At 44.4% G+C, this 71,373-nt stretch overlaps 1 protein-coding gene across 4 annotated transcripts; it reads left to right on the top strand.

Annotated features, from left to right (window-relative positions):
- The first annotated feature begins 10,749 nt into the window (after positions 1-10,749).
- LOC121543614 (sodium-coupled neutral amino acid transporter 4-like) lies at positions 10,750-43,030 on the top strand. Of its 4 annotated transcripts, none has more exons than XM_045208859.1 (16): positions 10,750-10,845; positions 28,285-28,509; positions 28,949-29,045; positions 29,287-29,402; positions 30,732-30,805; positions 30,947-31,039; positions 31,169-31,250; positions 31,413-31,495; positions 31,666-31,724; positions 32,891-33,142; positions 33,401-33,480; positions 33,601-33,701; positions 33,955-34,079; positions 41,548-41,692; positions 41,952-42,049; positions 42,425-43,030. In XM_045208859.1, the coding sequence occupies exons 2-16, from the start codon at positions 28,397-28,399 to the stop codon at positions 42,527-42,529; spliced, it is 1,623 nt and encodes a 540-aa protein (XP_045064794.1). In that variant the 5' UTR covers positions 10,750-10,845; positions 28,285-28,396; the 3' UTR covers positions 42,530-43,030. The 4 variants fall into 4 exon arrangements, with proteins under 4 accessions (XP_045064794.1, XP_041709564.2, XP_045064792.1 ...); XM_041853630.2 differs by lacking the exon at positions 10,750-10,845 and adding an exon at positions 23,134-23,152; XM_045208857.1 differs by lacking the exon at positions 10,750-10,845 and adding an exon at positions 24,365-24,551.
- The last annotated feature ends 28,343 nt before the right edge of the window (positions 43,031-71,373 follow it).

Below are 71,373 nucleotides of genomic sequence, written 5' to 3'. Positions count from 1 at the left end.
GTCTGGACCCTGGTGTGGGAGACCCCGAACCTGGTGAGGGGCTGACGTCTGGGTCTGGACTGGAACCGCTGACTGGAGCAGGACCCGACGACGGTGGAGCGAACTGCTCTGGCTCCGGAGTGGAGCCGCTGACCGGAGCTGGATCAGGCACCGGTGGAGCGGACTGCTCTGGCTCCGGAGTGGAGCCGCTGACCGGAGCTGGACTGGACCCCGGTGGAGCGGATTGCTCTGGCTCCGGAGTGGAGCCGCTGACCGGAGCTGGATCAGGCACCGGTGGAGCGGACTGCTCTGGCTCCGGAGTGGAGCTGCTGACTGGAGCTGGACTGGACCCCGGTGAAGCGGATTGCTCTGGCTCCGGAGTGGAGCAGCTGACCGGAGCTGAACTGGGCACCGGTGGAACAGGCACGGGCCGTGCCGGACTGGACACACGCACCACTGGCTTGGTGCGAGGAGCAGGAACAGGCCGTACCGGGCTGGCGACGCGCACCACTGGCTTGGTGCGGGGAGCAGGAACGGGCCGTACCGGACTGGCGACGCGCACCACTGGCTTGGTGCGAGGGGCAGGAACAGGCCGGGCCGGGCTGGCGACGCGCACCACTGGCTTGGCGCGAGGAGCAGGAACAGGCCGGACCGGGCTGGCGACGCGCACCACTGGCTTGGTGCGAGGGTCAGGAACAGGCCGGGCAGGGCTGGCTACGCGCACCACTGGCTTGGTGCGAGGGGCAGGAACAGGCCGGGCCGGGCTGGCGACGCACACCACTGGCTTGGTGCGAGGGACAGGAACAGGCCGGACCGGGCTGGCGACGCGCACCACTGGCTTGGTGCGAGGAGCAGGAACAGGACGGGCCGGACTGGCGACGCACACCACTGGCTTGGTGCGAGGGGCAGGAACAGGCCGGGCCGGCTGGCGACGCGCACCACTGTCTTGGTGCGAGGGGCAGGAACAGGCCGGGCCGGCTGGCGACGCGCACCACTGTCTTGGTGCGAGGGTCAGGAACAGGCCGGGCGGCAGGGCTGGCGACGCGAACCACTGGCTTGGTGCGAGGGGCAGGAACAGGCCGGGCCGGGCTGGCGACGCGCACCACTGGCTTGGTGCGAGGGACAGGAACAGGCTGGACCGGGCTGGCGACGCGCACCACTGGCTTGGTGCGAGGAGCAGGAACAGGACGGGCCGGACTGGCGACGCGCACCACTGGCTTGGTGCGAGGGGCAGGAATGGGTCGGCCGGGCTGGGAACACGCACCACTGGCTTAGTGCGGGAAGCAGGAACGGGCCGGACCGGACTGGCGACACGCACCACTTTCTTGGTGCGAGGAGCGGGACTGGGTTCCTTTATTAACACCCGCTCCTTCTGCTGCCTAACCAGCTCCTCTCGCCGTGCCTCTACACTTTCCTTCTCCCTTATAGCCTCCTGTAGCGCCTCCCTCTGACCGAATAACTCCTGCTCCCTCTGAACCAATAGCCCCCGTAACATGGTGGCCTCCTCTCCTAACCTGCAGACCTGCCCTTTAACGGCCTCCTGCTGCCTCATCGTCCACACCGTGTGCCCCCCCCAAAATGTTATTGGGGTTGCCTCTCGGGTCTCCGTCGTCGGCACTCCTCTTCCTGTGAGGACTCCTCTGGGAGCCCCCACGAGTTAGGGAACAGAACCTCGTCGTCGTCATCCTCCGACTCCTCAGTGTAATACTGTTCCCACTCCTCTTCCCATGGTCGTAGGGACCCAATCTGAAAACCGACCGGGTGCAGTGGTCGGGGCTCTTCTCTCTCGCTCCCCGACCACCCCTTTAGCCCCCCCCAAAACAAATTATTGGGGCTGTCTCTCGGGCTTCCTCCTCGACCGGCGTCCTCTGCGTTGCCGTTGCTCCTCTTCTGCCTGGGTATCTACCTTCGCCCCTGACCCTTTCCCCGCGAATATCTCTTCCCATGACCACAATTTGCCCACCTGGGACATGGCTAGTCGCTCCTCCTGGGCACGCTGCTTGGTCCTCATTTGGTGGGATCTTCTGTCACGTTCGTTTACAGACGGGACGGACCAAGGTGCAGCGTGATATGCGTACATGTTTATTAAATATCAAACACAACGACAAAATAACAAACAAAACGAAACGTGAAGTCCAAGGCAGCACAACACAACATACCTTAACACGGAACAAGATCCCACAACCCACTAGTGCCAATAGGCTATCTAAGTATGGTCCCCAATCAGAGACAACGAGCGACAGCTGCCTCTGATTGGGAACCACACCGGCCAAGACATAATAGAACCTATAACATAGAACATCACAACATAGAATATACACACCCTGACTCAACAAATAGGAGTCCCCAGAGTCAGGGCGTGACACATTTGCATATACTCCAGAATGTCATGAAGAGTGATCAGATGAATTGCAATTAATTGCAAATTCCCTCTTTGCCATGAAAATGAACTTAATCCCCAAAAAACATTTCCACTGCATTTCAGCCCTGCCAAAAAAAGGACCAGCTGCCATCATGTCAGTGATTCTCTCGTTAACACAGATGAGAGTTTTGACGAGGACAAGGCTGGAGATCACATGTCATGCTGATTGAGTTAGAATAACAGACTGGAAGCTTTAAAAGGAGGGTGGTGCTTGAAATCATTGTTCTTCCTCTGTTAACCATAAATAATATAATATGTCAGTTTATGTAACATGTTGTGACAATGTGTTGAGTTTGCCATGGTGGTTTCCAAGGTCTTGAATTTGGCAGGGCTGAGTTGATGTTTGCCCTTCACTGTCACAACAGTGTTGTGAAGGTGTGCCTTTAAAGGAGTAGTACCTGTTTGGAAGCATAATGAACATGAATGTTAGCACCAGCTACTTAAAGCATTTGATTGACCTATATACACTATATTAATATTCACACTATCTTCTAGCATCTTCTATCACCTGAATATCTGTAACTGGATTTGAGCTTTTTGCACATTGACTTCAGAGTCCCCTTATTCCATCCACTCTGAACTAAGTTTAGTGATTAGTGGATCTAGTAAGTAACTGCCACAAATCCTACTGTTGATATAATGTGTAGTGCAGTTTGAGCTGTTCCAAACACCCTTATCTACAGACCAAGCCCTGCAAGGAAACAGGAGAGCTATTCTGTAAGTCCAATTAACAGGCAGCATGGTTTTAAGGCAAGCAATTGGTGTATGATAGTGCATGCTGTTGTATGTTTTAATTCTGTAATGTATTGATTTATCAAATCAAATCAAATTGTATTGGTCACATACACATATTTAGCAGATGTTATTGCGGGTGTAGCGAAATGCTTGTGTTCCTAGCTCCAACAGTGCAGTTTTAGACCTGGCCAAGAAACAGTGTTGCTGCCTTCTTGGCCAGGTCTCCCTTGAAAAAGAGACTCTGGATCTCAATGGGCTTTTCTTTGTTAAATAAAAGTTAAATAAAATAAATAAAATCAAATACTCAGTCGTATACTCAGTCATACAGACAGAATGGATAAAATATTAAATTAATGTCATATAAAACAAGGTTTCTAGAAGCCATGCTTTTCAACCTAGAACACAAATGATAATGCCAGAATAGCATCTCATCCTCACAAGTAAAAAGCAGAAACTGACTGACTTCACTGACCTGACTAGTGACATTCAAATATGTGTTTTTAGGGTCAGGCAGAGTAATCATGAGACTTTGCTCCCAAAACGTGTGGACATGTCAAAGTCCTGCCATTGATCAATATGGCCCCACATGAACCACTTTATAACGTATGGCCGTCACAGTGAACGCATAGTCTAAATAGTGTACATAGTGGACTCAACCTTGAACCCTGAACCTCAAAAAATGGTGTGCAAGGTAATAAGGTCATATTGACCATGTCAATAGCCAGGCCTCGTTTAATCAGCCCAGTATTCAGGGCAAGTCCAGAAGATGACTATTTTTCACTTGAAAACAATATCTATAGTGCAAAATGAAAATAATTCTACGTACTAATTTGTGATTACTATGAGTGCCTAGTCGCTGAACAGGAAGTTGTTTTTGACTTATCAGGAAACCAAGTGTGGTTGAATATGTCCCTTTGGATTTGTTTGTGGAGTTATTGATTAAACCTTTTTGGCATGCCAAAGTTTTAAATCCGTTGTTAATTGCAGAAAAGTAATTTGTGTCAATATCACCTTCAGTGCATAAATTGTGATTTTCTCCTTTTTGGTAATGTATTATATTGTTTTTTTGTATGCTTAGCAGGCTTGCTCTATTGGTTGGTTGCTGACTCATAGCTTTGAGAATGTTAAAGCTGATTTTATAAGCTGCTGAGACAAGCAAAGTATAGCCAGTTGCAGAGCTTATTTTATGTATCCAATTAAACAGTTCACTCAGTTATTTGATTACATTGGCTCCATTGGCGTCCTCGCATCTGACATGCTACTGTATAGAAAATGTTCTGTTCAACTCACCAACTATGAGGTCACTATATAGGGTGTTATTATCTTGTAACAATTATGTAAAAACACAGACAATTGCATACAGATGTAGAATCTTAATTTGAGCCTGTTTGCTACAGCAGGAAAATAATCCTGCAGCAACAGGAAATGTGAATTATTATGTGGATTATAATTAATGGACATCTTTGTAGGGGTTAATACATTTTTCGTAGGGAAAATCAAGTCTGAAATTTCAAAGTGGAAATTACTGTCACGAGTTACAAAGCCAGAACCCAGAAGCAGACCAGGACAAGGTAAGTTGAAACGAAGGTGAGTGTTTATTTACAAATTCAAGAGTGATGCTGAATAATCCAGGGAACAGAGCGGGCGGCGTTGATTAGTTGTTGGGGGTGCAGTGGTTGATCCCATCATGGCTCGGCAGCCGCCGACCACCAGGCAGAGGTTGGATGAAGGTTCCGGACGAGTGATGTTCATGGCTAACGATCCGGCAGGGAATGGATGTTAGGCCAGAGCCTAAGAAGGGTGATGATCAGGACCAGGTGTGCAGATTGCTGATGGGATGCAGGTGCGGAAATCAAGAGAGCTCCCCGGAGCGTTCCAGAACCCTCGGGAAACTGGAGATCACGAGCAGAAAAACTAGTCCACAGACAGGACCCGACTCAGACTGCCGGGATCGTTACAGTACCCCCCTCCGACGAACGCCACCGGGCGGACTCCCCGGAGCGCCAGGATGGAGGCGGTAGAAGTCACGAATGAGGTCAGCATCTAGGATCTGTCGCGCGGGAATCCAACTCCTCTCTTCAGGACCATACCCCTCCCAGTCCACGAGATACTGGAAACCCCGGCCCCGCCGTCTGGAATCCATGATGCGTCGCACCGTGTAGGCAGGACCACCTCCGATCATCCGAGGAGGAGGAGGAGGAGGCGGAGGAGGCAACAGAGGACTGAGGAAAACAGGCTTGAGGCAGGAGACATGAAAGGTGGGATGGACTCTGAGCGTCCTCGGTAGTTTGAGTCGAACTGCCACTGGATTGATCACCTTCTCCACCACAAACGGACCAATGAACTTCGGTAACAACTTCCTAGACTCAGTCCGTAAAGGAAGATCCCGTGTGGCCAACCAGACCCTATCTCCGATGGTATAGGTGGGAGCGGGGATCCGGCGACGATTCGCCTGGAGCTGATACCGGTCCGAAACTCTAAGGAGTGCCTTTCTGGCCCGATGCCAGGTCCGGTGGCAACGGCGAATATGGGCCTGAACAGAGGGCACTGAGAGCTCCTTCTCCTGAGAAGGGAACAAGGGAGGTTGGTAGCCATACAGGCACTGGAAGGGAGACATCCCAGTGGCAGATGTAGGGAGAGTATTGTGGGCATACTCAACCCAAGGCAACTGAGAGACCCAGGAGGTGGGGTTGGAAGAGACCAGGCAGCGTAGCGTGGATTCCATCTTCTGGTTGGCTCTCTCCGCCTGACCATTGGATTGGGGGTGAAAACCAGATGTGAGACTGACTGTAGCTCCAATGGCCAAACAGAAGGACTTCCAGACAGCAGAGGTAAACTGAGGGCCACGGTCGGAAACGATATCACTGGGCAAACCGTGGACCCTGAAAACCTCCCTAACCAGGATCTCGGACGTCTCCGAGGCAGAGGGAAGCTTGGCAATTGGCACAAAGTGGGCGAACTTGCTGAATCTGTCCACGATAGTCAGAACGACCGTGTTCCCCTCAGAAGCGGGCAACCCAGTGACGAAGTCCAGGGCCAGATGCGACCATGGTCGCCGGGAATAGGAAGGGGGTGAAGTAGTCCAGAGCTGGGCCGATTGGTACTCTTATTCTGCGCACACACTGGACAGGCAGCAACAAAACCCCGAGTATCCTCGGCCATGGCAGGCCACCAAAAACGTCTGCGAAGAAACGCCATCGTCCGAGCCACGCCAGGGTGACAAGCCATCTTGCTGGCGTGGGACCATTTGAGGACAGCAGGACGAACCGACTCAGGCACAAACAACCGACCGGGTGGACCGTTACCGGGACCGGGCTGCGTCCGAAGGGCCGCCATCACCTCCTCCTCAATCCTCCACATAACTGCTCCCACGACGCAGTTCCGGGGGAGAATTGTCTCGGTCTTGGACCCACTCTCCTCCGTCTTGGAGAACATCCGGGACAAGGCGTCCGCCTTGCCGTTCTTAGATCCAGGTCGGAACGTCAGGGAAAACTTGAATCGTCCGAAAAACAACGCCCACCTGGCCTGACGGGGAGTTGAGACGTCTAGCCGATTGCACGTAAGCAAGATTCTTGTGGTCAGTCCAGACAATAAACGGTTGCTCCGCCCCCTCCAACCAGTGGCGCCACTCCTCCAAGGCAAGTTTCACCGCGAGAAGCTCCCGGTTACCCACATCGTAATTCCTCTCCGCAGGCGAAAGGCGACGAGTAGTAGGCGCAGGGATGGAGTTTACTGTCCGTGGAGCATCGCTGCGACAGGATGGCGCCAACTCCCACATCAGACGCGTCCACTTCAACGACGAACTGACGGGCCGTGTCCGGTTGAGAGAGAATCGGTGCGTTGGTGAATCGCCTCTTCAAATCCAGAAACGCTCGATCCGCCTCCGGATTCCACTTGAAGGTCCTGATACTGGAAGTCAAGGCAGTTAACGGAGCGGCCACACGGCTGTAATCCCGGATGAATCTGCGGTAGAAATTCGCAAACCCCAAAAATCTCTGGAGCTGCAATCTCGTACCGGGCTGGGCCCATTCCAGAACCGCTCTAACCTTCTCCTGGTCCATCCTAATCTCTCCCCTGGAGATGATGTACCCGAGAAAGGATGTCGTGTGGGCGTGAAACTCGCACTTCTCGGCCTTCACGAACAGGCGATTCTCCAACAATCGCTGCAGAACCTGCCGGACATGCTGGACGTGGTCGGAAGGTTCCTTCGAGAAGATCAGAATGTCATCCAGGTAAACAAACACAAAGAGACCGATCATATCTCTCAGGACGTCGTTCACCATACTCTGGAATACCGCTGGAGCATTGGTCAGTCCAAACGGCATCACCTGATACTCGAAGTGACCCATCGGTGTATTGAAACCCGTCAACCACTCGTCCCCCTCTCTGATCCGGACCATGTGATACGCATTGCGTAGGTCTAGCTTGGTGAACACCGTAGCACCCTGTAAGGAGTCGAAGGCAGAACTCATCAAGGGCAGGGGATACTTGTTCTTGACCGTGATGTCATTCAACCCCCGATAATCAATACACGGTCGAAGAGAGCCATCCTTCTTACCCACAAAGAAGAATCCTGCCCCCCAGGGGTGATGACGAGGACGAACGAGACCAGCAGCTAGGGACTCCTTGATGTAGGTCTCCAAAGCCTCACGTTCAGGTCGGGAGATACTGTATAACCTTCCCTTGGGGTAGACAGCTCCAGGGAACAGGTTGATGGCACAATCATATGGTCGGTGGGGAGGGAGTGACAGAGCCTTCTGCTTACTGAAAACTTCCCCCAAATCGTGATATGTCTCGGGAACCAGGGACAAATCTGGGGGTTTAGCCTCAATCACCTGACTGGGAACCGAATGGGGACAGGCAGTCTTGAGACAGTTAGCATGACAATCAAGGCTCCAACTCGTTACCTTGCCCGTCACCCAATCGAACGTGGGATTGTGTTCCTTCAGCCAGGGGTATCCAAGGACCAGAGGAACATGGGAAGACGGCAGAATGAAGAATGAAATCATCTCAGAATGATTCCCCGACAACAGCATCTTAACCGGTTCAGTCCTCATCGTGATACGTGCCAGACTACTGCCGTCCAGAGTGGTAGCTTCAATGGCTTCCGGCAATTGCTCCTTGGAAAGCCCCAGCTGTTCCACCAACTCGGCATCAAGAAAGCTTCCATCGGCACCTGAATCGATAAAAGCGTTAATCGCTAAGCTCTGATTCCTGTTCATAAGGGTAGCCGGGAAACGGGGTCTGACAGAGGTATTGAGAGGTCGAAACTGGCTCGCTAAAAGTCCTCCCAACTTTAGCGAGCCGCGCAGTTTGACGACCGCCGGGAACCAGTGGCGAGGTAATGTCCCGAACCACCACAGTAGAGGCAACAGTTAGTCCTACGTCTGTGTTGGCGCTCCTCCTTGGTTAACCCGTGCCGCCCCACTTGCATGGGTTCAGAATCGGGAGACAGAACCTCTCCACTAATCCTGTGTGGTGGACGATGATCGACGTATTCTGATCCAATCCCCGACCCGACTGGAACCTGAGAAGCTGATCGGTTGGACGGAACCCATTGCTTCTCCCTCCTTCGCTCTCGGACTCGATTATCCACCCGAATAGACAAGGCTACCAAGCTGTCCAGGTCACTAGGCTCCGGATAGGAGATCAACTCATCCTTGAGCTGCTCCGACAGACCCTGGTAAAAGGCCGCTTGCAGAGACTCCTCATTCCACCCACTCTCCACAGCCAACGTCTTGAACTCGATCACGAAGTCGGCCACGCTGCGAGTTCCTTGGCGAAGCGAAAACAGGCGCCTAGCTGCGTCCCTCCCTCGGACGGAATGGTCGAAGAGCTTCCTCATCTCGGCCGTGAACCCCTGGTATGAAGCCATGCAGGGATCCTGTCGTTCCCAAACGGCTGAAGCCCACTCCAGCGCTCGACCACGCAGCAACTCAATCACAAAGGCTATCCTAGCCTTGTCTGTGGCATAAGAGTAGGGCTGTAGATCGAACACTAATCCACACTGCATAAGGAAGGAACGGCATCTTCCCAGCTCCCCTCATATTTATCCGGCGTCGGAACCTTGGGCTCACGGAAGGACACAGCTCCAGAAGCGGCAGGCGAGATGGGTGAAACCGGTAGTGGATCCTCCACCGGAAACTTGCGTTGGTTCTGGACCTCCGTCAGACCGGTAGAAAGGTTCCGAACTGACAACGCGATCTCCTGTAGTACCGTGCTATGATGGCCCAACATCTTCTCCTGATGGGTAATGGCATGGCGAACAGAGTCCAGGTCCGCTGGGTTCATTACTGGCCGGATCGTTCTGTCACGAGTTACAAAGCCAGAACCCAGAAGCAGACCAGGACAAGGTAAGTTGAAACGAAGGTGAGTGTTTATTTACAAATTCAAGAGTGATGCTGAATAATCCAGGGAACAGAGCGGGCGGCGTTGATTAGTTGTTGGGGGTGCAGTGGTTGATCCCATCATGGCTCGGCAGCCGCCGACCACCAGGCAGAGGTTGGATGAAGGTTCCGGACGAGTGATGTTCATGGCTAACGATCCGGCAGGGAATGGATGTTAGGCCAGAGCCTAAGAAGGGTGATGATCAGGACCAGGTGTGCAGATTGCTGATGGGATGCAGGTGCGGAAATCAAGAGAGCTCCCCGGAGCGTTCCAGAACCCTCGGGAAACTGGAGATCACGAGCAGAAAAACTAGTCCACAGACAGGACCCGACTCAGACTGCCGGGATCGTTACAATTACAAACGTCAGAAGCCTTTTTAAACCTCAAATACACTACAAGAAAAGTTATCATACAACAAGGTGATCAAACTATGATCCTACATCTGTAGTAGGTTGTTAGGCTACTTCTGTAGCTAGAAAATATAAAAAGAGAGCACCATGCCTTTATGAGATCTTTGTGGCTGTATATATTACACTGCATAAACCATCCATAAGCTGTTATAAAGTGGAGTGAACAAAATTAGGCTACTTGTCCTATATCAATATTTTATCTGAAATGATGGTGACTGACTGTAGATGGCAATTGTTATGAAATGGTCATCTATATTAAACTCATTGTCAGAATTTTCAGGATAGCCTGCCCTAAACTGTTAAAAACTTTCCCTAATACTCTTGAGTTGTAGGATTAGGTAGACAATACATTTTTAGAAAAACACTGTAGGTTATTGTTGCAATGTTCAATTATTTCATATAAGTAATTACTTTTTTAAATCAGTTATCTAACTGAAATGAACTTGAAATGAATGAAAATGCATCCACAAGTGAAGGTTTTTGGAAACCTTGTGCAACACGCGCAAGCAAAGGCAACAGTCCCCGCTCCTTCTCCTTGTGTGTCTACTCTACAAACACAATGTGGAATGTCAACAAAGAAATCACACCAACGTGAAGGCGCTCCAAAATCAATGGTGCTCTTCATATTGCCTAAGTTTTTACATATTTTAGTCGGCCACTGTCATTGTACATCATACAACATATAACGTTCATGTTCTGCCAGTGCCTATCGACTACTGCGAGATACAGCCAATTGGTTGCGTTCAGTCAGAGGGTGTCTTGGTAGTGAAACATGATGCTTGAAGAGTTGCCATCACATGGTGGAAATTTCCACTGTGTCCCTCGGTTGTTAAATGGGAAGGGTCTCCCTTGCTGGTCTTCACTACGCTTACTCGTCCTCCACCCCTGAAGTCCTGAACAATTACAATTTAGGTAGGTAGGTCCCCATTTAAGCTTTTTTCCCAATATTTAGCCTGTATATGTTCTCCCATAGTTGTGTAGGTATTGCATGGTTTTTTGTCAACGTCGGTATTTTGAAACATTGTATCCCATTTCAATTCGCACCGGAAAGCTAATGGTTAATGTTGAAATTATTGACAAAACATCTACAAGATTAATTAACCAAGACTGAAAATTGCGGTTTAATCTCTCAAGTAATCTGTTATGCCAATAAATGTGTCGTTTAAATTAGCTATGAAATATTTAAAACACGTTCTTAGGTATTAGCCATGATATTTGATCAAAAGTCATCATCCCTGGGCTATGTTTGCTGTGTTGGGTGTAGCCTGAATGTTAAAGAATAATGTGTTTCGCGCAAACAACATGTGTCGTGTAGCCTACATGAAGGGCCCATCTTATATTGTAGACCGTTAATTATTCGCATAACGCCAGTAAGTGATATTACATGTGTAATCCACTTACTAGCCAAATGCAGTAATTATTTTGATGGGTTTTGGAGAACAAACAATGCAGTTTCTTCCAATGTTTGGAACTGCCCGGCGTGTGCATTTTGCATACTACAAAGGAACGTGGAAATTATTATTTTTAACCATTTGATAACCTTCACAAAGACACTTTGTCGGAGTTATAAAGTTTACATAGGTTTAATAGTTATTTTGAATAATAATTTCTCTAAGGGTGTGTTTTAATAATTTTACAATTATAAATATAGTGGAAATATCTGAACATGTAGAAATAAATGAGAAATCGAGGTATTTTGGAGCCTACAGACTGATTCCGCCTTCTTTCGTTGATTGGGGAGGAGGGTATTTCTGGAAGATTCCTCAAGGGTTGTCATTTTAACCCTTAGGCTTTTTCTATATCTTTATGTCGTTGATAGGGATATGTTCTGAAAATATTAAGATTTTATTTCACTTCTTTATTTGCTACTTTGCTATTTGAAGATGTAAACCTAGATATATTGTAAAAGTGCATAGGGTTCTCAAATCCGTTGTTCAAAAACACTCCTCTCTGTACCAGCATTGACGGAAGGTCGTAGCCTACATCATTAGCCCAGTGAGCCTACCATAACAGAGGCTCAGGCATGCCATATCGTGAAGTAGAAAGAAAGTAAGTGATTCAGGGAAAGATTTATATATGTTTTCTGGTGAAAACCTTTGCCACCAATAACGTACTTTTTAGACTACTGTGAGATGGGATTATTTTAAGTAATATTGGTTTTGAGTTTGTCCCTAAATGGTAATGTTTCGCACATGTGTAGACACATTCTGATGTTTACAAGTGCAACACAGGTACAGTGGGGGAAAAAAGTATTTAGCCAGCCAACAATTGTGCAAGTTCTCCCACTTAAAAAGATGAGAGAGGCCTGTAATTTTCATCATAGGTACAGGTGAACTATGACAGACAAATTGAGAAAAAAAAATCCAGAAAATCACATTGTAGGATTTTTTATGAATTTATTTGCAAATTATGGTGGAAAATAAGTATTTGGTCACCTACAAACAAGCAAGATTTCTGGCTCTCACAGACCTGTAACTTCTTCTTTAAGAGGCTCCCCTGTCCTCCACTCGTTACCTGTATTAATGGCACCTGTTTGAACTTGTTATTAGTATAAAAGACACCAGTCCACAACCTCAAACAGTCACACTCCAAACTCCACTATGGCCAAGACCAAAGAGCTGTCAAAGGAACCAGAAACAAAATTGTAGACCTGCACCAGGCTGGGAAGACTGAATCTGCAATAGGTAAGCAGCTTGGTTTGAAGAAATCAACTGTGGGAGCAATTATTAGGAAATGGAAGACATACAAGACCACTGATAATCTCCCTCGATCTGGGGCTCCACGCAAGATCTCACCCCGTGGGGTCAAAATGATCACAAGAACGGTGAGCAAAAATCCCAGAACCACACGGGGGGACCTAGTGAATGACCTGCAGAGAGCTGGGACCAAAGTAACAAAGCCTACCATCAGTAACACACTACGCCGCCAGGGACTCAAATCCTGCAGTGCCAGACGTGTCCCCCCTGCTTAAGACAGTACATGTCCAGGCCCGTCTGAAGTTTGCTAGAGTGCATTTGGATGATCCAGAAGAGGATTGGGAGAATGTCATATGGTCAGATGAAACCAAAATAGAACTTTTTGGTAAAAACTCAACTTGTTGTGTTTGGAGGACAAAGAATGCTGAGTTGCATCCAAAGAACACCATACCTACTGTGAAGCATGGGGGTGGAAACATCATGCTTTGGGGCTGTTTTTCTGCAAAGGGACCAGGACGACTGATCTGTGTAAAGGAAAGAATGAATGGGGCCATGTATCGTGAGATTTTGAGTGAAAACCTCCTTCCATCAGCAAGGGCATTGAAGATGAAACGTGGCTGGGTCTTTTCAGCATGACAATGATCCCAAACACACCGCCCGGGCAACGAAGGAGTGGCTTCGTAAGAAGCATTTCAAGGTCCTGGAGTGGCCTAGCCAGTCTCCAGATCTCAACCCCATAGAAAATCTTTGGAGGGAGTTGAAAGTCCGTGTTGCCCAGCGACAGCCCCAAAACATCACTGCTCTAGAGGAGATCTGCATGGAGGAATGGGCCAAAATACCAGCAACAGTGTGTGAAAACCTTGTGAAGACTTACAGAAAACGTTTGACCTGTGTCATTGCCAACAAAGGGTATATAACAAAGTATTGAGTAACTTTTGTTATTGACCAAATACTAATTTTCCACCATAATTTGCAAATAAATTCATAAAAAATCCTACAATGTGATTTTCTGGAATTTTTTTTCTCATTTTGTCTGTCATAGTTGACGTGTACCTATGATGAAGATTACAGGCCTCTCTCATCTTTTTAAGTGGGAGAACTTGCACAATTGGTGGCTGACTAAATACGTTTTCCCCCCACTGTATAGGCTAGTATTGGAGCATAATTTCACAGTTTAGTGAAATGTTTTAATGGCGTGAAGGTTCAGGAAGTTACAGACATGAAGTTGAAACAACAAAATGTCCAACTTCCGAATGTATCACAGTGATAATACAGGTCTGTTATATAGAGCATGCCAAAAGGGGTCATACAGTTCCCATTGTTTTGAACTTTACAATGCAATTACTAAATTGTTGCTTGGTAAAATCCAACCCACATCTTGGGTTGCTGACTGTGTGTCCACAGACAATTTTCTAGGTATCCATAAAATAAGGTCAGTTTGTAATATGGATAAACTATCTCTGTCGCTCTGTGAAGCCTCTTTTGACACCTGTCAAAAGGAGTATTAAAGTTTAAAAGTTTGTGGTGTTTTTTATTTATTCTCACAAATGGTAACACAAATTATACAGACAAAGATTGGAAGTTACTTGCAAATGTGAGAAATGCTTTTCACATTTGATAAAATCTTGATTTCACAGTTAATCTACTGATGTAACCATTTTGTGACAGACAGAAGGCTAGGCTATTACAGAGAACACTGTAGACCAGGGTTCTTCAATTCCGGTCCTGGAGGGCCGAAACACCTCTATTTTTCATCCTCTCCTTCTAATCAGGGGCTAATTCAGACCTGGGACACCAGGTGAGTGCAATTAACTACCAGGTAGAAATGAAAAACAGAAGTGTTTCGGCCCTCCAGGACCGGAATTGAAGAACCCTGCTGTAGACCTTTGATTGATTGTTTACTGTCTAATAGAAAATGGGTTAATTCTATGTCAAAGACTTTCATGTCAGCAGTGTGCAGGTGTGTTTAAATGCAGGGGCAGGCCCTGGCACTTTTTCTCTGCACACACCTGTCAGTGGGGATAGAGAAATGGGCATGCTGATTTCATTCGTCAGTATGAGGTGTGTGATGCATGGGCTTGAGTCACAGAACAGATGTAGGTCAAAAAGCCCAGAGCTGCTCGTGTTCGAGCAATGACGGCTGATGCAGTTGGGACTGTGTGGCTCTTCTCTGGAACAGAGCAAATTTACCCTTAAGCCGGTTGCAAAGTCGGGTTTGAGGTGCGTGGTGCTTGGCAGCTTCTATTAACACTAATCCACTATTATTCCGGAAAGGAATCAAAGGATTTCGGGGTGATTTTCCAAAACACTGTCACTATGTCCTTTTGAAATCTGAGAAGGGCATACAATGTGAGGGCTGGCTATTTTTTACCACTGCTGTTGCATAATGCAAAGACTAAATAGTTTGAATAATAAGAAGATGGAACTTAAATATGCCCTGCATCAGCAATAATGTATTGGTAAGAAATATTTCTTAGACTAGCTCTCATATTTGTAAAATGGGTTTGAACCAGGTCTCTTGAAAATTGATCTGATCTCTATGAGACTAACCTGCATTGATAAATCACATTATGTAATACCACATCTTAATGCATAACCAGTTTGCTCATGGCCCTCAGGCAGGCTGACAGTAAAATCTCTATACCATCTATACCTTTATATGTAGGACATTAAGAGCAGGTAAGGTACATAATTAATGCAGACATAAAGCTGTCTCATATCTCACAGTTCTTACATGACCCAACTGTGTGGCTGATTTAGTGCCCGATGCTATTAGGTAATGCAACCCAAGTCCTGCCACGTGCATTTAGCCAAACTTTTGCAAATCATTCCACAGAATTCAATTGGGAATGTGTTACCTTTGGTAGCATCAAAATCATCAGTGGTGTAGTGGAGGGTAAACATAGTTTATCCACCTTTTGCAGAAAAATGCATTGAAAGAACAGGAAGCTTTACTTTTTCACCACGACTGGCGATCAAAGTTTACCCACCTTTTTTCTTACCACTACACCGTGTACAATATAGGCTAGCGTTAGGGATGAATTGCATCAAATTCAAAGGCGAAAGGGTTAGATGATAGTCAACATAGAGGATCGTATGAGATCACGTCATCTTATGTAAGACTTTGGTTTACTCAGGTAGCACAGTGATAAGACCACTCAATGAAAATTACGTAGCGTCAAAACAGATATTTCCAATAGTGCAAAATGTAAGTCACTCTGGACAACAGCGTCTGCAAAATTACGTAAATGTCTCTCCCAACGTTATCCCACTGCCTCTGTTTTGTTTGGCAAGTTCTCAAAATGGCATAAAGCAGTGAAAGGCAAACATGTTTGCTGATAGTGCACCTCTTCCCTGGAGGAACCTGGCATATCTCAAAATGACCATACTGTCCCAGACTAAAGCTGGGCGCTGCCAACCACATGAGTCCACTCAGGGTTTTTAGAGTTTGCCCAATAGCCGCTCGCCCATAATCTCGCCAATGGGTTTGAAACAGAGAGACTCAACAAGTGATTACTTCCTGTAAATAACTAGCATGGAAGAATTTGCCACTCTCCAATTTATGTTGGTTTGTGAGTCTTCCTTGCAGGTTTTACAGGAAGCAATCGCTCGATGAGTCTCGGTTTCAAATAGCTCAGGTGCCAGCACGCACTGGCTCGAAAACTTCGCAATTATGAGCAAGCGGCTAATGACATGCAGGGACTCACCTGGCCCCGGGAGCACCCTCCTCCCCTAGCAAATTCAAGGCCACTCAGATGTGGTTCTACGTCAAGCAGAGCAACTTCGTCATCAGCCAACAAAAGCCATGGGTAGATCAATATGGACTGATAAGACCATCAGAACATGGGGGACCTTGGGAGAGTGTTCACAAACAAGATTAGGACAGACCATATACAGTACCAGGAAGCAACAACAACTACAGCCTGAACCACATCAGGCCAACAAAATACAGTTGAAGTCGGAAGTTTACATACACTTAGGTTGGAGTCATTAAAACTTGTTTTTCAACCACTCCGCAAATGTCTTGTTAACAAACTATAGTTTTGGCAAGTCGATTAGGACATCTACTTTGTGCATGACACAAAGTCTCCTAGAGATGAACGTACTTTGGTTCGAAAAGTGCAAATCAATCCCAGAACAACAGCAAAGGACCTTGTGAAGATGCTGGAGGAAACAGGTACAGAAGTATCTATATCCACAGTAAAACGAGTCCTATATCGACATAACCTGAAAGGCCACTCAGCAAGGAAGAAGCCACTGCTCCAAAACCGCCATAAAAAACCCAGACTACACTTTGCAACTGCACATGGGGACAAAGATAGTACTTTTTGGAGAAATGTCCTCTGGTCTGATGAAACAAAAATAGAACTGTTTGGCCATAATGACCATCGTTATGTTTGGAGGAAAAAGGGGGAGCTTGCAAGCCGAAGAACACCATCCCATTCATGAAGCACGGTGGTGGCAGCATCATGCTGTGGGGGTGCTTTGCTGCAGGAGGGACTGGTGCACTTCACAAAGTAGATGACATCATGAGGAAGGAAAATTATGTGGATATATTGAAGCAACATCTCAAGACATCAGTCAGGTAGTTAAAGCTTGGTCGCAAATGGGTCTTCCAAATGGACAATGACCCCAAGCATACTTCCAAAGTTGTGGCAAAATGGCTTAAGCACAACAAAGTCAAGGTATTGGAGTGGCCATCACAAAGCCCTGACCTCATCCTATAGAAAATGTGTGGGCAGAACTGAAAAAGCGTGTGCGAGAAAGGAGGCCTACAAACCTGACTCAGTTACACCAGCTCTGTCAGGAGGAATGTCACCTAAATTATTCTGACATTTCACATTCTTAAAATAAAGTGGTGATCCTAACTGACCTAAGACAGGGAATTTTTACCAGGATTAAATGTCAGGAATTGTGAAAAACTGAGTTTAAATGTATTTGGCTAAGGTGTATGTAAACTTCCAACTTCAACTGTAGATCTTAATGCGGAGGTCCAGCTCAAACACGCATGGACCATGCTTCGGCTGGTCCTCTTCACCACAAACCTGGTCACACATTGTTGTATTTGATTATACCTTAGTAATAGCAGGGCCTCATATATCAGGCTCTTGTACTGACCACACCAATACGTATCACCGCACCCTTCACAAGATCGTCATGAGTATGTACATTCATTCTTTTTTGACAAAGGTATGTACAGCATGACAAATGCCTGTATTGATGCTAAGGCTTGAGCAAAGAAATATGTACAAGGTCACTGAGTCGTACGTATGTACATAGCCGCATGTACCCATTCGTGCTAATGTTTGTTTGCATTCCTAGTATCTTAGTACCAGTGGAGGCTGCTGAGGGGAGGACGGCTCATAATAATGGCTGGAACGGAGGAAATGGAATGGCATCAATCACATGGAGACCATGTGTTTGATGTATTTCATACTGTTCCACTTATTCTGCTCCAGCCATTACCATGAGCCCGTCCTCCCCAATTAATGTGCAACCAACCTCCTATGCTTAGTACAGTACATGCTTGTGACTGTAACTCATACAGTACCTTTGTGACATTGATGGCTAATATTTTATTTGACGAAGCCAAACTCCAATTCTGAAGTACCTAATAGCTCAGGCAAACTGATAGGATTGTCAAACGTTTGCCTGCCGACAGTACTTAGTGCCTCTGAACAGAGTGTTGGCAGTCAGTCTCTTTTGTGTTCAGACAGCAAAGACCTTGAAGTCGTCAGCCACTCAGTCTTGTTAAAATACACCAAACCAGAAGGTGGCAGTAGCGTTGTTTGGCAATGCATATCCGTGTGTGTTGCTTTATTGTCTAGTCGATGTTAGCTAGCTAGATGCGCTAATGTTGCTATTGTTGTAGAAAACCCTTGTTGATACTATTCAGATGGCCACAGATAGATAATTAGCTAGCAAGATGACAAAACATTTTTTAATTCACTCTCCATAATCACGTACAGCCCATATATACAGTTTTAGCTAGCTGGCTAACGTTAGCATGATTCGCTAGCTAGCGGTGTTGTGTTGTGCTAGCTAGGTAAAGTAAAGCTACTGCATTGACTCTCAACAGCTACAGGCAGCTGCTTCATGGAAACAAATCCATTGTGATTTTAATTATAATGTTACTAGCTACAGTGGCTTGGTAGCTAGCTTGGTTAGTGTTGTGTTTATTGTGCTGCACTTACCACCCCATTCGTTTCATATGAAGTGTGTGTGACTTCCTTGCTCGCTTAGCAAGCTAACGTTAGCCATCTAGCTTGCTAACTAAAGCTAGTGCACATTATCAAACTTAACAAAAAAAATCCTTCTTCAAGCACAAACCTCCTTAGCTAGATGTAAAAGATGTAAAGACTTGCGCTAGATTTTTACATTTTTTATGCAGCTTTATTGTTTTAGTTAGAACATTTCTGATTAAAAGGGTGGATTAGCGCTCTTTTTTTCCTTTTTCTTGTCACTCCTGTCGGCTCCACCACGTGGAGGTTTGTGCTCTCTGATTGTCTCAAAGTCAAGTTGTTGGCCACTGCCGACCATTGCAATTCTAGAAGTACACAGAAGGTACATCTTTTGTTCTAGCAAGAGAAGGATCAGCCTCCTACGGCAGTCAGATTCTCTGTGTGTTTCATGCTTAGCAGATTTCACTGTGAGATTGAACTTCAACGATATTGATACTTTCACATGGGATGCCAAGATCTTTTAGACTAAACCAGATGTTCTCTTGAACAGTTTGCATTGTGCACTTCTACAGCACTGTATTGCTTTGATAGATTCAGGAATAAGTGTTGCATGAAGTGGTAAAGGTACGGCAGTCATGTCACAGCTGGTGTAGAGATGTGAGGTTCTGAGGAATGGCTTATATTTAGTTCTGTTACTATGTGGACTTTGGCCTGATGGGAGTATCTCAGCCTCTATCAGATCATTTCTCCCACTCCAGTCCAGCTATGCTCTCAGTCAAATCCCATAGATGAACCCAACCCTGTGTTCTCAAGGCTAACCTGTGTTCTCAATGCTAACTTGTGTTCTCAAGGCTATCCTGTGCTCTCAATGTTAACTTGTGTTCTTGAGGCAACCTTGCACTCTCGATGCTGACATGTGTTCTTTAAGATAACTTGTGCTCTCAATGCTAACTTGGTTCTTAAAGCCACATTTTGAGCTCAATAACCCTTTTTAAGAGTGTAGAAGCGAAACCTCAGCACTGTTGGCTAACGTGGACATCAAGGCTAAAAATGCACTATTTATAGACGCCAGCTCACATGCTCTGACCTGTGGGAATGCTAGCGAACACACCTACTTGTTAGATGATATTGGCAAAGGCCTAACCAAACACCTTGCACATTTTTGGATGGAGAGAGAGCTGAGAATAGAGAATATTACCGCTGGGTATTTACTGATACCAGACAGTGGAATAGCAGCAGTGTTACGAAGCAACCTTTCTATGTCAATAGCTAAATGCTGCATTTGCAAATTGGAGTTTCCGACGTTCAGAAACCATTCTCGCGAGTTGAATGGGGAGAAGGAACACCTAAATTCAACATTGGGTTTAAAACTGATCAGTGGCCGACATTCAAAGCTTTACTAGTTGTGCAGTTGGATACAAGGACTCACACAGCCAACAATAGTAACTAGCTAGTGTAGATAAGCAGTGGATCGGATGCATCTCCAAGTAGGCTACATGAGTCGAGCCCATCTTGAACTGGGCTCTGCACATGCCCATAACACCCAGGCATTTATGGTGGAGCTGAAATTGTGGCAGGGAGCCTCGGAGAGTGGACATGTAGAATGTGTCACGTCTGTGAGAGAGAAAGAGAGGTACATGCCACTCATAATTAACTTGCATGTGCAGACAACGTCTAAATAGTTGATCTGTGGTCATCAGCTTGACTGACAGGGTGGTTAGGGCACTTTCATTTTAATAGGTAATGATAATAGTAATTACTAAACATTGTGGGGATATCAATGTATCCCCGGCCGAGTCATACCAAAGACTGTAAAAATGGGAACAGATGCTTGACACTGCTTGGCGCTGCTTGATAGTTAGGCCATGCGATAGACTAGCGTCCTGTCCAGGAGGTGTACTTGTATATCAAAATACGCTTTTGGCTGGTTGCACCCCTTCGACAATGCCATTAAAGAAGCTTCACGGATGTAACTCCACTCTGTGAATTTCGGGGTAGTCCCACATGCAGGATACCCTTGACTTTCTCCCTAAACTACCCTGAGGTGGTCAGCCGATCATTGTAACCTGAGTCTTTTTCAACGTCATGTTGTACCCTATTTGTATTGACCCCCCTTTTTTTTAACACTGCTGCTACTCGCTGTTAATTATCTATGCATAGTCACTTTACCCCTACCTACATGTGCAAATTACCTAAATTACCTCAACTAACCTGTACCCCCACACATTGAGTGGTACCGGTACCCCCTGTATATAGCCTCGTTATTGTTATTTTTTCATTTTTTATTTTAATTTATTTAGTAAATATTTTCTTAACATTTATTTTTCTTAAAACTGCATTGTTGGTTAAGAGCTTGTAAGTAAGCATTTCACGGTAAGGTCTACACCTGTTGTATTCAGCACATGGGACAAATACAATGTTATTTTATTTGACACTCGTAACTAGTGTGTGGAAGGGCTTGTGTATCTCTTGCACTGTATTCGTTCCTTATTGACCTTTCAGCATTCGAGGGATTACCAGAACGAGCATTGTGTTATATCCTCTTTGCTTTTGAATGCCAGTGCTACACACCTGATAGTACACATAGGCTAAGGACCTCTAATGGTTCACCAGCATAGAGTTACATAGCAAAGATCAAAAAGCTGTGGTCTCTCAACACATTCTAAACTGTTATGAAGTAAGGGCCCAGACATTCTTCCAGCAATGTTGATGTTGGACGGAAAGAGATGTTGGTTTGTTTGACAAAACAAAAGCGGCACTTTCCATTACAGTCCTGGTGATATGTCATGTCATCTGGTCAATCATTCACCGCCTACCGGAGATATTTGCAGCAAGTCACATGACGTCTGAGGTACCGACTTATTTTGGTAGTTGGTTAGAGAGCTGTGGAGGCTGCTGGTATGAGGCTAGTTCGACGACGGCGCTGGCAAGTAGTGTCTACAGTTTGTGGGTGTGCGTGCGTCTTTCTTGGGACAGGACCCTGTATTCACCCTATTACAGATGCCTGTAGTATTTTTTTGGTATTTTAGTATTGTGGTGATATGGTGTTTCAGCTGTTCCAGTTACCTGCTGGTGCCAGTGGACTGGTTTGGTGTTTTTGTTTTGGAAGATAAGAGAGGTCAGGAGGCCCCTTGACCTGTAATTGACAACCCCTGTTTACCAGCTGCTGTTGACAAAACCTGTGGGTATCCTGCTGCAGAAATAACCCCACTATAGGGCATCTACAGGCCAGATCCTACTCTGTCGACGTCAGAGACCCCTCGTAAAAAGTTAATAAGTTGGAGGGGGAGTATTTGCCTTCAATCCAGTGGGTTTTGGGGGGACCACAGTTGAAGTACTTCCAGTAATGCAGTTAATGCAAGAATCTAGCTCTTGGTCTTCACAGAGACACAGAAGGAGAGGAAGTTGCATTCAAATTACTGTAAAAAATACCATAGAAAGTTCAGCCCATGTAGATTAAACTAATGCTATACAGCAGGAAAACATTGCCTCTTATTTATAGCCCGTTATCCACAATGGTGCTATGAGAATGCCAGCAATGCTTGGTACTGTATATTCCTCCAGGTAGATGCTTGAGATTTTCAGAATAGGACATAATATAATAATAATAATAATATGCCATTTAGCAGACGCTTTTATCCAAAGCGACTTACAGTCATGTACATGACATCTGTTACTGTATGAATATTGAGTTGATTGAAGGTGGCCTCTAATATACAGAAGAGCCCAATGCAAAGTATTCTGTACGTTCCTCAATGTCAATAAAACATTTTTACTGGAACAATAATTACAGGAAGGTTTCATTTATATCCAGTGTGTTTGAAGATGGGAATTTCTTGACATGGGGAAATAGCTGGGGTAAGGAGTGCAACTGGTCAGAGGGCTAAGCTGTTGTTATTTCCGTGGTCAATCCATGTGAGGTCGAATAAATATGCATCTTCTTGTGTGTGAGAGATGATAATAAGTAACATGAAAAATGCCATGATAAAACTATTTTTGGTTAGAAGGTTTCACTGGCTTCTATAATGTTGAGCTTTGCTTCAGCCAATGCAGTAGTTATTGTCTTAATAACGTTGATGTCAATACTTTTGTGTTGAGTAGTTTAACATTTGTGTTGTGTTGTAATGACTAAAGCACGTCTCTGTGTGTTTGAGTTGTGGCTGGAGCAGGCTTGTTCCAGTCAGTCGCTTCTCCTATATGACCTGGACAGGTCTAGAACCGCACCTGATTGGTTCAGAGACATGAGACTGTTTGGTGTAAACCCCTTGCACTTCGGAAGTGTGTCTCCATTTAAGGAATGCCCCCGTAGCCAGAAGGAAGTCTGTGAAGATGTCAGGCGTGGTCAGTAGGAATTTCACTAGAATTAACCTTTTCATTTCATTCTCCCTGTATTAATTTCTCTTACTTTGTCGTAAATTTTTACTCTGGTTGAGCTCTGATTCGAATATCTGAGCTTCTTTTTATAAATTGTCTGAATAGGCAGGATATTTTCCATGTCATTTGCCATAGTGGTGATGCATTGCCAATGGTAGCATAGAGGAGTATTTCTGTTTGTGTTTTCGGTCTATTGGTGCTTAGAAGCAGATCATTTTCCGTGAGTGATGATTGAGGTATAGATGGAGTTAATGCTACATCATTAACCCTTGTTGAATTGTCATCCAGCTTTGGATCCTCCTGACTGACTCAGTCTTTGAATGGTTGAGATAACTTACTTGCAAAATTGGTTTGTTTTGTCTCTTGTTTTGTCTCTTAACGTGTAACTAATTACAAATACTACATGCGAATATACTACATGATATTTAGGTTATTCTGTGGAGATGTTAATTGTTCTGTATGTTTGAGTGATGTTGTGTGAACGTACTGCTCTGCCTCTGCTGTAACATGTGTGGACCAGACAATACTTTCAGTATTCTTTATTTTAGTTCAGAAAATGTGAAGGTTGGTTGTGGACTCAATAGAAGCATTTAGTGTGTGTGATTTGAAGTTTCTCTGTGTATAATGTGTGTGTGTGTGTACGTGTGTGTGAGGGGGATTACAAAGTTGGACTGTTAAGACTCCATCCATCCAGAGTGTGACCTTGCGCTCAGAGCTACACACTCAGCTGCGGCCTCTGATTGGCGGACAGTGTCACAGCCTCCCCGGTGGATGCCAGTTGTCTCTAGCAGGCTCTGAACGCTTAACAGTACGCTGAGTAAACCCATGGTAGTAGGGGGTAGGAGTAGTGGGAAGGGAGGGGTGTGTGGTTGAGGGCAGGACAGGACAGGGTAGGACAGTGACCGCAGCATGAGGACGGTACCGTTTGCTCCCAGGGATGACCACCCGGGGTGTGTGCTCGGCGGGCTATCACAGAACAAACAGCAGTTGATGCAACAACGCTCACTGTGCAATCTTGGCCGAGCTTTCAGGACGTCTGTGTGCTGTCCCTCTCTCTTTCTCTCTATCTCTCTCTCTAACTCCTCCCTCTCTTCTCCTCCCTCGCTCTCTCTTTCTGTCTTTCTCCCTCTCTCTCTTGCTCCTCTTTCATTGACGTAGGGGTGGGGTGGGGGTTGTTGGCTTCAGGCTCCTGACATGATTGGCCAGGGTGGGTCCTTCCCCTGCTCTTTAAAAGCCTTCCTCTCACCTGGGTTACAAAAAGCAGCAGCTCATGCCTCTCCTGGCTGCTCACTAGTACTGTCCTCATTCTCCCCCTAAACAAACAGAAAACCCCACGTCGGAACCCCACTCTGTCATCTCTGAAGGAGTGAGTATGTCTCATTTTCCACATGATTTATCTGCTTCTTATGTAGGGAACTTGAGTTACCTTGGTCTAAGTTTATGATTCAAATAGGCACTAAGTTGTAACTGCTGAGAAAAAAAAAAAAATATTGTAGAGAAAAGTGTAGAATATTCCACAGTTTTCTTGAGAAACTGTAATGCACCTAGCTAAATTAGTTGGTCTTGTGCTTTGAGATTGTGCTAGGTATTTCATTGGTTGAAATTCAGTTGGTTTCCTTTGAGAATTAGTTTGTGGGTTTATTAGATGTTATGTTGGGTTGTTGAGAGAACCAAGGCATTGCTGAAGTGGGACTAATTTGAGTGGTAGTTTGAGTTAGACACTGTACTTTTGTTGTGTCCTTAAACTTGGAGTTGAGTGTTATGTAAGTTGCACATACTTCTTTTCTGCTACTTCTGGACAAATAAAACTAATGAAGTTCATGTTTTTCCCATTCAGATGATTGATGTCACGCTGTTGGCAAATTGGATTAGAGAAATGTCAAGTTTTGATCAGTGTTTGTTGTGTCACAGTTCTACATGTTCTATTAAAAGTGTTGTAGCCTTGTTGTATGCAAGCACACTATATTAGATTTAGGCGTTAGGCATTTTCAAGAAGGTTCTTTATTTGCACAGTGTACAAGGCTTGGTGTCAAATATTGTATTTGATAATGCAATACCCGATTTGGCATACAGATGCCATATCTTAATTTGATCATCCTGTTGTTGCAGGAATTTTCCTTCACAGCAGGACATGCAAACTTTAAAAAGGCTTCTAAAGTTTGTAATTTCCACTTTAAAATGTCATATTTGATTTGCCTTAACGAAAAAAGTATCAACCCCTACACAAAATGTCCATTAATTATAATCCATGTAATAATTCACATTTCCTGTTGCTGCAGGATTATTTTCCTGCTGTAGCAAACTGGCTCAAATTAAGATCCTACGTCTGTACTTGCGTGCATTTATCACATCTGTTTTATCAAACATCAAATGCACAAACAGACACATTGACAAACACACTTTGACAACTTTAAATCACATTCACTCAGTTGTTGTTATCCAATATAAAATGTGTTTCAAACAATCATATGCTAAAGTAGCAGTGGTTTTAACTACAGTGGGTAAATGTCATGGATTCTGCCGAGGCTGCCCCTCCTCCTTGCTCGGGCAGGCTTCGGCGTTCGTCGTCACCGGAATACTAGCTACTGCCGATCTATGTTCTATGTTGCACCTGTTATCTGATTGTTACACACCTGTTGCCCATTATGTGATTACTCCTTCTCTATTTAACCCGGTGGCTCCCAATGTGTTTTGTGCGTGTTTGTTTTTCGTTTTGTGTGTCGTTGGTGAGCGGGTTTGTTCCTCCCTGTGTGGAGGTGTTTTGTATTTTGGATTCTTTACTTATTCAGTAAAGTACGTTTCATTGAGTTCTGTGTCCTGCGCCTGACTTCAATCCACCGCATTACACTGACACACGTGACAGTAAAGCATGCATTTCAGATGTGCATGAAAAGCAAAGGTTCAAGGATTTTGCTGGGGCTATGATTATAGGCAGCTTAGTCATAACATAACACAATGCATGGGGAGCAGTGGAGTGCTTAGCTGCCTGGGTGAAGTCTGGCTGAGCAGGTTCCTTCTTATTTGCAGAAGGGTAGCACACTGTGGAGGTGTACAGTTGGGACAATGATTGATTGTGTTTGTATGCATGCACACTTTCGAACACAAAGATACAAATATCTACCAATACAAAGATATAGACTTACCAGGCAATCTATCTATCTAGAGGAGACATAACATAGGAAATGTACTAGGACACACAGTAGTTCCAGGAACGCAACTGGCACAGGCACAGCAGGTACAAGAATGTGATCAAACCAGAACTGTGTAGAGTAGACATGCTAGGTAAAACTAAGTATGTAGAGACATGCTTCACAAACAGCTAATGATTGGCTTGGCGATATGTTTCCATACAGGGTAGGTGACAGCAGTCACAACAAAAGAGGTGTGTGGTAAGAAACAGGTTCAGGCATGTCTGTTTATAGCTTCTCCACAGAATGGCGTTAAAGGTAGGCCATGGATCTCTGTCTTGACTGGGTATAACATGGAGGACCTACTGTGCATAGACTTACTTATGTAATGGCTTCTTGACTGTTAACGTGGCGTGCGTTGACGATCATGTGAGGATGATGGATTTTATACTTGGCCCAGTTTCATCAACGCCTTTCAATGCCTGGGGCAAGAGTTGAAATAGCATGAGTTTAAATGTATTTTCTAGTACTAAAACTTCCTTTCGAAGAGTTTTTACAATGCTTGTTTTTTGATTGGCAGCACTGAAATGTAAATTAATGGACTTGGATTGGGGTTGTATTCCATAACTGATTGTTTATGGCTTTGTCACAGCGTCGGACAACCATGTTTGTTACTTTGGTTTTGATGTGTATTACGTTGTGTTTCTCCTGGGGTCTTGGTCGGTAGGACGGGAGGGAGCAGGGTGTGACTTTTGGGAACCTGGCTGGACAAGGGCCCTGGCTGCTTGGCTGTTTTTACCCATTCCTGTCAAAGAAGCCTTTGTATGGGAAGAACAGCACTGTGGGTAATTGGCTGTTAAAATAATTTAGCAGAACTCTGTGTGTGCTGCCCAGTGCCTCATCTTGTTGTTACGTAATAGCGGCAATCAAATGTTCAATAGAATGGAAATAAGAACACATGCCCCCTGCTGGCCCACCACTTCAGTGCACTCGGTGCGTTCAATTGAATTGGGTTAAACGTGGACAGCAATACAGACAGGCCTTTGTAGCTTGCTCTCCCAGAGGTTAGGAACATTGGTCGAAAACGTGCATGCCTCATGGCCCCATTAGCCAACCTCTTTGACCTGTATTTAGGATTCAGACGTGTTTTTGACATAATGTTGAGACTTGCACTGCAACAATAGAACATGGACGTGTGTCTGAAAGGGTTACTTAGAGGTTCTTTTAGGGAAAATAATGTGTGCTATTCTCAAAAAATTTGAGAAATATAAAATTGAGGTCACAATTGATATGGGATTTTACAGTCTGTCAAGCGAAAAAATACTACAATTACTTATCTACATCGACTACAAAATCCCTTTCAACTTGATACAGTTGGAGGCCATTTTGTTAACTCTCAGTGTACAGCAGAGTACAAAAGGTATCCAAAACCAATCAGCACGGAACGTCAAGATTCCAATGCGTGACAGGAACAGTGATATTGTTTATGAAAGACGCCATAGTTAAAGCACACTGAAGTGCGTGAGCTACCATCATGTATCGAATGGGGAGATTAAAATGGTGCTGCAGGTTCAGGGGAATGTGACACAGAATGGTATGTGTAGAATGACACCTTGTCTTCCCCTTGAAGTGTCCTTTGTCAAGGCCCTAGAGTTCTGGCCAGTCAGATAAGACTCATTGAATGTATCTTCATAACATTAACAGTAACTAGCTCATTGTTGACAGATTGTTACACAGTCAAATCAGAGCATACTTGTGGCCATGACCTTTTTGACTGGACATGTGCTACTTTGGATCTTATTAGGGATCTTGTCACTATAGGGGGCTAGTCAAAGTGTAATTACAAAGAAATGATGGCTAGTTGAGACAACATTGAATGATTGGTTGTATGTTTGCTGGTTATAAGGGCTTCCCGCCACATCAGCAGCTCTGAATATACTTTCCTATCTCTCCCTTTGCTGTTTTCTGCAGGTATTTGCCCTATAGTGTAAGGCTGAGATACAGCACGCCAACCTACCGAGTACAACTGCTCTGCTTTGGACCGTGACCCCTTCCCCAGCCCCGCACCACTACAGCCGTAACCATGGACCGCGTGGAGCTGAAGAAAGTCTGCACGGAGGCAGACGATGACAGCACAGACAGTTTGGACGACCGCTTCACAGAGCCCATCGACTCAGAGAAGGCCACCATCAACAGGTGTGGTTCAATACTGTATTCATTCTTTTATCTGAGACTTTCTACAGAAGAAACTGGAAGGAAAGCGCATTGCCTTAGTTGTTGCGACAAGAATGTGTTCTTTGCCGAATTGTAGGTGATTCCCCTGTAAATAAATTATGTTCTTTATCATCAATTTCTTGTCTCCTACCTATCATTGTCTAATGTACACAATGCTTTTCAATACACTGGTCAGGAGAATCTCTCAGCTCATAGCGTCACTGTAAACCACCAACAGATTAGCTACACTGTAATCTCATTGCTTCAATCACCAAATAAATCATTTACAAAAGCCCAATAGAAGCTTGAACTAGCCTAACTGACCCTATAACCACTCATAAAGTAATAACATAGCTGTCGTAAACTAGTCATAAAGAAGTATTTTAAACTAGAGATTGATTCAATGATTGTACATCTGCAGTCACTTCCTGGATGAGGATGGAGATGCAGAGAGCCACAAGTTTCTCACTAATGGGATTATGAAGAAGAAGAAGTACGAGGAGTATCAAGAAGAATACGTAAGAAGACTGATGATAAACTATCGATGACAACACATGCATGTTTGCTCTTGTTCTTGCAACGACTTTTTCCTCAAAAGCTATCTGCTTTTATTGAATCCTTCCTTCCGAGGAACCCTTTCGTAGGAACTGATAGTTACGCGTGTGTGACGCATATGTGTGTGTTAAATGTTCTTGTTTACGATCAGTTGAACTCATGGTAATCTCTCTCTTACCCGCTCTCTAACTTTCTCTCTCTCAGCACCCTGGACATACCTCCTTTGGTATGTCGGTCTTCAACCTGAGTAATGCAATCATGGGCAGCGGCATTTTGGGTCTCTCCTACGCCATGGCCAACACTGGCATTGTGCTTTTTGTGTAAGTGTGTGCCAACTTCTGCCATAGAGACAATGTGGAATGGGGTCAGTGTTTGGTTTCTGCCACAGTCAAGTGATTAAAGCACCAGTTAATAAAGTAAAGTATTCTGTCTGCATTGTATAGTATTACTGATAGGACTGCTTTAGAGTCCTTGATATAGCAAGTGGGGTTTGACAACAGGGTGAGTGGTGGGGTATGTATTCGGGAATAGGCAGACACAGACACTAACTCTGGCTCGGAAGTCAGGACCTTTTTGTGACATGCCATCTGCAGCATGCATGCAAACCAGGTTTCTCAAATGTCCAAAACAGGATGGTTATGCTTTATTTCAGTCCTGTTTCAGCTGTATATGGTTGGGCTTTACCAAGAAACGATTTAGTGACTGAGTACTTTCACAAAGCAAAAACATTATCATTTTCGCCATATCCCTGAAAGTGATTGAAGGACAGGAGACAAGGAAGTAGATTAGGAACCCACTTGATGATTATAGTGGCGCAGCCGGTTTGTTTCCGGTCCTAAGGAGTTTACAGTGAGTCCCCTAAAGTCAGTCCCCCTCATCAGTTGCGACATTTTACTTCCCCACCATCTATTCTGGGCTTCCCTGACATTCTGGAAGGTGGTATCACATAACACCCATTTGATACAGTCATTTACCTACTTGCCTATCTCTGGCCAACAATAGTACAGGGAGGGGTAGAAGGACAACTCTCAATTCAAAAACAACATCTTTAATTCAGTTAGTTTGATATGTTGGAGCCCATTGAAGGCTGGATGATTGGGTTAGAGGCTCCTTGGTGACTAAGGCCCCTTGTGACCTCTTTAAGCATAAGGTGATAGATTTAAGGCTGCTCATGTTCAGCCGATGCGGGAAACCCATACATCCCCTCCCGGAATAACTCACAAGTTACTTTATTGACTTATATAAGAGCCTAGAGTGTAGTCTGGTCTCTAGGCAGTGGCACGCATTGGTCTACCACTCTTGTCTGAGCTGGCACTTATATATTGACATGGCATGATAGTGTCTTTGACATGTGCTTTAGGCATTGGAACCTGGTCTTCTCAAATGGGCAATAAATGCTTGCCAGAGAAAGCATCCGGACCCCCCTCAAGTGAAATACGACTAAGGTTCTAAAGCTAAGTTTACCTCTCTAAATAGGTAATGGGGAAAACAGAGTGAGAGTGACTAGGGGGGGAACTAGTGAAAGTTATTATGTAGGGTGTTTTGTAACCCAGTTGATTCCCTTCCAAGTGTTGTTCATTGTGATTTGTGTAAGATTTCTGTATGGTAGAGCCAAATGCTAATGTCTGACTGGTTTCTGTCCAACGTAGAATCCTTCTCTTGGGTGTGGCCATCTTGTCGTTGTACTCCGTTCACTTGCTGCTAGTGACTGCAAAAGAAGGAGGTGGGTGTCATTTTGTAACTCATGAACATATGTGATTGTCTGTCATTAGTCTCTGTCTGTCTGTCTGTCTGGCCTCACTTTCCTGCTACTTTTTCTCTGTATATTTGAATATCAATCATCACCACATTGTCGTTCTAACAGGTTCTCTCATCTATGAAAAGTTGGGAGAGCGAGCTTTTGGCTGGCCGGGGAAAATGGCTGCATTTGGATCGATAACCCTTCAAAATATTGGTGGTAAGTGAAAAGCTAATGTTGCATTCATTGTAGTGTTATGATTCTATTTTGATATGTTCATGCTGTGGACATGCTAGTTGGTTTCAGTGTGGTAATATCTCTCTGTTTTTTGTGTTTGTTTGCGCACAGCCATGTCCAGCTACCTCTTCATTGTAAAGTATGAGCTGCCAGAAGTGATCCGTGCCTTCATGGGACTGGAGGAGAGCTCTGGGTAAGTGTCTGTCTGTCATTGGTTAACTATTTCATCAAATCAGTTATTTGTAGTTCATTTGACACAGATGGCACAACACACTACACAGTTTGGTTGGTGTATTTATAGATGGATGGATTGATGCTCTGTGTGTGAGACCTGTTCTCTCTGCGTTGTGTACAGTGAATGGTACATGAACGGAAACTACCTGGTTGTGTTTGTATCCATCGGTATCATCCTGCCTCTCTGTATACTCAAAAACCTGGGTAAGTGGTGTGTGTGTGTGTGTGTGTTTGTGTGTGTGGGCATGTGAGTGTGTGCGGGAACGAGTGTGTGTGTTTCCGAGTTAGTCTTTGTGTACTTTGTTTACATAATGTGTGTGAGTGTTTGCGTGATTGTAAATGAGTTTCTCTCTAATTCTCTCTCTTGTCGCTAGGCTACCTTGGCTACACCAGTGGCTTCTCCCTATCCTGCATGGTGTTTTTCCTGGGAGTGGTAAGTTCAACCTGCCTCCTCTTGCTCCGCTAGTTTAGCATTTTTAGCCCGCTGAATGACTGATCAATGACGAGTGATGGTGCTGATAAATGTTATTATATACAGTTTGAGATAAGACGGCTACATTTCACCTTCTGTCAATATGGCAACAACTCCTGCTTTTTATGATCTCTGATGTTCTTTTTCTGTCCAGTCAAGTTTCAACGTAGACAGAAAATACTTGTTGCCAAAATAGTACATTTCGCCTACGTTGCTTTTGTATTCTTAGCGCACGGCATCTTGATTGTACCTACTTTCTCCTCCTTAAATGTCATCCTGACAGTTTGTAGGTTATTATGCCAGTGCTGGTTTTGCTGTCACAGGCATTGTGGGCGATTTGCATGCCATGGTAGCTCCTAGTAACATTTAGAATATGCCTGCTGTGGCTTTCAGCTGGTTAGTTAACGTACATGAAATTAGAGATGAGTTTATCAATAGCCTTCTTTTGATATCTTAAACTCCACTTTGGCCCACTTGCTCTCTAGTGGTGTATCATATTAAACACTGATACAGTCTGTATCATCATTCATGAAATAGATCTATGCTAGCTTTACACAGGGTTAATACCATAGTAGCTATCAGAGAGATATCCTATGTAGTTAGTAACCCTGAAAGTACATAGTTTAGCGTTCAGCGTCTGTTTCTTTGAAGACGGAATGAAAGATTATAGGATGGAAGGAACTCATTGCTCTGCAATATAATGGAATGCTGCCTATGTAATATAATGCATTTCTATGTTTGCTAATCGTCCCATCTCACCCCTCTGTCCCCATCTCACTCCTCTCCCCCCTCTTTACACCTCTGTCCCCATCTCACCCCTCTGTCCCCATCTCACCCCGCTGTCCCCATCTCACTCCTCTCCCCCCTCTTTACACCTCTGTCCCCATCTCACCCCTCTGTCCCCATCTCACCCCGCTGTCCCCATCTCACTCCTCTCCCCCCTCTTTACACCTCTGTCCCCATCTCACCCCTCTGTCCCTATCTCACCCCTCTCCCCCCTCTTTACACCTCTGTCCCCATCTCACCCCTCTGTCCCCATCTCACTCCTCTCCCCCCTCTTTACACCTCTGTCCCCATCTCACCCCTCTGTCCCTATCTCACCCCTCTCCCCCCTGTTTACCCCTCAGCTGATCTATAAGAAGTACAACCTCCCCTGCCCGATGCCCTTCATGTACCATCATACCAACCACAGTATGAATGGAACAGCCCTGGGGCCCCACGCCCTGCACAACGGCACCGTCCTCATGCACTTCTCCAGAGCTGACATGTCCCCCGCCCCCTACCTGGACAACCACCACACCTCAGGGGTCCGCTTCGAACCACACCCAGACGACGTGGAGGAGATGTGCACGCCCAAGTACTTTGTGTTCAACTCTCAGGTGAGTTGGTGAGGTGTGGACATACTGTATGTGGGTGGGGGGTGTACATGTGTGTATGTGTGGTGAGTCAGGATGCTTCATGTCATAATTCTGCGTTTTGGAAACAATATCCTCTGAAAAACATTCCCAGAAACTGGATTAATCAAGGTTTAGAAGAACCCAATTCTTAACGTACATGAAATCAAACCAAACATTGTTAGCTTCTGTGAGTGTGTATCTGGGCCTGTGTTTCATCCACTGTCTCTTCTGTCATTTCAGACCGCTTACACTGTTCCCATCCTGGCCTTCTCCTTTGTGTGTCACCCTGAAATTCTACCCATCTACAGTGAACTCAAAGAGTGAGTGCATCCAAGTGAATTACAAAAGACACATTTGCATAGACGCTCACAAACGCTCATATAAATTGCTGCAGTGCATTTTCTCCTTCAACTCACATCTCAACTTGCGTCTTCCCCCAGTCGCTCCCGGAGAAAGATGCAGAACGTGTCCAACCTGTCCATCTTGGCCATGCTGGTCATGTACATGCTCTCAGCGCTGTTCGGCTACCTCACTTTCTACGGTAAGATACACACACAATAAGATACATTTGCAGCAATTGTATTACTTCGTTTCTGCTTTTATTGCCGTTATATGTTAACTTTATGAGTGAAATGTTTGAAAAAGAGCCAGTAGTATGTATTAAAACACTAGTAAGCTACCATAACCATTGAGGTGGGTGTGTTTGTTTACCATACCTCTCTTTCACACCAAGTTGAGGCTTTTGTATTGGTGTGTCTCTGACAGCTTGTATTCCTTCTTTCTCCCAAACACAGAAAACGTGGAGGCGGAGTTGCTCCACACCTTCACCAAGGTGTATAAGTTTGACACCATGCTCCTGCTGGTCCGTCTGGCTGTCCTGACCGCTGTCACCCTGACTGTCCCCATTGTTCTGTTCCCTGTAAGTACAACGAGCATCTGCTCAAACACACACGCATGCATTTACACACACACACAGACACACACAGAGACTCACACACGCATCCATGCACACAGACTCACACACACCTACATACACAAAACATATGCACACATTCTCACGCCTATAATTTATGCTGGCACACTGCACACATTCACACGCTGCTCAACACCTAGGTCATTTTATCCAAATGAGCTAAGCATTCATTAATTATTTTAAGACCAACAACAGGGTCTCTTTCTATATTGGCTGAGTGAGTTGGTGATGTTGACACGGCTGGTTTTCTTGCTGAACTTGGTAAAGCACATACTGTTCTGCTGTGATGTTAGCTGACTCATTATTGGACTTTCAGCAATCCCGTCAATCCAACTCCCCAGGTCCCAAATGAGAACCAGCCCAGGTTTTCAAAGCTCTGTTTGTCTGCCGTAAGATTCCTTACAAGATAACTATTTCCCTCCCCCAATCATACTCTCGATCATACTTTAGACACACAAACACAAGCATAAGCACAAACACAAATTAACACGCACACACATACACAGCTTTGAAACAATTGCACCCCTACACTGCTCCCCAAATGATGTCATACATATTCTGTCTCTTCCTTCTGGAAGACACATACATGTACAGGCACAGCATGTGAAAGCACAAAAAAGTCGCTCTGGATAAGAACGTCTGCTAAATGACTAAAATGTCAATGCAAATGTGAAAAAGCAGTGATAAAATAGTTGTCTTGTTCATCACAAGCTCTTTAGCCTGGCTGCCAAGGAACACAGTGTAATGTTCACAACTCCTCTGTCTCTCATTACCCAGTCAGCTCTCAGTAGCATATTGTTACCACATGCTGTCCTAGCAAATATATACCATAATGTCAATTACTACCGTCCTTATTTTGTTAAAGTGTAAGCTGCAGTTTAGCCTTGTTTTTACAGTTTAGCCTTGTTTTTACAGTTTAGCCTTGGTTTTTACAGTTTAGCCTTGTTTTTACAGTTTAGCCTTGTTTTTACAGTTTAGCCTTGGTTTTACAGTTTAGCTTCGGTTTGTACAGTTTAGCCTTGGTTTGTACAGTTTAGCCTTGGTTTGTACAGTTTAGCCTTGGTTTTTACAGTTTAGCCTTGGTTTTTACAGTTTAGCCTCGGTTTTTACAGTTTAGCCTCGGGTTTTTACAGTTTAGCCTCGGTTTGTACAGTTTAGCCTTGGTTTGTAGCGTCAGTTCAGGTCTGATACTGTGTTTCTGTTCCACCGGTTATTATGTGACCTCCTGTTCATGCGGCCTGCCTGCCTGTCTGCCTGCCTGTGGTGTGTGTGTGAGTCACTGAATGCGTTGGCCTCACATGGCCATACCTGACCCCCCTATATGGCCGTGGGCTATATTTGTCTTGGCCCTAGCCTGGCACAGGAGCCCATAAAGGGCTGAGGGCTTAGAGGTGTCATGGACCTCCATTGTAGCCTACAATAAACCATGCATTAGCACTTAGCAGTGCCCATTATAATGGATCCTCTCAAAGGACTTAGTTGACCCACTGTTTACTTACAGGCACTGTAGCTTGCAGGAGTTGGGAGATGGGTTCTTGCGATGGGAGAGACAGTTTTAGGATGGAAGGGTAATGGAGTATGTGTTGGTGGTGTTGTTACACTGAGACACCAGCAGAGGGCAGGGAAGAACTGTCAGCCCCATGGCTCTGGTCAGCCCTGCTTGGAGAGATAAAGAGAGGTGGGGGGTGTTGCAGTTTTGTCTGTGGGCTGGAGCGGTACACACACACACACACCTTGTCTGTGGGCTATACTGATACTCTCACACACACACACACACACACACACAGAGAAATACACACACTCACCAGCTCTCTCACTGTGGGGGTGAATGCTTCTTTGGTCATGGGAATGTGCGAGTGAATCTCACAATCCCAGTGGAAGTTTACAGGAGATAAGCCCTGAGCAGACAGTGGAAAAACCCTCACCTCGACCTCCCCCTCAGAGAGAGGGAGGGAGAGAGAAAGATAGATAGATAGAGGGAGGGAGGGACAATGCACTCACTGACAACTGCAGCTGACACCAAAATGCAGTGCCAGAAGGGAGAGGCTATAGGGACTAGTGCCCAAATTGATTACGTTTCTTGCGCACCGAGAGTCGAGTGGAGACGAACGGATTCGGTTCAGTCAGTCTCCCAATGAGACCTTCCCAGCTAGCTAGTTTATGCTTGTGGCTAGAAACTTCAGCGAGAATTTGAAATTTGTCTGCCGAAGTTGAAATCATTTAGTTTTTATGAGTTGTTTTTGTTTTTATGTAGCGTTAGACGTTAATGCCGTAGTTGGACATTTTTTGTGACAATTACTACAATAAATGTCCTTCAGCTGTCACCCTGGCCTGATATTGGCTACACTATCTAGCTACCCCTTCCTTACTGCGGCAAGCGGGAGTGAAGAACACTGTACCCCGTGTTGTTGTGTTGCCTGCTTGCAGCGCAATCTCTCCCCATTGGGCAGTAGACTGTATCACTGTGACATCCAGATGGTTACTACAAACATTACATTATTTTTCGTCTAGGCTTCTATCCTACTCGGAATAAAATCAAGTGGGATGGAAGAAATTGTAGATGGTGACCAGTTCCAGATGGTGACTAATACTACAAGTTATTTCTCTCTCGCCCATCGAGATTATCATCACTTTCTTTTACAAGTTTTAACTAGCACCATGCTGCTACTGTTACCAGGTAGCCAGCATAAACTAGCTGGGAAGGGCTTATCAGGACGACTGACTGAACCAAATCCCTTCGTCTCTACATGACTCTCAGCTGCGCGACATACACTACATGACCAAAAGTGGTGTGGTCCTCTGTAGCTCAATTGGTAGAGCATGGCGCTTGTAACGCCAGGGTAGTGGGTTCGATCCCCGGGACCACCCGTACGTAAAAAATGTATGCACACATGACTGTAAGTCGCTTTGGATAAAAGCGTCTGCTAAATGGCATATTATTATTTATTTATTTAAAAGTATGTGGACACCTGCTCGTCGAACATCTCATTCCAAAATCATAGGCATTAATATGGTTGGTCCCCCCTCTGCTGCTATAGCAGCCTCCACTCTTCTGGGAAGGCTTTCCACTAGATGTTGGAACATTGCTGCGGGGACTTGCCTCCGTTCCGCCACGAGAGCATTAGTGAGATCGGGCACTGATGTTGGGCGATTAGGCCTGGCTCGCAGTCGGCTTCCCAATTCATCCCAAAGGTGTTCGATGGGGTTGTGGTCAGGGCTGTGTGCAGGCCAGTCAAGTTCTTCCACACCAATCTAGACAAACCATTTCTGTATTGACCTCACTTTGTTCACAGGGGCATTGGCATGCTGAAACAGGAAAGGGCCTTCCCCAAACTGTTGCCACAAAGTTGGAAGCACAGAATCGTCTAGAATGTCATTGTATGCTGTAGCATTAAGATTTCCCTTCAATGGAACTAAGGGGCCTAGCCCGAACCATGTAAAACAGCCCCAGACCATTATTCCTCCTCCACCAAACTTTACAGTTGGCACTATGCATTCGGGTAGGTAGCGTTCTCCTGGCATCCGCCAAACCCAGATTCGTCCGTCGGATTGCCAGATGATGAAGCCTGATTCATCACTCTAGAGAACGCGTTTCCACTGCTCCAGAGTCCAATGGCGGCGTGCTTTACACCACTCCAGCCGACGCTTGGCATTGCGCATGGTGATCTTAGGCTTGTGTGCGGCTGCTCGGTCATGGAAACCCATTTCGTGAAGATCCCGACGAACAGTTCTTGTGCTGGCGTTGCTTCCAGAGGCAGTTAGGAACTCGGTAGTGAGTGTTACAACCGAGGACATGCGATTTTTACGCGCTTCAGCACTCGGCTGTCCCGTTCTGTGAGCTTGTGTGGCCTACCACTTCTCGGCTGAGCCGTTGTTGCTCCTAGACGTTTCTACTTAACAATAACAGCACTTACAGTTGACAGCTCTAGCAGGGCACAAATTTTGATGAACTGACTTGTTGGAAAGGTGGCATCCTATGACGGTGCCACGTTGAAAGTCACTGAGCTCTTCAGTACGGGTCATTCTACTGCCACTGTTTGTCTATGGAGATTGCATGGCAGTGTGCTCGATTTTATACACTTGTCAGCAATGGGTGTGGCTGAAATAACTGAATCCACTAATTTGAAGGGGTGTCCACATACGTTTGGTGTATGTCATCCATTAGGGAAAGGGAAAGGGGGGTACCTAGTCAGTTCTACAACTAAATGCATTCAACTGATGCATTTAACCGCTCTGGATCAGAGGGCACCAGCTCAGAAGGACAAGACAGAGGAACACCCCCAGGACCCCAAGAGAACATGTCTGTAACACGTTACACATTTTGTGCTCCTGTCCACTTGTGCCCCTGTCTACGGAAAAAAAATGAAAAAAACGTATGCATTCACTAACTGTAAGTCGCTCTGGATAAGAGCTAAATCTCTGGATCTGCTAAATGACAAAAATGTAAAAGTAAATGTGTGTCTGTAAAGCCCCTCCCATAGCAGAAAGGCGCCTTGAGCAGGCCGTAGTCAAGCACAGAAACTAAGGGAGGCGATGTGAACATAAAGCAAGTACAGCATGTCGAATACATGTTTGGACACAATCATGTCACAATGTCTGCTGCCGTGTTCGCTGTAGCCATTAGCTACTGGTCTGTTACGCCTGAAAAACTGTGGGGGGCATAGCATATGCATGACATCATCTTTTCCAAACACATGAGTCTAGGCCTAGATAACCCAGCAGCATCAAACCATTGATTTCCCCCCCTTGACTGCTGCTCAGGCTTCAACAAAGCATCACGTGCACCTCAGCATTTACAGCGCAGTGAGTTCAGTTCACCGCACAAGCTTGAGGAGATAGTTTTATGGAGGTGAAATGAAAGTAACTAGTCACGCTGGCATCACGTTGCCAGGTGTCCAGCCCTCTGAATCACGAGACGTGACATTTGAGACCTCCCCTTGAGAGTCCTTTGCCCTTCATTTTGCAGAGAGTCCTTCAGCACCCAGATGAACGTTTGCTTTGTCTCTCAAGCACTATGTCCTTGAGTACAGGCGGGAGGGCTGGGGTTGTGTAGGAGGGACGAGGGGAGGAGAGGTGGAAGGGTGGGCTCAAACAGTAAAGACCCTAATGTCAACAGTAGAGATACTTGGTCACGAACCAGCAGGTTTTAATGAAACAGTATTTAGATGTGGTAGGCGGACTTGCCTAGTACCCATGCTCCATGCTCTTTTTGTTTCATGGCTCCTCAATAACTGGAACACAAACTACCAGATTACCTCAAGTCAACTGTTCATTTTTCTGTTTAAGAAGTCACTTAAAATGTTCTTAAGTATAATGATTCCTGTTTTCATGAGTTATTTTAATTTACCTACAACATTGTTTTTGAATGTTGGTGTGATATGATCTGTTATATTGTGATATTCTCTGGCCTCATTTCAAGGCGTTTGGCCTTTTCTTGATCGTATCTCCAATGATGTAAATAAAGCAGCGGGACCAAACGCATGTTTTGAAATAAGTCTTCTAACTATTAACCTTGTTATTTGCTGGTGCTAACGGCTCTGTAATAAGAAGTGATTCTGTTTGTGTTGCAGTCAGCTATGATGGCTACATTGGCCTGTTAGTGCTTGTACTCTTGTGATGGAGTTGTTAGGTTGCTGCTGAGTTTTCCACTAGAGGGCAGGTCAGAGAAGGCAAACCCTGTGGTGCACATGCACAGTGCCCTGTTGGCTGTGACCAAAAGTAACCTGCCATGCATGCTGTCTTTTCACAGTGACTTCATGGAAAATAAGCTTATAGTTAGTAAGTTAATTATATACCAGCCCCTATTATTGCTGTGATACAGTATTTTCTGGATAATTTGACTGGCTTTACAAAGTGAACCCTGTCACCTGTCTTTGACAGTGGTTGAATAGGCTTGTTGAATATGGTGGAAAAGGGATTAAAATGGGTTTTATTTCTGATGGCCAGTCATTTGAGGATTTAAAAAATCTCAAGTTAAAACCTCTCTATCTTATTTCTGACCTTATGGTGTGATTGTTTATTTTAATCTTGAATGTAGCTTTTTGCTCTACCCTTTTTAATGTCTTCCTCCCCTATGAAAAAAGCAGGAGCAAACCAAGGCGTAGTAATTCCAGGCCCTATATCTAGCTGTAGCTGAAAAGGTTGCAGAATCTTTCACTTGGTTGGAGCCCAGTTGGCTCCCTGGTTTTGGGCCATGTTGCTAGCTTTTGGCTGGCCTGGTAGACCCAGGTACCTTAGCAGCGGTGGCGCTTTGCCACATATCTCACCCCAGTGGGAGCTGTCATAGCTGGTGGAGGGAGGGAGATGCAGTGAAATATTGCATGGTGCAATCCAAAGGCCCTGCGCAGGATCTCTGTTGGGCGCTGAATAGTTCAGAGCCTTGGCGGCCAGGTGGGTAGAAATGTCACGCCCAGGCACCAGGTTTTCACCGGCCCAATTATGCAATGGCTGCTGGGAGAGGGGATGGTTTATTATCAATGGGGGGATTTTGCCTAGCATAGTTACTGCCACTCCCTCAAAATAATAAGGGTGTTAATCTCTGCCACTCCTTCATACATTCTTTCAGCAAGGTGTCAGTGTCGGCCATTTTGGCTCGAAATCCACAACTCAAGACAGCAGCACGCCATCATCCCTCACCAAACAAGTATTTAGACTGAAACATGAACCAGCCAAGCATCTCGTATTTCTGCTCTTTAAATGGATACGTAGGAACGGGATCATTAGTGAAAAGAGCAAATGAGAGGATTTCAATAAAGGGGAAAAAAGGGAAACTGTTAAGTGACAAGCGTTGCCTGGAGGCAGGGCACGCCTCTCCCCTGCTGCCTTCGGTCCCGCCTTCTCTGGCCCTCGGCTGATGCAATCCCAGGGTGCTGTTGCAGGAGGCTCTCCCGAAGTTAATCCTCTGCTGTTTGAATGGCGCTTTAAACCCCGCCTCCTCAACCTTTCCCCCTGTGGCCGGCTGGCCTGTAGCGATTCCTTTTCACCTGATACCCGTGACCTCTCACCCAGTGAAGTCTTTAACTCAATGCCTTGAGCTGTGCAGCTCTCAGCCTCTTAGCTGGTGGCCTCCTTCCATGCAACTCTGCCTGGCTGCATACTTAGAATCTCATCTGCTGCAGTTGACACACTTCAGTCAGCAGCCAACTGTAGAAATTGGCCTGTGGGCTTAGACTGGTTTGCAGACATGACTGACAATAATACCTACTCGCCCTTGAATTTGACTGTGTGTGTGTGTATTTGTTTGTGTGTGTGCGTGTGCGTAAGAGAAATAAAGACAAAAAAGTGCTGTATTAATCAATACATTAAAAAACACTTTACAAGTGGTATCCTAAGTGTCAACTGATTCTGAGTATGTAGCAGTTGTGTGTTTTCTGAGCCGATCAGACGTTATAAAGAGGTTTGCGTTGTGTTGCAGATCCGTTCCTCCATCAACACGATGCTGTTCAGCCAACGGGAGTTCAGCTGGGTGCGTCACATGCTCATCGCCGCATTCATCCTCGTGTTCAACAACCTGCTGGTCATCTTCGTCCCCACCATCAGAGACATCTTCGGCTTCATCGGTGAGTCCTCCTCCACCACAGCAGTGGTCCCCAACCCATTCCTGGAGCGCTACGGGGTGTGCAGGCTTTTGGTCGCACCAAGCACTAACACTGATTAAACTTATTGATGTCTTGATGTGGAGGTATTTCGTTGAATGAGGTGTGTTAGTGCTTGGCTGGGTCAAAATCCTGCACACCCTGAGGCTAGTACTGTCTAAGTGAGGACATTTGTTTAGACAGAAAAGGCTAAATGACTGATGGTCTTCTTCCTGTTTCCCAGGCTCCTCTGCAGCCACCATGCTCATCTTCATCCTGCCTGCTGCCTTCTATCTACGGCTGGTAAAGTCTGTGCCGATGCGCTCCCTGCAGAAGATCTCAGTAAGTGTGCAGGAAACAATGGTACACAAACACACACACATACACTCCAAATCAGATATGGTGACTCACACACAGAACAGTCACTGTGACACACGCAACATATGACACACACATGAAATAGCCTGCCGAAATTAGCACCCATCACTTGAGGCTCCCAACATGCCCATACAGAGACACCATAGCTGTTATTAGAACAACCCCCAGCACTTAGACAACAACCCTGGTTTACAGATTTACAGCAGTCCCCTAAAACAGGGTTTCCGAGGCTCACCTGAGATTCTTGCCAAAAAAGGATTGCACTAAACGTACAAAATATGCACACTTCACACTACCTCCTCTCACAGTGTCGTTGTTCTTTTTCCTAATGTATCTTAGGCGGCCATTTTCCTGGTGGTGGGCATCATCTTCATGTTCAGCAGCCTGTCGCTCATCGTGATGGACTGGATCCACAACCCTCCCGGCTCCGGCGGTGGTCACTAAGCACCCCCGTCCCCAGCCCCACCGAGACTGGACGCTCCCAGAGGACCCCCCTTACCTCCACCCCCTCTCACCTCAACCCCCCTCCCCTGACTGGGCCTTGGGGGTAAGGTCACCCACAGACTGAGTACATCAGCGTACTGTAAAGGGACGGTTTGCTTTTCTCAACCCCCACCCCTTTCCACAAAGTATTACTGGAGGGGACTACGTTCTACGACTGACACAGAATATTTTAAGGTCCTTATTCTTTTTCTTTATTTGTTGTTGTTGTTGTTGTTGTTGGATGGTGTAGTTGTAAAGAATCCTCCACAACAGGGACTCACCGAAAGGACACAAAGTAATCAAGGAGGACGGTCAGAAACGGGAGAAAAGACGGCAGACGCTGTGGCTGTTGCTGCGCGCCCTGCCGTAGTGGTCTAGATAACCCATCATCCCTACTCTGTGGAAAGGAGAAATACGAGCAGGGACCTCAACCATTAAACTGTCAAGAGAACCCAAAGAGAACGAGAGCTGATCTGAGAGCTGCCACTATTGGCGCTGGTTGTGACTGCAGGCGTGGCTACAGGGCCATGGGCTCTGCGCACACACACACACACACACACACAGACAGACAGACAGACAGACAGAGAGAGAGAGAGAGAGAGAGAGAGAGAGAGAGAGAGAGAGAGAGAGAGAGAGAGACACAGACAGACAGACAGACAGACAGGGTTCAAAAACAGACAGAGAGCACTTTTAGCATATGTTTCAAGTTTTAATGTATTTTTAACACAGGCAGACACACAAGTACACACAAAACACACACACACAGCACACAATCTACACTAATTGGAGCTCTTTTGCTTACTGTCAAAATATATTTTTGTACACCTAGGGGGAGTAAGCAAAGTCGACGTAACCGTACATATGACAGCTGTAGTATCTTTTTCCCAGCTAGAGATTGGAAAAAGTTGTTCTGAAAGATATTTGTAAACTAGGTTTGGTAAAGTAGGTCTTCGTTGAGTTTCTATTTTATTTTATACTCTTACAATCAATCACATCACCAAAGTTGATGTGCACACACATATTTCTCAGTGGCCAGTGTGTTGCTTTCAAAACATGCCTTGACAGCAATCATGAGATTAGACGTTAGCAAGCATACACATTGACATACACCAAGTCAACATTTTCAGCCATGTCCATTCTCCCAATCAACACTTAACATGATGATCAACACACACTGTCAGACATTTTGAAACAGCCGTGTAGACTGTGCTTCAAACAAGAGACTACATTCAGTATTATTGTCGAGAGATTTGGAATGTTGCCGAGTTTTGAATGTACCAGTACTTGGCCAATGGTCTGCTGGTCTACTGAATGACAGTTTACTTCTTTCTTCCTTTGCCTTCTAGTTCACTCTTGTCCAATGTGTCACGCTACAGAGCCCTTGGGTCAATTGCAGCGAACATTACCAGGAGATGAGCTCATGTTGTTGACTTGAGATCATTTTCAACTAGTAACTCCATCTCTTCCTAAACTTCATGTGAAGTAAACTGTGCTATGAAATACAACTAGTGAAAGCTAGTTTCAGTGAAGAGAAACATCAATAGAACTCTATGAGAGTTAAAGAAGGTCTACCGGCAGTATACCACACAGGTTATTTAGCTATTTGACTTGGCACAGCGATCCTATAACCCATGAGAATGTTTTTCTTCTATCCCAGTGTGTAAAACGATATCTTGTGACAAAATTCAATTGTGGAAGAAGAAAAAAAGTGAATAAAATAAGCAATGGATTGGACCTCCAGGCTGTACTGTTTCTGAGACACAAGATAAGTTGTTTTATCTGTGTTTGCAGTTCACACCTTAAAGGGGCAATCTGCAGTTGCTACATACATTTTTGGACTTATAAATTAATGATTTGTACCCATTGATTCTTGAAGAATATAACTTATAATTGCCTCATGAGCTTAGTTTAACTGTCATACCCCATCAGAACCTAAAATATACACTTGTTTTACTCCAATGTTTGTAAACAATGTAAATGTAAACAAACACTATATAGCCTCAAAACATGGTTACAACCATAATTTTGACATCATTAATGGTCAGTCCTTGCATCCATATCTTTGTCTATGGATTTAAGAGAGGTTACATTTCTCCAACCCCATTCTTCAGATTGTTTATTTTATTATTTCAACTCCTGATTGCCCCTTTAAGTTCCATATTGGTCATAATGTTAAAGGTGGAGAAGATTAGAGAAATGAAATGCATCCACTGTTGCTTACAGGGCTTGTTATTTTAAGTTTCTACCAGTGATTTGTTACGTCAAATTCGTGCTGATAGTAGAGTTAACATAAACAGTATGTGTTTATTACCACGATAAATTTATTCCGAAAATTCTGTGCAAATTATGCCTTGCTGAAAAATAATTGGTTGGTTTCTGCCTGTTCTACTTGTGTTGCCCTGGGTAGAGTAGATGGTTATATTAGTAGTTTGCATTCAAAGCATAGAATACCTGTTCTCTAAGGTATTAAAGCAGATACGCGTTCTGAATGGATCCAGCCAAAATGGACAACATTTACAGATCCTTTGTGGATCTACATATGCATGAACCAAATTGATATTTCAAATGAAATGGTATATTATGTGCATGTTTTGGATTACAAACATGGTCTTTTTTGACAACTTGTATATGCTTTGTAAATAATCGTATTATATGGTACACTCACTGATTTATTTGTGTGGGGGTTGTAAGGGATTTTACCAGAAGTCTTCTACAATCTGACAGTTATTTTAGTATTCAATGTTTCAGATTTTGCTGTATGATGATATTTCTTTCTTTTATGGAAGCTTGTACATTTGTAGAAAATCTCTTCTCCCTTTATATTTCTTCATAGTTACATATCTGGAGTACCTAGACCTTGAATTAATGAATGGTTTGTTGGTAATATTGTCTGATGCCTCAGTCCTACAGTGGCCTGCAGGGTCCAAGTAGTGTTGATGTCCTGCGAGACTTAGGTAGATATTGCCTATGTTGAGCTGAAGTACTTGTTCTTGCCATGCGGGTGGGTGTGCTGTCAAAAATTAAATGTCATTCAAGTCACATGCTTTTAGTAAGAACCACCCAACCGTCACATTTTAGATGCGGTCCACATCTATAGGGGCTGCTGTGTCTTTGCTGAAATTCCTCCTGAACCTCAGTTACTGTATGTCAAGATACATTTCATGACAAAAACCTTACTATTGTGTGAGAATGCAGAAACCAACCTTTGCCTTAATAATTGCAAACTTCAGTTAATCTAGGGAGCAGACCTTAGGGTTACCACTGTCACCCCTAACACACAGCACCAGATGTAAGACCTTGGACATACATCATGATTTTAACAACGTGTAGTGATTTTCTCATTTGTTTTTTAACGTTCAAAAGGGGCTAATTTTTTTCCAATGAAGGACCAGAGCGGAGAGCACAGATGTTTGGGTCTCAGACACTCAAGAAGGGGGTCGGGGAGGGTATCTTTCAACGCTATGCCCTCAATATCACTCAGGTACAATGTCCTCACCCTCTGTTATGAAGCATACTTTAGACTGTCATAGCATGACATAAACATGACATGCTGTAGTCATGACAGCTGACTTTAATATACGTTAAATTACCAAACACTGGCATGCAAACTGCATGTCATGCGTTTGACAACGTAAAGTAGTCTTCATGCCAGAGGGTTTAAGTAATGTGTTACCCCAAAAGCATCTGCCTTATCTGTAACCTGGCCTGAAAGAAGCACTGGCTCAGCACCAGTGTCCTGCCGTTCAGTGTCTGCTTCCTGTGGATCAACTAACATTCAAATTGTATATTTGCCTGAACAAAGGGGATTTTTGTATCAGTGAAGCTGTTTCAATATCATGAACAATAAAAATGTGAAATAAACTTGGCTGCATCTCTCTGCTGTTGAAATGAGGGGAAAACAAGGAGTTGTGCCTAGACTTAAGCTCAGTGGGCTACACTTGGGTTTCATGGACGACTTAGGGTTGATGCTCAGTCGGTTACTAACAGAGGAGAAGGATCTGTGTGAAAGATGCATTTCCCACAAGTACAGGACATTTACAGTGGGGAAAAAAGTATTTAGTCAGCCACCAATTGTGCAAGTTCTCCCACTTAAAAAGATGAGAGAGGCCTGTAATTTTCATCAAAGGTACACGTCAACTATGACAGACAAATTGAGAATTATTTTCTCCAGAAAATCACATTATAGGATTTTTAATTTATTTATTTGCAAATGATGGTGGAAAATAAGTATTTGGTCACCTACAAACAAGCAAGATTTCTGGCTCCCACAGACCTGTAACTTCTTCTTTAAGAGGCTCCTCTGTCCTCCACTCGTTACCTGTATTAATGGCACCTGTTTGAACTTGTTATCAGTATAAAAGACACCTGTCCACAACCTCAAACAGTCACACTCCAAACTCCACTATGGCCAAGACCAAAGAGCTGTCAAAGGACACCAGAAAAAAAATTGTAGACCTGCACCAGGCTGGGAAGACTGAATCTGCAATAGGTAAGCAACTTGGTTTGAAGAAATCAACTGTGGGAGCAATTATTAGGAAATGGAAGACATACAAGACCACTGATAATCTCCCTCGATCTGGGGCTCCACGCAAGATCTCAACCCGTGGGGTCAAAATGATCACAAGAACGGTGAGCAAAAATCCCAGAACCACACGGGGGGACCTAGTGAATGACCTGCAGAGAGCTGGGACCAAAGTAACAAAGCCTACCATCAGTAACACACTACGCCGCCAGGGACTCAAATCCTGCAGTGCCAGACGTGTCCCCCTGCTTAAGCCAGTACATGTCCAGGCCCGTCTGAAGTTTGCTAGAGTGCATTTGGATGATCCAGAAGAGGATTGGGAGAATGTCATATGGTCAGATGAAACCAAAATATAACTTTTTGGTAAAAACTCAACTCGTCGTGTTTGGAGGACAAAGAATGCTGAGTTGCATCCAAAGAACACCATACCTACTATGAAGCATGGGGGTGGAAACATCATGCTTTGGGGCTGTTTTTCTGCAAAGGGACCAGGACGACTGATCCATGTAAAGGAAAGAATGAATGGGGCCATGTATCGTGAGATTTTGAGTGAAAACCTCCTTCCATCACCAAGGGCATTGAAGATGAAACGTGGCTGGGTCCTTCAGCATGACAATGATCCCAAACACACCGCCCGGGCAACGAAGGAGTGGCTTCGTAAGAAGCATTTCAAGGTCCTGGAGTGGCCTAGCCAGTCTCCAGATCTCAACCCCATAGAAAATCTTTGGAGGGAGTTGAAAGTCCGTGTTGCCCAGCGACAGCCCCAAAACATCACTGCTCTCGAGGAGATCTGCATGGAGGAATGGGCCAAAATACCAGCAACAGTGTGTGAAAACCTTGTGAAGACTTACAGAAAACGTTTCACCTGTGTCATTGCCAACAAAGGGTATATAACAAAGTATTGAGAAACTTTTGTTATTGACCAAATACTTATTTTCCACCATAATTTGCAAATAAATTCATCACATACTTTTTTTCCCCACTGTACTTGTTAAAGTAGTGAAGTGCTCATTTGACATAATTTATATCTCATAACTCCTTTCTGTGACAGATATGGAGCTGAATGTAAATGTGTGATAACTGTAAATCCTCTTTGAGTAAAATAGTCTGCTAAATGTCTATATTATATTTCACTAACTAATTAGCAACTATTTTGTTTATACGTTACATTTGAAGAGATTTCCACCATAGAATATAACTACCAGTAGTATCCAGAATAAACTAAAAGTGCAAAATTATCTTTTGCTCTGATTACTAGCTACTGAAAACACAACTTGATTTTTGAGTAATGCATCTTATAAATGCTTTGACTAGTTTAGTATAATCAGTAAAGTACCATACCATAACTCTTTGTAAGTATGTGAAATATTGTTATTGTTTTTTTTTGAACATTTAACAACGAGGTCTAATTAATTTACATTTGATTTAACCTCAACTTATAACATTTTTATTTAATTTCATTCCTTCTCTTCTACAGCTATAGCATAGATGTTATTTAATTATCCTCTTTCAAGCGCCGCATCAAATATGCAATATGTCTAATGGACGTGTGTGTACGTGCTTGTGTGTGCACTTGCTTGGGGTTGTATCTCCTCACCAACTCCCCTCTCTCCCTGCCCACGGCTGGTGTTATGTAAGGTGGTGACGACGCCTGTGACCGACTCACAGGGCAGAATAACTCTTGATTTGGGAGCAATGTTGCTGGCGTAATGACACAGTGCAGTCTGGCCTGTCCAGAAATATACCTCAATCCTGTCTATTTAACATCCAGCCCTGACATCTAGCACCCGCTTGCCATGTTCCAGGACAGGTCACACACTAGTGGTCAGGTGGGAGCTAGGAGGTGTTGTTCTTTACCCTCCACCAAAAACATCTAAGCGCAGGAATCAGCCTTCAAAATGATGTGGAGCAGAATGTGTTTCATTTGAATGAAGAGGCTATTCCAACTGTACCGGCGTACAGTAGCTCAGGTGCATTCAGTTCATGGTTAATTATGAATGTTATAAATGTTATTTTATTTATGTTATGACATTTGGGGAAATACCATCAGTAAATTCCAAGAAATTAGGATATGAAGCCATTCATTTTACATTTACGTTTGAGTCATTTAGCAGACGCTCTTATCCAGAGCGACTTACAGTTAGTGAGTGCATACATTTTCATACCACTACATTTTGCAGTAAAATATAACAGTAAAAAATTTAATTATGCTTTCTTGTATTCTTACATTTGTCAGGTGTGTGTCTCTGTGTGTGAGTACCAGCTCGCAGCCTCACTCAGGATGCAGGTCATACTCCTCTGCATGGTTCACTGTGGATCTGGTTACATAATGCCTCTGCCTCTGGATCATCCCCTGCCTCTATTCCCCTCTCTCTCTCTTTCTCCCTCTATCTCTTTATCCTCACCCTGCCCCACCAAGGACACATTCTCACCTCATTTCCCTTGGAGCTCCAGTGATACTCTGACCTTCCTTCTCTGTGTCCTTCTATGACACTGTGATACAGTAATTCATCCAATGAGACGTCTCAGAGATTTCATTTCAAAACAAAAAGGTCTAGGCCAATGTAATTTATGTTGATATACGGCTATGGTCTAGAGAATTCAATATACAGTAAATCTGTGTAAATATGCTGTACCACAATAGTGTGTTTGTTGAAGAGGTAAATACAGAATCCTCTGTCGTAAGGCTTGCTGAGCACTGACATAGTAGTGACATAATAGGCATTATAAGCAGTCATGAACGCTTATGACAGATTACTTAAAGTGATGCTCCAGAACTTTTGTATAATTTCAGGCAGTAGTTTTGAAAGTCGTGCTCACGAGCCAAAACGGGTTCCTGTTTTGTGGGCTACTAAGTCATCCAGATATGTACTAAGTCATCCAGATGTGTACTACGTCAAACAGATATGTACTACGTCATCCAGTTGTGTACTACGTCATCCAGTTGTGTACTATGTCATCCAGTTGTGTACTATGTCATCCAGTTGTGTACTACGTCATCCAGTTGTGTACTACGTCATCCAGTTGTGTACTGTCATCCAGTTATGTACTACGTCATCCAGTTGTGTACTACGTCATCCAGTTGTGTACTACGTCATCCAGTTGTGTACTACATCATCCAGTTGTGTACTGTCATCCAGTTATGTACTACGTCATCCAGTTGTGTACTGTCATCCAGTTATGTACTACGTCATCCAGTTGTGTACTACGTCATCCAGTTGTGTACTACGTCATCCAGTTGTGTACTGTCATCCAGTTGTGTACTACGTCATCCAGTTGTGTACTACGCCATCCAGTTGTGTACTGTCATCCAGTTGTGTACTACGTCATCCAGTTGTGTACTGTCATCCAGTTGTGTACTACGTCATCCAGTTGTGTACTATGTCATCCAGTTATGTACTACGTCATCCAGTTGTGTACTGTCACCCAGTTGTGTACTGTCATCCAGTTGTGTACTAAGTCATCCAGTTGTGTACTGTCATCCAGTTGTGTACTACGTCATCCAGTTGTGTACTATGTCATCCAGTTATGTACTACGTCATCCAGTTGTGTACTGTCATCCAGTTGTGTACTACGTCATCCAGTTGTGTACTGTCATCCAGTTGTGTACTACGTCATCCAGTTGTGTACTGTCATCCAGTTATGTACTACGTCATCCAGTTGTGTACTATGCCATCCAGTTATGTACTACGTCATCCAGTTGTGTACTACGTCATCCAGTTGTGTACTACGTCATCCAGTTGTGTACTATGTCATCCAGTTATGTACTACGTCATCCAGTTGTGTACTGTCATCCAGTTGTGTACTACGTCATCCAGTTGTGTACTATGTCATCCAGTTATGTACTACGTCATCCAGTTGTGTACTACGTCATCCAGTTGTGTACTGTCATCCAGTTATGTACTACGTCATCCAGTTGTGTACTACGTCATCCAGTTGTGTACTACGTCATCCAGTTGTGTACTACGTCATCCAGTTGTGTACTACGTCATCCAGTTATGTACTACGTCATCCAGTTGTGTACTGTCATCCAGTTGTGTACTGTCATCCAGTTGTGTACTACATCATCCAGTTGTGTACTACGTCATCCAGTTGTGTACTGTCATCCAGTTATGTACTACGTCATCCAGTTGTGTACTGTCATCCAGTTGTGTACTACGTCATCCAGTTGTGTACTGTCATCCAGTTGTGTACTACGTCATCCAGTTATGTACTATGTCATCCAGTTATGTACTATTTCATCCAGTTGTGTACTATGTCATCCAGTTGTGTACTACATCATCCAGTTGTGTACTACGTCATCCATTTTGTATGATATGTTTCATCCTGCAAATTCATATAATATGTTACATTCGGACAATATGTTACGAATCTGTTGTGCTTAAGATGCCGGACTGCATCTTTAACACAATGGCAGAGGTCAGCTAATTGGCTATCTGTAAGGGTGACCAACTCACTTAGCAAAATAACAGTTTGTGTCACAACTGAGTTAAATTAGTTGCCATGAGCTGACATCAGCTGTCATGACTGCTTAGGGCATCTGTTATGTCATTGTTATGGCAGGCCTTACCAAGAAGTGATGAGGTGAAGTGTTACCATTGAGGATAAACTCCTCTATGCCTGCTGATTCCATTTCCCATTAACCCACAGCACATACATTAATATCTCCTGACCAAGAATCAATAGGAATTGATTGTAGCCAGCAAACTGACATATATCCCGGAAACTGAGTCATGGTGTGTTGGAATTCAAAATTCCCAATACTTTTGGAGCTCACTGTATACAGCTAAGACACATGCAGATGCTATTTGAGGCTGTGTACATGTGAGTCACATACAGTGAGCTCCAGAAGTATTGGGACAGTGACACACTGTTTGTTGTTTTGGCTCTGCACTCCAGCACTTTGGATTTGAAATGATACAATGACTATGAGGTTAACTACAGTGTAGACTGTCAGCTTTAATTTGAGGGTATTTTCATCCATATCGGGTGAACCCGTTTAGAAATTACAGCACTTTTTGGATCATAGTCCCCCCCATTTTAGGGGACCAAAAGTATTGGGATACATGCAGTTACATGTACAGTATATTAAAGTAGTCAAAAGTTTCCTATTTGGTCCCATATTCCTAGCACTCAATTATTACATCACGCTTTTGACTCTACCAACTTGGTGGATGCATTTGCTGTTTGTTTTAGTTGTGTTTCAGATTATTTTGTGCCAAATAGAAATGAATGGTAAATAATGTATTGTGTCATCTTGGAGTCACTTTTATTGTAAATAAGAATATATAATGTTTCTAAACACTTCTACATGAATGTGGATGCTACCATGATTACGGATAGTCCTGAATGAATCATGAATAATGATGAGTGTGAAAGTTACAGACGCACAAATATCATACCCCCAAGATATGCTAACCTCTCACCATTACAATAACAGGGGAGGTTAGAATTTTTTTGGGGGTATGACATTTGTAACTTTCTCACTCATCATTATTCACGATTCATTCAATACTTTTGGAGCTCAGTTTAGTTGCATTGTCTTTTCACCATATAGACAACATTACATTAAAACTCATCATCTCAAACAGTACGTACTGTTACAAGACTGACCTTTTATTTCATATGCCAGGCAATTTAGATGGTTTGCCCTATGTAACCTATAGTTATATTGCATGGCTGTTATGGTCCCATACAATCCATGTAACTACAAGTTTCCATTATTACTTAGCATTACTTAATTGTGCCCCTCCCGGCCACTGACCACACCCATATTCACTTAAATAGTAGTCTTGTTTATTTTTTCATCAAAATTCTTGTGGACTAAAGCCTAATTATTTGGATTACTTCATACAGACTTGGTAGGATAAAACATTTTGACATTCAACGCTACTGGATTGAATTGTGCCTATTTTGGAGGATTTCTTCTTTCTAGACTTTGGATTTTGGGTGTCACGTTATCTCCATACCATTATCCCTGCAAAGTTGGAGAACTTTGGCTGTTACCAAGGCTGTGTTTACTTAATAGCTACTGTGTTCACAGGCAACTCTATACTTTGTGTGCACTCTTAACAATTTAACCTGGATCAGTTTGTTATGGTACACAGTGGTGTGACTGCCATGGCTAGGTAAATAAAGGCTTGGCTACCCTCTCCTTTTCTCTCTCACATCCTCCACATCTTCCTCCTCTCTTTAACCCCTCCCCTCCTCTTTAACCCCTCCTCTCTTTAACTCCTCCACTTCTCTCTTTAACCCCTCCCCTCTTCTCTTTAATCCCTCCCCTCCTCTTTTTAACCCCTCCCCTTCTCTCTTTAACCCCTTCCCTCCTCTCTTTAACCCCTCCACTTCTCTCTTTAACCCCTCCCCTCCTCTCTTTAACCCCTCCCCTCCTCTCTTTAACCCCTTCCCTCCTCTCTTTAACCCCTCCCCTCCTCTCTTTAACCCCTCCACTTCTCTCTTTAACCCCTCCCCTCCTCTCTTTAACCCCTCCCCTCCTCTCTTTAACCCCTCCCCTCCTCTCTTTAACCCCTCCCCTCCTCTCTTTAACCCCTTCCCTCCTCTATTTAACCCCTCCCCTCCTCTCTTTAACCCCTCCCCTCCTCTCTTTAACCCCCCCCCTCCTCTCTTTAACCCCCTCCTCCTCTCTTTAACCCCTCCACTTCTCTCTTTAACCCCTCCCCTCCTCTCTTTAACCCCTCCACTTCTCTCTTTAACCCCTCCCCTCCTCTCTTTAACCCCTCCCCTCCTCTCTTTAACCCCTTCCCTCCTCTCTTTAACCCCTCACCTCTTCTCTTTAACCCCTCCACTTCTCTCTTTAACCCCTCCCCTCCTCTCTTTAACCCCTCCCGTCCCATCTTTAACCCCCCCTCCTCTATTTACAGTGGGGAGAACAAGTATTTGATACACTGCCGATTTTGCAGGTTTTGCTACTTACAAAGCATGTAGAGGTCTGTAATTTTTATCATAGGTACACTTCAACTGTGAGAGACGGAATCTAAAACAAAAATCCAGAAAATCACATTGCATGATTTTTAAGTAATTAATTTGCATTTTATTGCATGACATAAGTATTTGATACATCAGAAAAGCAGAACTTAATATTTGGTACAGAAACCTTTGTTTGCAATTACAGAGATCATACGTTTCCTGACCAGGTTTCCACACACTGCAGCAGGGATTTTGGCCCACTCCTCCATACAGACCTTCTCCAGATCCTTCAGGTTTCGGGGCTGTCGCTGGGCAATACGGACTTTCAGCTCCCTCCAAAGATTTTCTATTGGGTTCAGGTCTGGAGACTGGCTAGGCCACTCCAGGACCTTGAGATGCTTCTTACGGAGCCACTCCTTAATTGCCCTGGCTGTGTGTTTCGGGTCGTTGTCATGCTGGAAGAGCCAGCCACGACCCATCTTCAATGCTCTTACTGAGGGAAGGAGGTTGTTGGCCAATATCTCGCGATACATGGCCCCATCCATCCTCCCCTCAATACGGTGCAGTTGTCCTGTCCCCTTTGCAGAAAAGCATCCCCAAAGAATGATGTTTCCACCTCCATGTTTCACGGTTGGGATGGTGTTCTTGGGGTTGTACTCATCCTTCTTCTTCCTCCAAACACGGCGAGTGGAATTTAGACCAAAAAGCTCTATTTTAGTCTCATCAGACCACATGACCTTCTCCCATTCCTCCTCTGGATCATTCAGATGGTCATTGGCAAACTTCAGACGGGCCTGGACATGCGCTGGCTTGAGCAGGGGGACCTTGCGTGCGCTGCAGGATTTTAATCCATGACAGCATAGTGTGTTACTAATGGTTTTCTTTGAGACTGTGGTCCCAGCTCTCTTCAGGTCATTGACCAGGTCCTGCCGTGTAGTTCTGGGCTGATCCCTCACCTTCCTCATGATCATTGATGCCCCACGAGGTGAGATCTTGCATGGAGCCCCAGACCGAGGGTGATTGACCGTCATCTTGAACTTCTTCCATTTTCTAATAATTGCGCCAACAGTTGTTGCCTTCTCACCAAGCTGCTTGCCTATTGTCCTGTAGCCCATCCCAGCCTTGTGCAGGTCTTCAATTTTATCCCTGATGTCCTTACACAGCTCTCTGGCCATTGTGGAGAGGTTGGAGTCTGTTTGATTGAGTGTGTGGACAGGTGTCTTTTATACAGGTAACGAGTTCAAACAGGTGCAGTTAATAAAGGCAATGAGTGGAGAACAGGAGGGCTTCTTAAAGAAAAACTAACAGGTCCGTGAGAGCCGGAATTCTTACTGGTTGGTAGGTGATCAAATACTTATGTCATGCAATAAAATGCAAATTAATTACTTAAAAATCATACAATGTGATTTTCTGGATTTTTGTTTTAGATTCCGTCTCTCACAGTTGAAGTGTACCTATGATAAAAATTACAGACCTCTACATGCTTTGTAAGTAGGAAAACCTGCAAAATCGGCAGTGTAGCAAATACTTGTTCTCCCCACTGTATATAGTGAATTGTGCAAGGGTGCCCATATATTTGACCGCAACTAAATTTCGTATACCTCATCCCTCCATCTCCCTCTCATCCAATTTCTCTATCCTCTTTCCCAATGTCCCTCTCCCTCCCTCTCTTCCTCCTCTACCACTTTAACTTTAGACATTCTTACCCTATGTGCCTATTTATTTTCTTTACCCCGTAAAGTTTCTCTCCCTCTCTCTACCTTCATTTCTTCTCACTCCTCCCCCTCCCTCCCTCAGATCACTCTTTTATGAGGATTAACTGTCCTACACGGTGGGGAGAATTCCAGGAAAACTGTCTCCTTTAATAATCCAGTGTCCATGTTTGAGATGACCTCGGTCAGATCACATAGTTCTGCTACCCTCGTGTAGCCTGCATTAGGAAAGTCTGGGTCGTTAGGGAAACGTCTGGGTCGTTTTCACTAGGCGCCAAGCGGAAGAAAACAGACCGCATCAGGGAGGGACTAACCTAAACTTGTCCAATAAAATCGCTAGTTTCCGTTGCAAAACGTGTTCCGTTGCGATGCGTGTTGCTACAGTTTGCACTGATGTACACAATCACAGACTAACTGGGGCAGTTCAATTTCTCCCACTTCTGTTAATGTTTACACAAAGGTTGAACATCGGATGTAGGGTTGTGTGACAACGATTATTTGTTTGAGTTTGGACAACTGTTGTGATGACGTCTCACCTCTCTAGTTCTGTTAGAGATAACTGCTGAAATGTTTTGATCAGCTATTTTGGAGATATCAGTGATGATCAGCTATTTTGGAGATATCAGTGATGATCATCTATTTTAGAGATATCAGTCATGATCAGCTGTTTTAGAGATAACAGTGATGATCAGCTATTTTAGAGATAACAGTTGAAATGTTATCATTAGCGTTTAGAGATATCAGTTGTTATGATCAGCTATTTTAGTTACTTATAGCCTATTTCAGTATACCCCGTTTGATCTGTTTTGGTGGGGTTGAATGGTTTACTGCTCCTACGTCCTTTACTGGAAGGTGCTGTGTCACACACAAGTGGTGGTCAAGACCCTGTAAATGGTGACACGGTGAGAGAAGCGGCCGCTTGGTGTGAGAGAGCAACCTTTGACCGCCACCCAAAAAAATACCCTCCACTCAGAATGACCATGATTCTGACCTCTCAGGAACCCTTGTTACCTGGTCAACATGTGATTGACAGGTGGTCCAATCACAGAGACACAGGTTAAGGCAAAAAAAAAGCCATTGTCTTTTCTGAAGCCATGAGAGCCCATAGGCATTTTCCCATCACTGGGCTAAACAACCCTAAGAGCACTTCCATGACTATAGGCTACAGATATGTAGAAATCAAGTATTATTTGTGTATGAAAATGTAATGTGATGACATTGCCTCCAATGTTTACATTTTTGACTGTTGCTAAATGAGTCGCACATGCATCAGACTCAGGAGGTCAAGGCAAACAAACCGGCTTGCTTTCCTTGTTTCTAAATTAAACTAAATATAACGACACAGGATGACACCCAGATGCAGACACAGGAGGCAGATGGTTAGAGTCTCTGATATTTATTAAAATGCAAGGGGCAGGCAAGTGGCAGGTCGAGGACAGGCAGAAGTTCGTAAACCAGGTCTGAGTCCGAAAGGTACAGGGCGGCAGGCAGGCTCAAGGTCAGGGCAGGCTGAATGGTATAGCAGGCGGGCTCAGTGTCAGGGCAGGCTGAATGGTATAGCAGGCGGGCTCAGTGTCAGGGCAGGCTGAATGGTATAGCAGGCGGGCTCAGTGTCAGGGCAGGCTGAATGGTATAGCAGGCGGGCTCAGTGTCAGGGCAGGCTGAATGGTATAGCAGGTGGGCTCAGTGTCAGGGCAGGCTGAATGGTATAGCAGGTGGGCTCAGTGTCAGGGCAGGCTGAATGGTATAGCAGGCGGGCTCAGTGTCAGGGCAGGCTGAATGGTATAGCAGGTGGGCTCAGTGTCAGGGCAGGCAGAATGGTATAGCAGGCGGGCTCAGTGTCAGGGCAGGCTGAATGGTATAGCAGGTGGGCTCAGTGTCAGGGCAGGCTGAATGGTATAGCAGGCGGGCTCAGTGTCAGGGCAGGCTAAATGGTATAGCAGGTGGGCTCAGTGTCAGGGCAGGCAGAATGGTATAGCAGGCGGGCTCAGTGTCAGGGCAGGCTGAATGGTATAGCAGGCGGGCTCAGTGTCAGGGCAGGCAGAATGGTATAGCAGGTGGGCTCAGTGTCAGGGCAGGCAGAATGGTATAGCAGGCGGGCTCAGTGTCAGGGCAGGCTGAATGGTATAGCAGGCGGGCTCAGTGTCAGGGCAGGCAGAAATAGTCGGAACCAGGAGGACTAGAAAACAGGGACTAGGAAAAAACAGGAGTACGGAACACCACGCTGGTAGGCTTGACGAGACAATACGAACTGGCAACAGGCAGACAGAAAACACCGGTATAAATGAGAAAGAGCACTGTCCCAAAAGGAAGTATCTATTTAGGTAATTCCCATTGTCTGACAGACTAGCGCTGGATAGCAGTGTCGCCACCTACCGGAAGACAATTGACATATTAGTCATTTAGCAGACGCTCTTACAGTGCATACATTTTCGTACTGGTCCCCCATGGGAATCCAACCCACAACCCTGGTGTTGAAAATGCCATACTCTACCAACTGAGCCACACGGGACCACAATGGGTCATTTCTAACGGAAATCACTCTACTCTTTAGACTTACTTTATCAATAGCTACATTGTCTGAGGTATGATGTGGAAATGGAAAAAAAATCAATGATTGGATTGGTATCAGGATGGCGGACATGAGTTGACAAACTTTATATGAAAAGTGCTCATTATCTACCCGTATCTTTCGTGTGAACTTCAAAAGCTGTTCACTTGTTATTTGGTGGCACTGTTTGTTTTTTGGGAGCTATGCAACAGCAATGTTTTCAAAAAGAAAATGCAGAGTCATCCGGAGTTGCGATACAGTGGCCATTGATGTTCTCTCCAGGTGTAAACCTGAGGGCGCCAGAGGGAAATGACTGTGCAGGACATAAATCAGACTAGAGACATACAATGAGAGGCATCTACACTGCTAAATAAACTGACATTTTTGGGCACACATTCTCTCCTTCTTTATAACGATTATGTGTCAATCATAGCTGATTCTAGACCAGTGATTAGGTTGTTGCACGTTTTTCCTTGACATAATGATGATAGCTACTGTGTTTAGCCAGATAGGTTCAATATGGTAATGCAGGCTGAAGGGGGGGGTTAATACCAATAGGGAGGATTGATTGCGCTATGCTCCGTCTCAAGATATGCACCGTTTGGTGCTGCCACATGGATTTTCCAGGAAAGTAGCAGTAAAGCCACCAGATGACTGCGGAACCAGGGCCATCTCTATATAAGGCTGTGGGCGGAACCGTGTGGTCATAACATGAGGGTAACCTGTGTTGTTTTGTGGTCTCGAGCGTCACTCGTATCAGCCCAGATGCTACTGATTACAGTCAACTGTGCCAACCTCTAAGGAATGGCACCAAAAGAGAAAAGTGGAAAGATATACTTGACTTTTCATCTTTACCCTCTACTGTAATTTAAGTAACTGAATCCCATCTTTCAAAGTAGCTACATTTGTCGCTTTTTTGGGAGGGAGAACTGCAAGTAGGGTCCCTATAGTTGCTAGGTCATACTGTAACACATTCTGACTGTGTTCCTGATGCTCTTTACCTGATGAAGACCATACAATCAAGACGTTGTCCTGAGAAAAACGATCCAATCACTTATAATGACAGCTAGGTTTGCGTGTGAACAAGTTCCTATTTCCCTACAGCACATACCAAGAACCTGAGTGAATGGGCATGCCTATGTAATAATGAGACTATACAAATAAACTGTTTCTACCCCCTGCACAGCGGTAGAGATCATTGGCAGTGTGTTTCAGTATCTCATATGATCTCTCTCAGTGGGTCGGTGAACGGACACCATAGACTTATATAATCAATGTCAGACACAGAAACAGACAGTCAGAGAGCCAGGCGGCCGTGGGGTCTTGGGAGAAGAGACTGAGAGGAGAGGAACTCCAGGTTTTCATGGGTCCCTGACCCCTATCAGATTCCACGGCCTCTCCAGGCCCTTACATAACTGTGCTGACGGGCCCCTTACCACCTGGTAACCCACCTCTACTTTCTCACCCCTCCAGAGGTTCACACAACTCAAGTCAACCCTGTTCTCTTGGCTCATCTTGGTTTTTGAAGCACTTGATGGTGAGTGCAATCCGTTCTCTTTGGTTCTTCCAGACTTTGTTCTGACTTTCCTAGTCTTCCTCAAGGCAGGACATGAATAGCCACGTATGGTATCCACCATTTTGAGCTAATAGCTACAGTATCACTACCAAGTCTGCTGGTACAGCTGCTGGTACAGCTGTCTATACTGGTATGCTGCTGGAATCGATAGGACTCAACAATCATTTATGACTGTAATCAAATAAATGATCTGGCAAACTGGTCTGATGAACAGCATTAGAAGTGCAGTTTTAGAATGAACCCACAAGTAAAGAAACAATCATCAAATTCCAAATAGAACTCTTATCAAAGTGTGGTCCACTGTAGAAGTTCAAAGATGCTAGCTATGGTAAGCCACAATCCAATTTTTTAAAACTCCTGAGCCCTTTTGTCAATTACATTTCTGCATTGAATTTTACTGTATCGTGCTCATTAGTCTTTCTACAATGGAATGGAAAAAAGAAGCTGATAACTTAGCTTATATTATATACAGTGGGGAAAACAAGTATTTAGTCAGCCACCAATTGTGCAAGTTCTCCCACTTAAAAAGATGAGAGAGGCCTGTAATTTTCATCATAGGTACACGTCAACTATGACAGACAAAATGAGGAAAAAAAATCCAGAAAATCACATTGTAGGATTTTTAATGAATTTATTTGCAAATTATGGTGGAAAATAAGTATTTGGTCAATAACAAAAGTTTCTCAATACTTTGTTATATACCCTTTGTTGGCAATGACACAGGTCAAACGTTTTCTGTAAGTCTTCACAAGGTTTTCACACACTGTTGCTGGTATTTTGGCCCATTCCTCCATGCAGATCTCCTCTAGAGCAGTGATGTTTTGGGGCTGTCGCTGGGCAACACGGACTTTCAACTCCCTCCAAAGATTTTCTATGGGGTTGAGATCTGGAGACTGGCTAGGCCACTCCAGGACCTTGAAATGCTTCTTACGAAGCCACTCCTTCATTGCCCGGGAGGTGTGTTTGGGATCATTGTCATGCTGAAAGACCCAGCCACGTTTCATCTTCAATGCCCTTGCTGATGGAAGGAGGTTTTCCACTCAAAATCTCACGATACATGGCCCCATTCATTCTTTCCTTTACACGGATCAGTCGTCCCTGGTCCCTTTGCAGAAAAACAGCCCCAAAGCATGATGTTTCCACCCCCATGCTTCACAGTAGGTATGGTGTTCTTTGGATGCAACTCAGCATTCTTTGTCCTCCAAACACGACGAGTTGGGTTTTTACCAAAAAGTTATATTTTGGTTTCATCTGACCATATGACATTCTCCCAATCCTCTTCTGGATCATCCAAATGCACTCTAGCAAACTTCAGACGGGCCTGGACATGTACTGGCTTAAGCAGGGGGACACATCTGGCACTGCAGGATTTGAGTCCCTGGCGGCGTAGTGTGTTACTGATGGTAGGCTTTGTTACTTTGGTCCCAGCTCTCTGCAGGTCATTCACTAGGTCCCCCCGTGTGGTTCTGGGATTTTTGCTCACCGTTCTTGTGATCATTTTGACCCCACGGGGTGAGATCTTGCGTGGAGCCCCAGATCGAGGGAGATTATCAGTGGTCTTGTATGTCTTCCATTTCCTAATAATTGCTCCCACAGTTGATTTCTTCAAACCAAGCTGCTTACCTATTGCAGATTCAGTCTTCCCAGCCTGGTGCAGGTCTACAATTTTGTTTCTGGTGTCCTTTGACAGCTCTTTGGTCTTGGCCATAGTGGAGTTTGGAGTGTGACTGTTTGAGGTTGTGGACAGGTGTCTTTTTATACTGATAACAAGTTCAAACAGGTGCCATTAATACAGGTAACGAGTGGAGGACAGAGGAGCCTCTTAAAGAAGAAGTTACAGGTATGTGAGAGCCAGAAATCTTGCTTGTTTGTAGGTGACCAAATACTTATTTTCCACCATAATTTGCAAATAAATTCATAAAAAATCCTACAATGTGATTTTCTGGATTTTTTTCTTCTCAATTTGTCTGTCATAGTTGACGTGTACCTATGATGAAAATTACAGGCCTCTCTCATTTTTTTTAAGTGGGAGAACTTGCACAATTGGTGGCTGACTAAATACTTTTTTTCCCCACTGTATTAGAGTTTACTAGAGTTTAAATATGGCTCAAAGTAGGTTTAGGTCCCACCTGGCGTCTGGAAGGGAGGCGGGGTGGGGTGTCTGTGTGTGTCAGGGGCTCCTAGTGTGATGGCCTCCTGAGTAAAGTTCCCAGAATCTCCTCTTGAAAACCATGAAGGTCAGAAACCAAGGAGAAGAAGAAACAACAAAGATGGGAACATGTCTTATATGGGTCAACCTGAAGAAACTAGGAGGTTCAAACAGTCTACCTTGTTAGCAAATAGAATCTACAATACATTCACACCACTCTGTAAGTAGGTCATTTTAGATTTAAGACGGATATGCTACCAGCATCCTGTCATGAATCTGCCTCCGTGTTCTATGTAGGAAGTTGATGATCATATTTTTTGGGTGCAATTCACATTACTATGATTATTATGGGCCATATATTTGTCACGTTTCTCAACAATAAAACTTTAAATTGTCTTTTTTGTCTCGATCCTTCACCCATTACTTTAACATTTATCATGATTAGAACTGTAGTGCAAACTACAAAGCAACATTTAAAATGTTTTCTGTTCATATCTTGGAAGCAAAATGGCACCTTAAATCAAAGAGACAGTTAGGTCGAAGAGCATCGGTAGCACATAGACAAGAAATGAATCCGTCATGCCAATGTTCACCTCTAGTCACACACTCACACAACTAACCCATGTTGGCTTGTCAAGACATACTTTCCAAGAAAAGCTTGTCCACACTAAAGGATTTTACTGCTCAAATAAAATAAAAGAGTTATTCAACAAAAATGACATGTAAACAATGAGAGAACAGGAAGTGTTGTGGATAGGAATATGTTCAGAAGTTATATGAACCTAACCTCAGACCAATTTTGTGTTGATGTGGCTAAGCACTGTCTGACTGATGAAGAAAACAGCAGTAACCATTTGCAATGAGGAACTAGTGGTGTACTAGTTGTAGCAATACAACTGTTTCAGCTACCATTTCAGCCACAGTGGAAAATGTGCTTGATCAACATCACAACACCACATTTCATTCCCCTTCCCAGAAGACACTTGAAAACACCTCTTACAGTTCTTCCTGAGAACATAATTACTTGTCTTCTCCAATGCTGAAGCTATGTCAGACAGGAAGCTGTGTCATAATGCCCACCTCATATCTGTCCCCTTAACCTACTGTCCTCCACAGGAAATGGTAATGGGGATGGTATTTCACAGCACTACCGGCATGGTGCACAGTGAACAATGCCGTTGACCAAAGAGACCAAAATCACGCAACAGCGACTGGAAGATAGGAACTTTGACTGCCGTTGCTGTGGCAGAGAGAAAACAGTGCACTTATCTGTAAGTAGGTCTAGTCTGCATGTCTTCTTCACAGCTTTGTCTCAGTGTCTCAGTTGAAGTTTCTTTCATGCTCTACAACTTGTTGAGTGTATCACTTGTGTGTCTAATTACCTCAGTGTATGCTTTTGGATCTTTGTAAGTCTGTGAGTACTTTCTCTAACACTTACAAAGATTTAGTCCAATGTGTTAGTGGTCTAATTGAGTCTCATCTTAAGCCTATCTTTCTAGTGTCATCTTAAGCCTGTCTTTCTAGTGTCATCTTAAGCCTGTCTGTCTGTCTCTTATTGAGTCTCATTGTAAGCCTGTCTGTCTGTCTCTCATTGAGTCTCATTGTAAGACTGTCTGTCTGTCTCTGATATAGAAATTAAAATATATACAGGTTCAAAGTAATGACTAAATGTTCCACCCTTAATTATAGTTGTGAAATGTTCTTGTTTTAAGTATGATTAGTACTTTCTTAGTAGTGACTAATTATTACACTCCGAAACTGTGTGAGAATCTACTACCTGGTAATGTGTGAGTGTAGGACCAGTAAATATTATGACATTGTACTACTATTTAGCAATGTGAGTAAGAGTTAGGCCAGACAACAAAGGACAAGGAGAACTGTCTACAGGCAACTGAGAAACCAAGATAAAGAGGCCTCCCAATTTAGGGAGGAGAGAGACTATGATAAGAAAATGTGTGTGTTTGTGTGTGTGTGTGTGTGTGTGTGTGTGTATGTGTGTGTGTGTGTGTGTGTGAACTGATGGTCAGGAGAGCAGTTTTAAAGTGGAAAACTACAGCCCGCCTACAGAGGGGTGGGATTTTTGTATGACGTGTGCGTATAAATATATTGTACGACCATTTTGTGGCAGAATTCTCAATGAATAAAGATCTCTGACTATTGCAACTGGGAGCTCTGTCCGTTTCTTGATCCAAAAGCCTTACAACCTTTTGGGAGACGCACAGAGACACTGAAATAGTTAATTAATAAATTATCTTAACAGTCTCTCATTGAGTCTCATTGTACGCCTGTCTGTCTGTCTCTCATTGAGTCTCATTGTAAGCCTGTCTGTCTGTCTCTCATTGAGTCTCATTGTAAGCCTGTCTGTCTGTCTCTCATTGAGTCTCATTGTACGCCTGTCTCTGTCTGTCTGTCTTGTCTATCTGTTATTGAGTCTCATCGTCAGTGGTGTAGTGGTGCCTGGAGAAGTGGATATACTCTAATTTTGCCCAACATTTTCCAAAAATCTTCCTATCGTTTTTTCATGTTTTCACTCTCACATTTCCACTTTTTAATAGAAAAACTTCCGAAATGTGAAGTTCGAAGTCCATAACCGGCTACCAATGTCTTTCAATTCTGTGAGCTGCTCCATGTGACAATAACCAGTTGAGAGCTATGTGCTCTTGCTGCCTGATATTCCGCTAAAACTAGCTATGTGTGCAGCGTGCATGTGAATAGCCTATATTTCACATACTTTGCAATTGTGTAGGCTACTTTGTGCATGATTTCGCTATTGTACTACATAATTAATACGCCGTATACTTTCACTATACTACTTTGATACGCATCAGTGGGGATTAAGAAGTAATACGCAATACCCACTGAAAAAAAGTGTGTATACAGCCACTACACCACTGCTAATCGTAAATCTGTCTCTTTGTGTGTCTGTCTTTCCCCACCTAAGGACATCGTGTCCCAGCGTGGGATGCAGATAATGTTGCGACTGACGTGCCCTGATTAGTGTGTGTGTACGTGTGTGTGTGCGCGTGTGTACGTGTAAGTGTATGTGTGTGTGTCTGGCCACTGTTCCTGCTCCTGATCTCCTTAATCCTCTCAGCTCAAACAGCACTGCATTCCCGCGGCAACACCATTTCCCTGAGTTTCCCGTCCGGATTGAACCCAAACCACCCCCCACCACCCTGGCCCCCACCTCCCCTCGCCCCCTCCGTCCACCCATCCATCCCATCACATCCCACACTGTCTAAGTGCAGAGATGTCAACGGGTTCACTGCGATGCAGGCGGGCGATCCCATCCCAGGAAATCTTCATGGAAAGTTTCGGAGTGGCCTACCCCGTAACCAGGCCCCTCTGGGAAGTGATCTCCCCCATTGGTGCTACTGTCATAAAGAATGCACCTCTAAACCACTTTCCCACCACTAAGAGGATTACCAAGGTAATGCTTTCATATAAAAAAGATGCTATGGGAGGCTGAATTTAATTATTCATGTAGACTTTGCAGACTGTGACGAAAACCTACTCTATGTCCACGTGAGGGTCAATACCATGTTGCAAACCATGTCAGTCCAGAAACGTAAATGATACTGTAGTAACCAGAAGGCCATCAACTCAACTGCTAAGCAGGAATATGGCTGAACTGAAATGACATCAGAAAAAAGCACTTTAGCCAGCATAATTATAACTTTTCAAATCACATAAGGTCACATGCTGGGAGAGATAAGATGGGTGGCAGCAAATGACAGCTATTAGCATAGAAATTGGGCAGGATGGAAATTAATATTGAATAGAGGATGCTAGCCCTGGAGTCAATAGTCAAAAAGTCAAAATCCTGTGTTCTATAATGTCCATGACCTAATGTACAGACCTTAACATTATGAATATACTGCACATTGTTTTTAAAACTCTTTACTGTATTGCTGTTAGGTATCGAAAACCAGTTGATGGTCCATTCTGTAAAATACAACTTTTCCACTGCGTCAAATGATTCTGCCGTCATTTTAGCCGTCATCCCACATGACATGGAAAAATACCATTCGGACAGAAAGTACAGTAGTCTTGGTGTTGTGGGTCCCCTCATGCTTTGGTTTTCAACTCTTTGTGATGGTGTTGATGTAGGCAATGTTTACGCAGTGTCTCCTGGCCGGCACAGACATCATGTCTGATCAGGATCAACTGGTGCGTGTGTGTGTGTTTCTCTGTGTGTGTGTGTGTGTGTGTGTGTGTGTGTGTGTGTGTGTGTGTGTGTGTGTGTGTGTGTGTGTGTGTGTGGATACCAAAACAAAACTCACTTCCTCTTTGGCGACATGTTTGCCTTTCAGTCTGATGGCTACTAGCCCTTTGTGTCTCCAATGTGGAATGGCACTCACTACCCTATTTTTTCCCCTCTAAACACATGGGCTAAAGGACATGATTAACTTCATTCATGGTAGTCCATACAGTACTAAATGCCCAACCTCACCTCATACGTAAAATGTACATGTTTTGGAAAGCATTGCTTCGGTCACCTGCAAATTAGGTCAATGCTATGTCTGTTGTAGTAAAGGAATACAATCCCATAAAATAAAATAAACAAAGATAATTAAAAATCAATTGTAACTAATTTTAAGTCAACAATAATAGTTGTTTTGATTTGAAAGGAAAAATTACGTTACATAGATTGATTAGTAGATACATAATTGTGGTGAGTGATTTTGAAGGAGTCAGGCACAGGAGGGTAAATCACAGAATAAAAGGGTTTATTCCGAAGACACAGCGGTACGCAGCAATGCGTAAAAAATTCCAGGGCGTAAAACAGGCGCACTAGGAAACGACAAGACACAGGGGGAAATATCCCGGCGATACAAAATACTAGGAGCTCCACCGAGCTAATCTAACCTCCACAATAAACAATCACACACAAAGACAAGGGGGCAGACGGAACACTTATACAGGTACTGATGAGGGGATATGAACCAGGTGTGTGTAATAAACAAGACAAAACAAATGGAATGATGAGATGAGGAGCGGCAGTGGCTAAAAGGCCAGTGACGACGAACGCCGAAGCCTGCCCGAACAAGGAGAGGAGGCAGCTTCGGAGGAAGTCGTGACAATAATGATAAACCTTGAAATCTTGCTTCAGATTTTAACTCAGAGTTCACTTTTGAGTCATTTTGTCTCATCTTTCAGTTAAAGATGTTTTACAGAACTCAAATCACAAATGTTTATGAGTCACTTACTTGGCATGTACTGTATGTTGGAAGCTTTATTTTTAGAAAAGCAATATCATTTCATTTGATATGACACATGACCTATTGCTTTTGAAGGCACCTTGAAGACAAAAGCAAACTTATATCCATTAAAATTATTATTTCCAGACTATTGTGCAACATCATGGCTAAGCTCAAGACATAATTTTAGAAAAGTGTACTTTCCACTGTGGTGGGCCTTTAAAGGGCAGGAGTGTCTGTGAGTTGAGTGGTCTAAATGCCCAGATCATGAGACTATTGTTGCCATTGTCCTTAAATGGGCTCAGTCTGCTGCGCCTCAGTCACGACAGGACTGACTAAAGCAGCGTTTCTTCCAGAGAAACCCCTGGACTAGGGCCAGGTGGTGATGGAACACGACAACAGACAAACTGAGACTGCTCTTCTCTGTGTCACGGAGGCTCTCCACACTGCTAAAGCTAACTCTCTCTCCTCTGCTCTCATCCTTCTAGGCCTATCTGCTGCCTTTGATACTGTGAACCATCAGATCCTCCTCTCCACCCTCTCTGAGTTGGGCATCTCCGGCACGGCTCACTCTTGGATTGTGTCCTACCTCACAGGTCGCTCCTACCAGGTGGCGTGGCGAGAATCTGTCTCCGCACCACGTGCTCTCACCACTGGTGTCCCCCAGGGCTCAGTTCTAGGCCCTCTCCTATTCTCTCTATACACCAAGTCACTTGGCTCTGTCATATCCTCACATGTTTTCTCCTTTCATTGCTACGCAGGCGACACACAATTAATCTTCTCCTTTCTCCCTTCTGATAACCAGGTGGCGAATCGCATCTCTGCATGTCTGGCAGACATATCAGTGTGGATGACGGATCACCACCTCAAGCTGAACATCGGCAAGACGGAGCTGCTCTTCCTCCCGGAGAAGGACTGCCCGCTCCATGATCTCGCCATCACGGTTGACAACTCCATTGTGTCCTCCTCCCAGAGTGCAAAGAACCTTGGCGTGACCCTGGACAACACCCTGTCGTTCTCCGCTAACATCAAAGCGGTGACCCGATCCTGTAGGTTCATGCTCTACAACATTCCCAGAGTACGACCATACCTTACACAGGAAGCGGCACATGTCCTAATCCAGGCACTTGTCATCTCCCGTCTGGATTACTGCAACTCGCTGTTGGCTGGGCTCCCTGCCTGTGCCATTTAACCCCTACAACTCATCCAGAACGCTGCAGCCCGTTTGGTGTTCAACCTTCCCAAGTTCTCTCATGTTACCCCGCTCCTCCACACACTCCACTGGCTTCCAGTTGAAGCCCGCATCTGCTACAAGACCATGGTGCTTGCCTACGGAGCTGTGAGGGGAACGGCACCTCTGTACCTTCAGGCTCTGATCAGTCCCTACACCCAAACGAGGGCATTGTGTTCATCCACCTCTGGCCTGCTGGCCCCCCTACCTTTGCGGAAGCACAGTTCCCGCTCAGCCCAGTCAAAACTGTTCGCTGTTCTGGCACCCCAATGGTGGAACAAGCTCCCTCACGACGCCAGGACAGCGGAGTCACTCACCACCTTCCGGAGACACTTGAAACCCCACCTCTTTAAGGAATACCTGGGATAGGATAAATGTAATCCTTCTACCCCCCCCCAAAAAAAAAGTATATATATATATATATTGATATATTGTAAAGTGGTTGTCCCACTGGCTATCATAAGGTGAATGCACCAATTTGTAAGTCGCTCTGGATAAGAGCGTCTGCTAAATGACGAAAATGGAAATGGAAATGGAAAACAAGAGCATGTGACCTCACACTGAAGGGTATGTTCCAGGGTCCTCAAAGGCAATAGCAGTCTCAATGGCCAGCTTAATTGAAGGTGCACTATGCAGGAATCGCTCCGCCATTTCCTGGTTGCTAAAATTCGAATAGTTCGCCTAATTTCCGTTTATGTGACAAAATAAGCAAGTATAGTGTTGAGAATCATTGTACCATCTAAACCGCTGTGAAATATATTTTCCATAACAAAAAATATTGTAATTTCAGCTGTTTGAAGCTGGTGTACGAAACCAAAAGTAAAAGACACAAAAATGAGACGCTTTGAACCGTTGTGCAGTGTAAAGGAACCTCAGCTGCTCTCAGTCGCTCTACCAACTATGTGGTAGCGTCCTCAGATACCCCATAAATATGGTGACCCCCAAAAAAGTTCAGTAAATCTCCTGAAACTGCCTCTGGACGCCAACAAGAACAACAAATGCCCTTTACTTGACAGGCAGATTTTATCGTCTTTAATTTACTTGCAAAAGGCATCCAAATTGAAATATGTCCTACTTAGATGGAGCCTTCTCAGAATCTGAGTTTTGGGAAGGTGGATAAAGGCTTGGAGTAGGAAAATCCTTCATTTAAACACAGGGAAAATGAAAAGTTATGAAACGGAGAAGGAGGGGGCTCTCGTGCTAGCGGGCTATGTGTCAAGGTTAGCGATCGGACTTCGAAGCCAGTGAGTGTGTGTGTACATGTGTAGAGAGGGGGGAAGGGGTATGTCATGAATGAGTTGGATGCATTGAGAATAACTATTTATCTAGTATCCTTGTGGATAAATGGATTACATAATAATGAAATGGGCCCTCTGCCAAGACAATGGGGAAATTATCTTTGGCCTGGACATGGGGGTAGAGGGGTGACCGGTTCGAGACTGTTCTACTCCTACTGGCTGCCATGTGGGTAACAAACACATTGCAACAAGTGGCACATAAATGATATGCCATTTTGCTCTGTGCAAACCAGGGGTTGGAACAAAAATGATTTTCCAATTTTCCTGAACAGAACCACCATTTTTGTTTCGTTCTACTGTTCCGACCAGCAAAAACAAAGTTCAGAACCGGTTCAAACCTAAAAAAAAGTAATGGTTTATATTGTTCCTTTCTGTTCCTTTCTGTTCATTTTTCAACCTGTTAAAGCAACAGTTTTCTTTTTACATTTAGCTCATTCAATTACTTCACAAATCAGTGTGACAAGAGCAAGCAAGTTAGTTGTTTACATGCGTGATGGCCAGACAAGTTTAGCCTAACTTATGGTGCAAGATGCAACTGAAATTTTGCAGGTGGGGAGAGAGTAAGAGAGGGTTGAGGAGGAGACTTGAAGCGCCAGGCATCTTGTTATGACATGCATTATCTGAATTAGGTCCACAGAATTAATCCTAGGAGGAGCGGCTTCTATGGAGTAACTTTGAATGTCCTTTGAGCTAGCTAGCTAACTAACAAGCTTGAGCTAGCTAGCTAACAAGCTTGTGTGTGCAGAGCAGCACCATAATTAAAAACACGTCTTACGTTTTTGTAGTTAATAAATCCAATGTGAAACGTGATAATTAGGCCTATAGTATCCTTAACTAGCATTGAAAAAGTAAATCCATTCTTCTCTAGCTAATAAAAAATCACTCTCCCTATCTTCTGAATCAAGCTTGTAATGTCAGTACAGTAACCTGGGGGAGGGGCAGGTAGCCTAAACATGCACAGGCAAAGATGTTCAGCTTGCAGGCAGACACAAATATGTTTCTGAGTGACAGAGTGAGGGCTTTGCATAGGCACTTTGTTACATTTAGTTCTGGGACTAGAAAAAAATGCCTGGAACGTAAAATAATGTTATTAACTGCTTCCCATGCTTTTAAAATAAAGGTTATGTTCCTGAACAGTATGGATCACTTTCATTCCATGTTCCGTTTATGTTCCTTGAAAAATGTCTTTCTTTTCCGGTTTTCAGTTCTGTTCCCTGAACCGGTTGCAAACGGAGTGAACCCTATAGTGGGTATATTTACGATTTTATAACCACTGAAAGATTAAATGAAACCAAAAGCATCTCTTACAGTAATATACTATATTTACTATACATGCAAAATACGTTTAACAGTTGTGGTTTCATTTATATGATATTAACATGTAATAATTCAAATGAATCCATTTTATAAAAATATATATACAGTGAGGGAAAAAAGTATTTGATCCCCTGCTGATTTTGTACGTTTGCCCACTGACAAAGACATGATCAGTCTATAATTTTAATGGTAGGTTTATTTGAACAGTAAGAGACAGAATAACAACAACAAAATCCAGAAAAACACATGTCAAAAATGTTATAAATTGATTTGCATTTTAATGAGGGAAATAAGTATTTAACCCCTCTGCAAAACATGACT

The sequence above is a fragment of the Coregonus clupeaformis genome, chromosome 28 (genome assembly GCF_020615455.1).
Source record: "Coregonus clupeaformis isolate EN_2021a chromosome 28, ASM2061545v1, whole genome shotgun sequence".
Lineage (NCBI taxonomy): Eukaryota > Metazoa > Chordata > Actinopteri > Salmoniformes > Salmonidae > Coregonus > Coregonus clupeaformis.
This window is presented reverse-complemented; position numbering and strand designations above follow the sequence as displayed.

Coding starts and splice junctions, on each gene's coding strand:
- LOC121543614 (XM_045208859.1), top strand. CDS start 28,397: ATGGACCGCGTGGAGCTGAAGAAAGTCTGCACGGAGGCAGACGATGAC. Junction 34,080..41,547: donor TCCCCATTGTTCTGTTCCCT/GTAAGTACAACG, acceptor GTTGTGTTGCAG/ATCCGTTCCTCCATCAACAC. Junction 41,693..41,951: donor AGACATCTTCGGCTTCATCG/GTGAGTCCTCCT, acceptor CCTGTTTCCCAG/GCTCCTCTGCAGCCACCATG.